The following is a 72,089-nucleotide window of genomic DNA, read 5'->3' on the forward strand; positions in this document are numbered from 1 at the left end:
GCATGTTAATTTGCACTTAAAAGTTTAATTTAATATAGATGGCATTAGTCGTGCTCTTTTTGTTGGGCACCCCAGCTAACCCATGAATGATTAAAGAGAAGTTAACAGTACTCCTGTTTCCTTTTTTTTTTTTTTTCCTTCTTCCCCTCTCTCCTCCTCCTGGAAAGGACCATCTCTGTAGTTTTCTAAAAAGTCTGCTTACCATTGAATTCTGAGCAATGACTGGCTACTTCAGCAATTAAAATCCAGGGCAAAGACACAGCAGCTTCGTTGGTGCTGAAAGAGTCCGCCATTCATCATCTCAGCTGCCATAAAATAGCGCTAGATGGAATCTTTGATTTTAGCTTTAGAAGAACATAAATCAAAATCTAAAGCATGGCTGTCAGAAAGATCACCAGAATTATCCATTTGAGAGAGGGCTGGAGTGCAGGGCGCTTTTGCTCATTGTTGAAACCGAGCTCACCTCCTGATGCATGTAAAAAAGGCCCTACCCAAGCAGTTGCTGTTGTGTAAGTAGTTTATCCTAAGTGACCCATAAAAAGACTCTCAAACAGAAGAGTTTATAACTTTAGTTACAGTAATTGTATGCTTGATGGGACTGGATACAGAATAAATGGACAGGCTGGGCAACTCCTGCGGAGAGGCAGAGTTCTCTCTCTCTCTCTCTCCTTTCTCTTCTCTCTCTCTCTCTCTCTCTCTCTCTCTCTCTCTCTCCCTCTCCCTTTTAGAACCAAAATCGACAAGCAGTAAATGCAACACAGGCCTCTGTAAAGGAGTGCAGTTTTAAGACCCAAATGTCTACTAGGAATAGCTCTAACGAGTGACTTTATCAGGACAAAAAACGGCACCCACCATTTAGGTTTCTGTGAGTAGGCAGAGAAATGGGGTGGCGGGGGTGGGGAGGGAGAGAGAAGGGATGTACAATAGGAGCCATGTAGTTACAGCATCTGAAGGTCAAAATAGAAACAGCAATGAGAGATGCTTCAGAAATAAGTAGTAGGCTGGAGAACACCCAAGAGACAGCAAGAAGACCTTTTATTTATCAACTTCACATCTGCTGTTTTTGTTCAATTAGAGGTCCAAATTAGTATTGATATTTCCTACAGTAAAAAAAAAAGAAGAAGAAGGGGGGAAAGAGCCACCGCTTTGAATGGAAGAGTGAGCTGAAATAAACGTGTTAACACTCCAAGCGAAAGCGATAGAAGTGACTAAAGATTATCATTTGCAGAGGATGTGCATCTTAAAGATGTCCTTGATGGACTAAAGTGCAGCTACAGAGGCTCACACTGGTCATTCAAAAGTGTTCAGAGACACCAGCAAGAACTTAGCCTGGCTCCAGATGGAATTGATTGAAGCTCGTTTCCTACTTGTTACTGAAGGGTTTCTGAAGCACTGGAAACTTCTAGAACTAGAGAAAGTTTGGAGAACATGGCTACGCCCTCAGAGAAATGTCTTTAGTTGAATGTCATGAGAGCTATGTTGCCTTCGGTATTCAGAGGCTGCTCAGCTCCGAATACCAGTTGCTAGAGACCATAAGGAGAAACGTGAAATTGTGGGCGTGTCCTGCTTCAGAGCTTCCCATTGGGGCATCTGGGCTGCCACTGTGAGAACAGGATGCTGAACTACATGGGCCTTCAGTCTGATCCAGCGAGACTTCTTCTTGTGTCTCTGCATACATCTGGAGCAGCCTTAAACTCAGTCAGATCATGGCTCCTACCAGCCAACTATTGCCTGCTATTTATTTTTATTTCATAAATTTATACTTGATTGCAAAAAAAAAAAGAACCCACAAAGCGGTTTACAGAAAGAAGAAAGCAAAACATTCAAAAGCAACTATTTAAAACATAGGAAAATTGAACTAAAAACATATTAAACCTTCTACATATTTGGGTGGATTTGTCTAAACAAAAGTGTTTTTAATAGGCACCATAAAAAGTACAATGAAAGCACCTTTCATAGAAGCCAGTTTTCCCAGTATTCACACTGGGCCAAATATTTGTATAGAAAAATCATTCTGTGGAGAAATGCTGCTTCTTGGAGTTGGAAGGAACCCTGAGGATCAGCTAGTCCAACCCCTGCAATGCAGGAATACACACCTGTCCCTTATTGGGGATTGAACCCTCAACCTTGCTGTTATCAGCACATCACTCTAACCAGCTGAGCTACTCAGTCTGCCTGAGGTCAATAGGCAGGGAGTTCCAAAGTGTGTGTGGTGTCGCATTGAAAGATCAAATATCTAACAAATGTGGAATTGGCATTCTGTGGTACCTGTGAGAGTGCCAGTTTCGCAGATCAGAGCAACTAAGATATACAGTGGTACCTCAGGTTAAGAACTTAATTTGTTCTGGAGGTCTGTTCTTAAGCTGAAACTGTTCTTAACCTGAAGCACCACTTTAGCTAATGGGGCCTCCCGCTGCTGCCGCACCGCCGGAGCACGATTTCTGTTCTCATCCTGAAGCAAAGTTCTTAACCCGAGGTAATATTTTTGGGTTAGTGGAGTCTGTAACCTGAAGCGTATGTAGCCCGAGATACCACTGTATGGGGTAATAATAATAATAATAATAATTTATTTATACCCCGCCCATCTGGCTGGGTTTCCCCAGCTACTCTGGGCGGCTTCCAACAGAATATTAAAATACAATAGCCTATTAAACATTAAAAGCTTCCTTAAACAGGGCTGTCTTCAGATGTCTTCTAAAAGTCTGGTAGTTGTTTTTCTCTTTGACATATAGTGGGAGGGTGTTCCACAGGGCGGGTGCCACTACCGAGAAGGCCCTCTGCCTCATTCCCTGTAACTTGGCTTCTCGCAGTGAGGGAACCGCCAGAAGGCCCTCGGTGCTGGGCCTCAGTGTCCGGGCAGAACGATGGGGGTGGAGACACTTCTTCAGGTATACTGAGCCAGAGCTGTTTAGGGCTTTAAAGGTCAGCACTAACACTTTGAATTGTGCTTGGAAACCTACTGGGAGCCAGTATAGGTCTTTCAAGACTGGTGTTATGTGGTCTTGGAAGCTGCTCCCAGTCACCAGTCTAGCTGCCACATTCTGGATTAGTTGTAGTTTCCGGGTCACCTTCAGGTATGGTGATCTCACAGGTAAACTGGTCCCCAGTTGACTGTGACTGACAGCAGCTCTTCGGGGTGTGAAACGAAGGTCTGCTACTTGACTATTATGCTGGAGAAACTGAGGACTGAACCTGAGACTATTTGGCGTTCAGAGCTTGTGCCCTACTACAGAGCTATTTGGGAACGGCTGAAGGTGGTTTCCCTGCTTGAGAAAAGACCGTACTACTTGTTAAACACAGTTGCACTTGGCTCTATATAATATGTTCTATGGTCTAAATAAGCACTGTCAGAAAAGCACTGATTTAATTGCTGCTGAGATGACCCCACCACACACACACACACACCAATAAAACCTTTTGCAGGTGTTTCTCACACAGGGTCACCTTTTCCCTTTCTAAGGCAGTTTAGTCAAAGCACGTGCTCCAGAGGTGTATTATTTCTTTAAAATATTTCTGTGCCGTTGTTGTTGTTTTTTTACCCTTTTCCAAAACAGTATCTGAAATGGGTTTACAAAATTCAGCATGAGATCACAATAAAAAAGCACATCAAACCATTTGGCGCAACTGCTTCTGCAATCTCCCTCCATACCCTATGTCCCAGTTAAAAAGATCAGAAAAGAAAATTCCATCATTTCATCCTAAAAGGTGGTTTGGAAACTTCAGAGATCCTGCCTGAAACAGATGGGATTCCATTGCTCAAAGGCTGGTCTTTAAAATCTATCATCATTATTAAAAACGTGGACACGGTTAAACCTTGAATGCTGTGTGCCCAGCTGGATTAATTAATACCCACCAGTCATTGACCTTTCACTGAGAGCGTGGACAATCATTCCCCTCAAGACAGATGATCCTTTCACTCGCCTTCCATAGATGATGCATGGAGGGACCCCCACATGCAAGACCACACACTTTTTCTCTCTCTCTCTCTCTCTCTCTCTCTCTCTCTCTCTCTCTCTCTCTCTCCCCTCTCTCTTTCTATCTCTCAGAGATCAGACTCCCAGGGTGTGACATGTTTTCTTTTGGATCAACCCATAATTCACTGAATATTCATAAAACTGAAAATCAATAATATTTGTGGTGCAGCCAGCAATTCAAATAAAGGAACCCTTCTGTGGATATGCATTGAAAACTTTTGCTGCCTGGATTGAGACCAAATGGCCTTTGTGCCATTATGGGGGTGGGGGCAATATTATGTAGACATATGAGGAAAGGTCTCTTTTGCCAGCACATCTACTCACCCACCCTGAAAATTTTGTTTTGCTAGGCCCCCCAAAAAGAGAAAGAGTACCTGAGTACCCTCTGGCACTCAGCTACAGAGGAAAAGAAGTGGGAGCTGCAACAAAATGTTGCAGTGTTGAGTGCTGCTTTTTAGTGTGTCAGCCAGCCCTGCCTTCTTTCAGGGCAGCCCATGACACTCCATCTTGAACTAAAGCAGTTTTTACAGCTCTTACCATCAGGAAGTTCATCTTAATGTTTAGTCAGAATCTCTTTTCTAGCAATTTGAATCTATTGGTTTAGGTCCTACCATCTGGAGCTGCAGAAAACAAGCTTTATTCATCTTCCATGTGACAGCCCTTAAGATATTTTCCTCTCAGTCTTCTCTTCTCCAGGCTAAACACTCCCAACTCCACCAATCATTCCTCATAAGGCTTGGTTTCCAGGCCCTTGATCATCTTGGCTGCCCTCTTCTGCACACATTCCAGCTTGTTCATATCCTTCTTAAATTGTGGTGCCCAGAACTAAATACAGGGCTCCAGGTGACGAAGGCAGAATAGAACAGTTCCTACTACTCCCTTTGATCTGAACACAATCTTTCTTGGAAACCAGTGCAGGTGAAATTAATCAGGGGTGATATGATTAGCAAAGTTTCTAAATGTTTTTGGGAGTCAGCATTCTCACATGGAGCATGTTGCCATCTGGATGAGACCAGGGCATGGGGGACAGTGGCCAGATCCAGGAAAGCACATAACTGGCAGAAGGAGGCAACCTTCTGAATTCTGGTGTGAAACGTGGTGTAACTAGAAACCTGCAGTACCTAGACACTTTTCTCAGCCAACCATATACAACTTGCACAGTTTGAAAATTATATGTATTTGAGGCCATTCTCAGTATGTAAGAGTACCCCTCATAGAAGATACCAGTCTTCTGCAAACTTGACCCCTTACAGATGCTTTGGACCCACCTCACGGTACACTAATTACACAAATTTCTACAATTTATCACAGATTATATAGAGGGGGACTTGTGTGAGGGAAAATTTAATGATTTAGAGTCTCTGGCAGGAGCTGATCAAACAAACAGGAAAAGCTTTATTAAACAAAAAGAAGTTTATGAAACAAAGTGGGTCAGGAAATGCGTTGTTTCAGGTAGAAGTTAACTTATTCGCTTTAACTAACTATAAGATGTCTCAGGCTTAGGCACAATACTATAGGCCCAACACTTCTTAAACTTCAGTTACTAAAAATCAGTTGTTACGCTTCAGGTGGTAGATGTTCAGGTTTCTAGAATAGGTGATAAAATGCTCAACTCAGTTTCTGTTACTTAGATATTACAGTTGAATACTTTCAACACCATACAGTTTCCTTCACAGCTTAATATTTTGGTTCATAAGCGAGGGGCACTTCTCCTCAGTTACCCACTCTCTTAACCATCCCACACCTGAGGTCTTCTAAATGGTACAACAGACCCAGGGGGTCACTTCACCCCTTGTCACTGGGCTGGGGATCTTCTGCACCTAGAAGAACTCTCCCTTACTGGCAATACTGAGACCCAGGTAGCCTAAATTCCCACAGGATCTATCTCTCCTGGCTTGGACTCAGCCCTCCCAGAACATTCCTGTCTGTATACCCTTCCCAGACCCTCAACACGGTCTCCCTATCCAAGCTGTCCTCTCGCTATGGATAGTCGCCTCAGTGTGGATGTTTAACTTAACTCAGAACCAGTTCTCCATATCTCATTCCCTATCTCCCAACCCGAAATGTAGCCCTGTCTGAAAACCAAACCCTGTCTCTCGTCTTAAATCCAGCCCTATCTAACTCTCTCCCTCAGAAAATGCTCCTTTTACCCCCCCCCCAAATGCTGTTCCTCCCCACTCTGTGGCTAGCTGACCCTGGAGCCAATCAGCAAGAGGCAAAGTTTAAGAGGAACTGCATCACCAGACTCTAGTCTGGCTATGCTGTCCATCACAGACACCATCCAACCGTCTTAGGGACTCCACTCTGTGGCTAGCTGACCCTGGAGCCAATCAGCAAGAGGTTCCAATACTCTGGCAAAGTTTAAGAGGAACTGCATCACCAGACTCTAGTCTGGCTATGCTGTCCATCACAGACACCATCCAACCGTCTTAGGGACTCCACTCTGTGGCTAGCTGACCCTGGAGCCAATCAGCAAGAGGTTCCAATACTCTGGCAAAGTTTAAGAGGAACTGCATCACCAGACTCTAGTCTGGATATGCTGTCCATCACAGACACCATCCAACCGTCTTAGGGACTCCACTCTGGATTTGTGGACACACTCCTAGACTTACCAGCCTCCAGTGGCGTAGCGTGGGGGGTGCAGGGGGGCCGGCCGCACCGGGCGCAACATCTGGGGGTTAGGGGGCGCAAATCCACTGGTTAGGGGGCGCAAATCCACGGGTTAGGGGGAGCAAATTACTTGCCTTGCCCCGGGTGCTGACAACCCACGCTACGCCACTGCCAGCCTCCACAGCTGGAGGCAGCAATGCTTCTGAAGACCAGTTGGTGGAAAGCCTGGGGGGGTGCTCTTGTGGTTGAATCCTGCTTAAGGGTTTCCCACAGGCATCTGTTTGGCCACTGTGAGAAGAGGATGCTAGACTAGATGGGCCATTGACCTAACCCAGCAGTCTCTTCCTATTTCCTTATGTTCATATATTCTTGCCTACGGGTGCTGAGGATTGACCTGGGACCTTCTGTATGCAAAGCAGGTGCTCTGTTCCTCAGCCACAGCCCTGCCAAATTAAAAGCCATTTTATTGGCATTGACATTCAACACATTTTAATCTCTTCTGATGCTGTTGTGCAAAGCTCACCTTCCACGGAGGATCTGAAATTCTTCTGATCCCGCCAGCTGTGCCTCAGCACTCTTCCAAGGTGCTGTTTCAGAACTCAGCATCAGTCCCTGGAATGAAAAGCAAGGTTACATACAAGTAATTGAAGACAAAAATGCAGATCAATTAAAGCTGAGAAAATTCAATGTCTATTAATTTTTAATGTGCGTTGAGTGGATCTGCTGTCATCCCTTGCCTATGGAATTTCAGTTGACGCTACTTGGTGTATTCCTTGATTCTCTGTTTATATAGCATGCAAACGAAGGAGAAGGAGAAAATAAGGTGGTCCTCAGACGCTTTCGAAGGAGCGACTAATTGTACGTTTCCCATCAAACACGCTGCACTCGTCTTCCATCACTGTCCCAAGTCCATCTTTTATTTATAACATGACGAGATTTTTAAGGCTTTTTAAAATTTTGATGACTTCGATGGAGAATGACGACAGGATGGAGCTACAGTTAGAAAATGCCTCCGAAGTCCAAGGAGAGCAAAAAAGAAGATAAGGAAACATGTTTTGGTTTTGTCAGAGACCAGAATATCCATGTTGCTTAATAGAACATTGAATGTATCAGGAAGTCAATTTCACATATTCTCAGAAGCCATGAAATATAGACAAACATGACAGCTAAGGATGAGTTTTTATCATCAGAGTAGCACATCTGTTTCTTCCCCTTCAGTGCAATCCTACTCAGAAGTCCCTTTGAATTCAATGGCTTGCTCCCATGTCATATGATTACAGCCCTTATTTGCATTCTGTGTGGATCTTTGATTGATAGTGGTGAAATCTACAAAAGAACATAAGCAGAGCCCTGCTGGATCTGACCAAAGGCCTATCTAGTCCAGCATGCTGTTCTCGCAGTGGTCAAGCAGATGCCTATGGAAAGCCCAGAAGTTTCCCACAATGTCACTTTTGGAATGGTTCTCTTTTCTAGGAAGGTTCTGTTCCAATGGTGTCTTGCTCGTCACCTTGGAAATCCATGCATAAAAATTGTGTCGCTATCCTGCCCTAATGCACCTGATGACTTGCACTACCTTCAAAGGAAGAGTTGTGTGAAGGATTTCTTTAACCTCTTAATCGTTAAGATTTGCTCCAGAGGAAATTCTCTAAGGACTTCCATATTCAGATGGATGTCAACCAGAAGGAGGGGCTTTTCAGTGGTGGACACTGTGGTTATGAAATACCCCCCTCCCCCCAAAAAAAGAAGAAAGATTCTGAAGGTGGGAACACAAATGTCATTTTAAAATCTGGCTAAGATATATTTATTTTCCAGGACTCATAGTTATTGAACTGTGCTTATGCTGTTTTATTTGATTTCATTTGATTCTTGGCTGTTTTACTAAGCCTGCCATCTCATCTGATTTCTCTGCTGTTTTACACTAGCTTTGATTATATACAATTTTAATGCTTGAGTTGGCTTTTAAAATTTGTAACCCACTTCGAAGACGTTTTAACATTGGAAGATAACACAAATGCTTAGCAAAAAACCATGAACGCACAAAAGTTTTTTTAAAAAAAGTTTTTGCATTAAAGTGGGTTATGCTTTCTTCAGACACTAGATATCACTATTGGTCATGCCCCACTGAATTCAGGAAGCAAAGACTACATTTTGTTATGCTGCGTTCTGACTTTAGGTGTCACTATTAGCTTTTCTAAAAAAGGTAAATGACTGGTCTAGTGCCACACCAATACAGGAGTACTGGAGTGGCTTCTCGTGTTCCATGAAGAGAGCAACCAAAATGAACAAGGAAATGGAACAACTCCCCTATTTGGAAAGGTTATAGCATTTGGGGTTTTTTAGTTTAGAAAAAAAAGGTAGGTAGGAGGAGATATTATGGAAATACATAAAATTATGTGTGATGCAGTGAACATGGATAGGGAAATGTTTTCCTCCTCATAATTCTAAAATATCTTGAATTCTAGAATTCCAGTTCATTCAGCAAAGGTGGATGCTGGAAGGTTCACAACAGTCAATAAAGTCCTTCTGAATTCACTCTCACAAGATGGCCTCTAACTTGGATGGTTTTAAAAGAGGATTAGACAAATTTATGCAGGAAGAGAAAGCTATCAGTGGCTACTACCTATGATGGCCATGTTCTGCCTCCATTGTTAAAGGCGGTATGCTGCTGACTACCAGTTGCTGGAAATCACAAGTGGGGAGATTGCGCTTGTTCTCAGTTCCTGCTTGTGGGTTTCCCATTGGGGCATCTGGGTGGCCACTGAAAGAACAGGATGCTGAACTAGATAAGTCATTGGCCTGATGCAGCAGGCTCTTCTTATGTTCTTATGAATTCCACATGAATTTGGAGCCCAAGCATATCTCCAGAAGAGTGCTGTACAAATGGCCATTTAACACATTCTAAGAACCATCGAAAATGCATTCAGGTGTTCATGTTTTGCTGCTTAATGTGATGGGTTAAGGGGCTGTTCACTATTGATGTCATATTTGAAAGTGGGTGGGGTGGGGGGAACCAGGAGGCGAATCCACTCTGCACAGCTTTAAACTCTTTCCTCAAACCCCTCCTTTCCCTGCCTCTATAACACATCTCTGTATTATCATTAGCTTTTTGAAATCTGCAGAAGCTAGCTATATTTTGATTAACTACCTTTCCTGTTTTATCAACTGCTTTTAGTTCCTTGGCTTCCTTCCAGACTCATTTGGGTGGCCACATGGACCAAGCAATCTTGGCATCAAGGAGCATTTGCCTTTACAAATCCAAATCCTACTATTTTTTTAATTGTCATCTTCCAATCCAGACAATCAGCCTGTCCTACAGTAGACAACACAACACTTCCCATGGTTTTTTGAGGTGCATTGCATTTCCATGGTGAAGTTCTCTGGTAGTTTTCTGATGTGAACGTCAACATTTCTCTCCAGGCCATTTTCCCATTGTATGGATGTGTATGACCAAGGCAATATTCACTGCATCATACCCTGAAAAACGAATTTGATCCAGTCCAAACCACCAAAACCATGGTCTACACCAGCACCAGACATTTTTTAAAGCACTCTTGGACCTATTGTTTTTGACAGGGATGCCCAACTGTCAATCACCTGATGTCAATGTGATTTCTTTTTTTGTGGGACGCTTTGCAAGGGGTTTCCCCAAGATCTGAAAAGCAGCTTCTACTCATAAGACCATTAGATGGGCCACTGGATCAGGCCTATGGCTTATCTAGTCCAGCATCCTGTTCTCACAGTGGCCAACCGCTGCTTTAATAGGAAACCAGTATTCAAGCACAAGAGCTCCTGTGGTTTCCAACAACTGGTATTCAGCAACATTGCTGCCTCCATCTAAGGAGGGCAGAGTAGAACCATCATGGTAGTAGCCATCCACAGACCATGAATTTATATTTTAAAGCCATTCCAAATTGGTGTCTATAACTGCCTCCTATGGGAGGGAATTCCATAGTTTAACTATGTGCCGCATGTAGAAACCTGAATCTTCCAACACTCAGTTTCATTGAATATCCACAAGTTCTACTGTTATGAGAGAAGAAGAACTTTTCTCTGTCCACTCTCTCCATGCCAGGCTTAATTTTATAAACTTCTATGGTGTCACCTCTTACTTGTCTTTTCTACAAACTGAAAAAGTCCCCAAGCTCCTGCCACTATTCCACTCTTAACCCATTTCTTAGTTCACCCACCTAGCAATACTGTTTCAGTAAGAACTGGGCTGAATTTTTCCAGGAAAAGAAATAAGATGCACATAAAGAAAGCCCTCCTGGATCAGGCCAGTGCCCTGCCCCAGTCCAGCCTCTTGTTCTCACAGTGGCCAGCCAGAAGCCTATGATGAAAAGCTGCAAGGAGGACCTTCCTGTGACTTGCAATAACTGGCACTGAGAAGCATTTCTGCCCCTTGTAATGGAGGCAGGCCATAGACATCAAGGCATATAGCTATTGATAGCCTTCTCCTCCATGAATTTGTCTAATCCTCATTTAAAGGCATTTGTGAAACAATCACCTTGCCAACAAAGGTCTGTATAGTTAAAGCTATGGTTTTCCCAGTAGTGATGTATGGAAGTGAGAGCTGGACCATAAAGAAGGCTGGTCACCAAAGAATTGATGCTTTTGAATTATGGTGCTGGAGGAGACTCTTGAGAGTCCCATGGACTGCAAGAAGATCAAACCTATCCATTCTGAAGGAAATCAGCCCTGAGTGCTCCGTGGAAGGACAGATCCTGAAGCTGGGACTCCAATACTTTGGCCACCTCAAGAGAAGAGAAGACTCCCTGGGAAAGACCCTGATGTTGGGAAAGATGGAGGGCACAAGGAGAAGGGGACGACAGAGGACGAGATGGTTGGACAGGGTTCTTGAAGCTACCAGCATGAGTTTGACCAAACTGCGAGAGGCAGTGGAAGACAGGAGTGCTTGGCGCGCTCTGGTCCATGGGGTCACGAAGAGTCGGACTATACGACTAAATGTGAAACAATCCCCCCCAAAAAAACTGTTGGAGAATTCACCAAAGTTGCTACGCGCACACACACCGCCTTGTAAGAATATTGCCCTCTCTCTGCCACCTCCAAATCAAGGAGGCAAATTCAAAGAGACCGTTTTAGTTTGGGGAAATGATCTCCGAAAGCAACCCTAAATATTAGTTAGCTAATCGGGCTATTTGATAGAGTGCTTAAAAGCCGAGGATGTTTGAAGGCCCAACGTAATATAATTTCTGCCAGTGATGTTCAGTTATAGCGGTGTCAACATTCATCAAGCTCGCTCACTCTGGTAACTTCATTATAGCAGCCACTCTGCTCTTTAACCTGTTTTCCCCACTCCTTTGCAAGAGGAAAACCTCCCTGAGTGCCTTAAGCGTATTTGGAGATCTCTTGCATAATGAACATCCCCTTCTGCAGCTGAGGGCACAGGTGTCAGCTCCTTGTCAGCCTCCAGGGCCAAAAACGGGAGTCCCTGAAATGTTGAACGAGACACCCTGCCACTACATTTTCCTGGTAGATGCTAAACTGTAAAACAGATTGTTCAAACCTTACGACACCCCCACCGCACCCCTCTGCATTCATAAGGCTCATTACGGCCTCTAATTGCATTGCCTACTTATTGTTTTCTCCGCTGCGCCATCGCCTTCGCAGCATCATTCCTAATTGATGCCATCCAGGCCGAAGCATTTTTAATAAATAAATAAATGCCCAAGTGCAATTTAGGCCAACATATCCCACGATGAAGGAGCTTTACCCCCCCTCCTTCTTTTTGCCACCACCAGGACAGAAACTCATTACGAAGTTAAATGAACTTGTTCCAAATTTCTGCATCCTCCTTCAGTTTCTCCCATCAATCTTTTTAAAGTGGCTTTTTGGCAGTCAAAGTGGCCATCTCTGTTCTGCAACAAAAGGACTTCCAGCTGAAGCGGTGACCTGACTCTCAGAAACGATGGCGTCTTTGTTAACAGCTGCAGCCACTCTTCCATTTGTTTCATAGACAACTGTACAGCCCTACTTGATGAATGAGGAACTCCTCCCCACTCTGAATTCTCTTATGACCAAGAAGTTTAAGGCTTGTCCCATTGGTCTCCTGTTCCTGAGAAGAAGTACATGGAAGTGCCTGGAAGGCAATCTTCCCATCCCACCAAATGGCAGTCAATTTAGCAAATTCACTCACACAACATTCCCTTGATGTATTGCAACTGGGTGTATTCAAATGACCAGAAAGGAGATTGGACCAGAGGTTGAATGGCCGTCAGTCATGGATTCTTTAGCTGGATTCCTACATTGCAAAAGATTGAACTAGATTACCTTTTGGGTCCATTTCAGCCCTACAATTCCTGCATGTATATTCCTGCATGTTCTGTTATCAGTTATTTATATTGGACAATGTGATGATGTATCCATTCCAAACTTAAACCTGTTTCTCTTTAAGTTTCTCTTAGATTTGTTCCCAATAGAGGCAGCACACTATTCATGATAAAACTGAAAACAACCACTGCTGAGCAAAAATAAATTCCATGGAGAACACTGAACAGTCACTTTAGTCTGAAGCAAATGTTCTGTATTGCTGCTGTGTTATTGACAAAAGTCATATTCCAGCCCACTAATAACATTCAAAGAGCCATGTGGCTATTTTAATGCCACATTTTCAGTTATTACTATAAAAATTAGGTAGAAAATTACAGTGCTAATATTCATTTTGAACAAAATAGTTGAGGGAATTTGCATTATTATGATAGCATGGTGACTTATTCACCAAGGAAAGCTTTGCCTTTCTTCATAAAACTTTCCCATTTTTCAGAGTTTCTTCCCTCAAACTTTCCTCTAAAAGCAACCCATGCAACAAGCTAAAAAAAAAAATCTCCAGTCCATTCAAATAGAGAGTCAACTGCTCTGGATGCTGTGAGATGTCTAGTCCAACTTCTACTCAAAAATCTCAAATGAACGAGACTCCACCTTACAAGTCCATTCCACTGTCAAACAGCTTTTACCCTCAGAAAGTTCTTCCTAATGTACATTCAGAATACAGTGGTGCCCCGCAAGACAAATGCCTCACAAGACGGAAAACTCACTAGACGAAAGAGTTTTCCGTTTTGGAGGTGCTTCGCAAAACAAATTTCCTATGGGCTTGCTTCGCAAGACGACAATGTCTTGCGAGTTCCTGCTAGTTTTTCCCCCTCCCCCCTTTTTCTAAGCCGCTAAGCCACTTATCAGCTGATCCGATAAGCTGATAAGCCGCTAAAAGCCACTAATAGCGCTAATTAGCGCTAATCCGCTAATCCGTCAATGGGCTTGCTTTGCAAGACAAGAAAACCGCTAGACGAAGAGAATCACAGAACGGATTCTTTTCGTCTTGCGAGGCACCACTGTATTCTTTCTTGCCATTTCTTTCTGATGGTTTGGGTCCTTTCCTCCTTAGCAGAAGAAAACAAGCTTGCTACCTCTTCCAGTGACAGCTATTTAGATATTTGGAGATATCGTGTTTCTTATTGTGTTTTGACTGCATATATCAGGGATGTCCAACAGGTCAATCATGATCTACCAGTCAATCTCAGGGTGCCCCTGGCTGATTCTGGTCGATCGTTCAACAACTTCCTCCCCAAGACAACTTTGGTCAATCCAATGTGTAGATCACTTCCAGTTTTTTAATAGTGGGAGTAGACCGCAGCCTCTTGAGAGTTGGACATGCCTGCCATAGATTGCTTTGAAGACCCAACTCTGTAATGAGGAGGGACCTTAGCTCAGTGGTAGAGTTTTGCATGCCAATGACCCCAAGTTCAATCAACAGGAGCATCTCAAGGTAAGGCTGGAAGAGGACCCTTCCTGAAACCCTGGAGAGCTGCTGATGGTCAGTGTAGACAATACTGAGCTAGATGGACCAATAGCCTTACTCAGTGCAAGGCAGCTTCTGTGATTCTAAGCTCATCCACTACCACACAGGTTCCCCTTGGCAGTGATATCTGTGTTGTGGAGCTGCTTCCTAGGAAAAGTGTGTTGAGCCTGCTCTGTTTCAATCTTCAGAAAAATAGTAAAGACTCATTATATTTATCCCAGCAAGCATTTGGGGGATTGTGATGGATTTTTAATTGCTACATTTTTATGTTGTTTATGGTGTCTATGCTGCTTTTAAAAGTTTGCCTTTATTGTTTTGCTTTAGGATGATGGATTTTTAATGGTTTTTATTTATTGTGGGCTCCTGCTTTTATGCGATGTTGCAAGCCACCCCGAGGGTTCTCATGACAGGCAAGGTAGCAGTCTAAAGTGAAATAAAATCAAAACATCTATCCTGAAAAAAACAAAACAAACACTTTTTGTTTCGGAGATCTGAAATGGCGTGGCACACTCTGTGTACTCCTCCCGTGTCTGGGCTCTGAGCATTTACCGGATTGCAGAGCGAAATAAGATTATCACTTTAGCAAGGGGGAAAGTCCCATCGAGTTGCTCCTTTGTTTTCCTTCATAAATGAGTTGCAATAGTTAATGAGCGGGACTAATTAGGACTGCAGCAACCACAGCATGTAACAAAGATTCCTGCCTCACTAGCAGCACTACAGACTGTTGACTGTTGAACCAGTTTGGAGAAGATCCATTATTTTCATTAATGGATCTCATTCTTGTGTGTGTGTGTGTGTGTGTGTGTGTGTGTGTGTGTGTGTGTTTTACTATCAGATTAAAATCACATTTTTTATTGTTTTTCCTAATGCAATCTGGTGTAATAAGTACAGAATGAATGGAATAGTTATTGTTTTAATTATTTTTTTCATTTTGTTCTTTATCTTGCATCTTCCTGCCCTTATTTACTACTTTTATGTCTCCTGATCCTCCTGTAACTTGCTGATTTACCTGTAGGCATTTAAGTGTATGTGTAAGTTTTCCTGCATGCGCAGGCATATTTGGGGGGGGGCACACACACACACACTCAAGGGTGTCCATAAAAACACATCATGCGTTATTGCTTCTGCCAGCATTAGAAAATAAACTTAAAAGGAAAAACATAATAATTATCCTAATTAAAATCGCCTCCGCCACTGCAAAAGGCAAAGTTCTGGGTTCCCTGAGGTAGTGCTTCACTGGAATAGAAACTTAGCCTGTTTACCAATATGCAGGGGTGCCAAGTTGAATAAAATATTGTGGGGGCCCAGGTAAGACCCGCCCGCCTGCACACCATTTGAATAGGAAAGCCAATCAACTTTGTGGGGGCCCAGCCCCCACAAATATTTTATTGTGGGGCCTGAAGCCCCCACAACCCCTAGGAGTTGCCTCTTATGCTAATATGGGTCACACAGTTCTGCATACACTTCTTAATTATTGATTGATCTGTTTTCACCTTGCTGCACTTCACATTGTTCCTGAAATGCATAATAAAGGGTGAAGCCCTAGGGTTCCATTGTGGCCATGGGATATTTCAGGTTTCCATTTCCACAGGTAGAGAGAGAGAGAGAGGACCATTGGACTCCCCTGTAGAAGCCTCCTTATTGCATCTGTAGAAGCCACCTGTCTCCCACCATCAATGCTATGGCAGCAGAAGAGCATATCAGAAGCTGATCAAGGGAGTCTATTCCCCCAACATTCCCTATGCAAGGGAGGTAAATGTACCAGCCATAGAGCCTGTGAATTTATTTTTTGTCTGACTACACCACAACCCCTTTTCCATCCAGGCACCACATTCATCTTTCAAACACACACACACAGCAGGATTGCTCTGGAATTCACACAATTCACGGTTATAAGATGTGATGGTGGTGGTAAATAGCTTAAATGGCTAAGAGTGGTTTAACAACCAATCCCTTTCCCCAGGGAATTCTGGGATTGTAGCTCTGTGAGGGGCAATAGGAGTCTCATAACCACTCTCAGCACTCTGAACAAGCTATAGTTCCCAGAATTTTTTTTTGCCGGGGGGGGGGGGAGCCAGGACTGTTTAAAGTGGCATCAGTAATTATTCCTGCCTCCTTTCAGAAGTTGCCTAAAAATTGTGTTACTCAGGCAGCCCTTCAAAGTGCGAATTTTCTTTTGACCAACAGTATATACGTATGATTTTTTCCTGATATTTTTTCCTGTGGGTTTTGTTTTGCTTTGTTTTTGTAGCTTTTGTATGGGGTACACATTTTGCTGTTTGTGTTTTGTTTGTTTTTTACCAAAGTGCTATTTAGAAATGTTTACAGAAAAAAGTCAGGGTTACGGTCTGGTTGACATGTGCAAGCCAGACATGTTGCCTTTTAGCAATCTCGTTCTGGGGTACTAGATCACCTGCAGAAACCTCAGCACGAATCGAATTTGCAATGATACTGGTAATTTTCCAGATGTTTCCGTCGCTGGTTGCTAAAGCAAAGTCTGGCTCACAGTGAGGTTTCTTTATGCAGCCCTGTAGACAGGGCATGGTAACTGGCTCGAAGAGGGTTCAGTTGTAATTTCCAGTGGAAAACAGCAAGGAACAAAGAAGATCACTTGTAGCCACTGAAGATCAAGTCAGCACATTTAAAAGTTTAAGAGGAGACAATGTCACAAAGACCCAGGCCCTCTGCAAAATCTTTAAGCATTGACTTCAGCAAAGTAACAGCAAGAAATGCTCTCAGAGATACAAAATCTAAGAAAAATAATGCTGGCATCTAATTACCCCAGTGCAGTTTGCTGCTTTTATCTGTAATTGGACTGTATAGTCTTTCATTCTAATTTACTTTACATCTAAACTGTGATAATCAAGACAAGCAGAACAGAATGGCCTGTAACTGACTATACCACTGACACCCGTTAATGCCTAATTATAACAACTAAATTAAAGATGTGACTGTAAAGAGGTTGAGTACCAGTCTGAAGCATTTAATTTGGTGGAAAGAAGTAGAGATTTTAAATCCTATGTACGAAAATCAATATTATGGCTCATTATATTGGTATTGCTAAACAGATTAATGAAATTAAGTATTTTGCTTTTTTTAAAAAAAAATGTTTTATTGCGATGTAAAGATTGTTGCTACTGTTGTTTTAACAAAAGGCCTAGATAAAGAAGAAAACCCACATCCTGAACCAATTTACACAGCAATCTAATTAAGATAGTGTTCAGAAGACTCTCTTGTGATACCCACATGTCATTTCAGGATACGGGTTATAAGTGTCATTCATAGGATTGTTATCTTGCAGAGGCTTTCACTTAAGAGGGCTCATTTCCAGGGCTTTGAAAATCATATGTAATGTTGTATAGAGGGCAAGGATTGTATCTGTAGGATAGATTGTTGTGTCACCCAGAGCCACAGAGGCATCCAGGTTGAGGTTAATGTAAGGGAAACACCCAACCAAGTGAATCAGAAGATGAACAGGGACTAAGAGGGAACGTAAACTGGTGGTGAAGGAAGAATTTAAGCTAGAAAACCGAACAATTGTCAGAACAAGGACAGAAATGTTGGCCTATAATGAACCACAGGACTCCTATTCCTAGGGCAGATGAAAATAGGAAACATCTTGCACAAAGTCATCCACTTCAATCAGGGATGGGGAACCTTTAGCTCTCGGGATGTTCTGGAGGTATTGTGGGATCGATTTCAGCTTATTCAGTCAGCTGATATGGGCAAAGTGCTAGCCAACCACATGCCCTCTTGATTCTTGTCCCTCTTGTCTTATTAAATCTAGCAGGGTGGGTAGAGTTGGCTGGTTGGCTGGCTCCAGGATGTGGTTGATGCTCCGCCGCATGACTGGGTGGTCCCTATTGCATTGAAAGAGATGATTGTGTGACCCACATTAAAATGCAAAACACCCCAAGCAAAACACCCCAAACTGATGTGGAAATATGGAGAGCTAAATTTAAGACTGGAAAAATGAGAAACTGAGAGGTCAGAATTGACCCATCCCAAATTTTAAGTGCAGTCAAGGATGCTGCCTCATCTCCAGAAGTTGAAATAAGAGTCAGTTGCCAGTCGAGCCAGATTTTTCACATGGAATGTAAAGCACCATTTCACCCTTTCCCTCAGGGAGCAAAATGTCTCAAGACAGTCTTGCAAAAGCACTTGAAGAGGGTGTAGAGTCAGGTCTGGAGAGAGACCTGAAGACAGAGATGCCTGGAAAACCCCATTCAGCAACCAGGCCATCCCTTGTACAAAGGAGAGAGAAAAAGAGAAAAAGTGAAATAGCCATGAACTAGAAAAAGCACAGCTGAGACAATTCAACTGCAAATTAAATGCATGCAAAACTCACAATGACCCTTTGCAGCAACAGTGAACGGTGATGACATAATCTTATTAAAGTTGACGACTAGTTTTTAATGAGTAATTAACTGGAATTTAAACTTTTCTGGAAGAATGCAAACAAACAAAAACAGTAAAGGGGGGGGGAATACCAGCAAACCATGTCGATTTGTAATATGGCGCCATATAAAATCAGATAGATGCAATCAAAGTCAAGCAAGAACAAGAAGAAGAGGGGTCAGGTTGGAAGGGGGCAAGGGGGCATGGAGGCTGGTGCAGTACAGGCACAGCAAGAATTTGGGACTGACTCCACCACTGCCCCCCACTGCACTGACCTTCCTCCCACCACGTCTTCTCCCCACCCCGTGCTTCTCAGTTACTAGCAGCAACCTCCATGTTGGGAATGCAGGCATGCAATGTGCCCTGCTAATCGCTACTGGGGAATCAGTCCGTTCCTGATGTTCACTTCTTTGCCTGAGCCGAGTAGCAGCTGAGGAACTGGGGACCTTGTTAAGGGAGGTATCGAAGGTCCTCCATTGCTATGCAGGGCACAGTCCTGATGATGTCAATCTCTTGAGGTATGGTCATGAGTGCAGCAGCATCCCGTTCCTTGGCCCCTCACATTTTGGTCTTCCTCCCGTCATTCTAACAAATGTTTCAAGACAAGTTATGACATTTGGAGGACTAGCACATTTCCCTGCTTAACTGCAATTTCTTATGAGCCGATGCCCTTAGACACATTTATTTCCTTTTGTCCAAAAATACAGCAAATAAGACAAAGCCAAAAGCTGGATAATAATCTTTCCCCACCCCACCCCAGGGATTGCTTGTTCCCTACAGAAAATGCAGGGAGTTTTATTTTTACAATATGAGCAGGGAACATTCTCTGAATGACAACTGTGTCAAAATGAGTGGCCAAAAAAGTTTGCAAGGATGCCAAAGTCATAAAGGAAAATAAGTTCAGAAGAAGAAAAACCCAGCTTCGCTGCCTTCTAAAGCAGAAACAAGGGACCTGGAAGCCTCCAGAAGTTGTTGGACTCCAATTCCCATCAGCCTCAACCAGTATGGCCAATGGCCAGGGATCATCGGAGTTGCAATCCCTCTGCTTGCAAATCATCTGTCTAACCCCTCCCCAGGGAGACGATTTCTGGGATATAAGGAAGGGATTGGATGGGGTGGATTGGAGCTTAGCTACCAAGACTTCACATCTGGATAATTTGATATCAGATCAGACTTGAAATATGTCTTATGGATTTGCCTACAAGCTGATTACTGTACTCTGGATGATTGGCACACAAATCTGAAACCCAGGTGGTGCCATAAAGTGAGCAAAAAGGCCCCTTTCACATTTTCAAATGAATGCATATAGCTGGAAACAGAATCAGAGCAACAGATTATGTCCTCAAGTTGTCTGTGTCCCTTTGAAAGTGGGAAGAAAGACTCCACAGACAACTGCATGTCTGAAGGGCTCTCTCTCCTGCTTTTCCATAGTTCCCAGTCACACCAGAATATGAACTTCCTCAGTTCCAAAATACTCACCCAGCCAGTTTCAGTCAGGCCCCAAGCCATTCAGCTATGGGGCTAGCAAAGGAAAAGGAAGAGCAAAGAAACGCAAGCAGAAGAAGCAGAATTCCCCACAGCAGCAATTCAAGTTGGAAGAAGAAAGTTGATGGAAGAAGTATCAGGAATGACAGCCAGTTGGGCAGATCCACAGTATACATTTAAAGCACATGACTTAGAATAATAGAATTGCAGAATTGGAAAGGATCCCCAGTGATCATCTGGTCCAAACCCCTGCAATGCAGGAATCGCAGCACAAGATGGCCATCCGACCTCTGTTTAAAAACCTCCAAAGACGAAGAGTCCACAACCTTCCAAGGTAGTCCATTCCATTGTCAAATAGCTCTTAACACCAGGAAGTTCTTCCTAATGTTTAGTTGGAATCTCCTTTCTTGTAATTTGAATGCATTGGTTTGGGTCCTCCCCTCTGGAGCAGCCAAAAGGAAGCTTGCTCCATCTTTCACATGACAGCCCTTCAGGTATTTGAAGATGGCTCCCATGTCACCTCTCAGTCTCTCTTCTCCAGGCTAAATATGCCTAGATGTAAACAGAGCCGAAATTATTCATATTTGTTATTGTATATGCCTTTTTTTAAGGACCCATCATACAAAATCAGATGCCATGACAGTATAAAATGCTGGTGCAATAAGATGGAAAACTCTCCTCCCCGATAATGTCTAATGTTCCTTTTCTTTCCCCAAAAGGGCCACTTCTGGCTGCACCTGCTTGATGCACAGTTCAGGAAAGCAGATGAAATCGCATCCAAATTTATTACCGAAGACGGTCCCCGGGTGAATGGCAACACTATCCATCTTTTTATAGGCAGGCACATATAACAGGTTTAAGCATCTCTTTTGGAGCAGTTTAAAGACTTCTTTGCTTTCACAGGTTTATTAAGTTTTCATTAAATTATGAAATGGCCCCAGTGGTGAGGTCCAGCCATTTTCATACACCTGAACCAGCAAAAGTCAAACCATTCAATAAACCAGGAAATTTCTTCTCCTCCGACCCCAGTGCCTGCACACCCAATATGGGGCCTTGTAATCAATAAAATGTGACAGCTGAAATACTGTCACATGGCCAGCCTTAAGGCCGATTGCCTGCCACAGGTGTGCAGTAAATAATGGCAACCTGGTTGCAGGCAGGCAGTGAACTGTTCCCTGTGATCACCTGAAGCGCGAGAAATGCAGTTCCTCACACGGCTGTTTTAGAAATGTGCTCTGTGTAGGCAGCGGAAGGAGGCTGCCAAATCCTGAGATGATGGATAGAAGAGGTTGGGGTGATAACATTGTTTAATGTTCCCCCATACACTAAAGACTCAGTGTAAGTAGAAAACTAATTTATTCCTGATTATTATTATTGAACATAAATATTATCAAAGGTCAAAATAGGCTTCTAAGTGGTTTACAAGTATAAAAGACAATGATATGTTATTAAAATGCATAAATCCCTACTTAAAATGCAGTGCAACTGCATCTTACGCACAAATATCTGGGTAACTAACTTTATCATTTCTTTGCATCGTCCTGGGAAAAAGAGACAAATGGGTGCCACCAGGTTCTGTCCTGGGCCTGTTGTTGTTGTTCAAGGCCATTATAAACAACTTGGATGAAGGAATCTAGGAGGTACTCATCAAATTTGCATGTGACAACAAACTGGGAAGGGTAGCTAATGCTGCAGAAGACAGAATCAGGATTCAAGATGAGTTTAACAGATTGGAGAACTGGGCCCAAACTAACAAAACAAATTTCAATAGGGACAAATGTAAGAAGAAAGGAGTTTCTGACTAACTATCCGGAATAACTTTTTAACAGTAAGAGCTGTTTGACAGTAGAATGGACAACCCCTCAGAAAGTGGGTCTCTCCTTCCTTGGAGATTTTTAAGCAGAACTTGGATGACCATCTGTCATGGAAGCTTTAACTGAGTTTCCTGTATCGCAGAGGGTTGGACTAGAGTCCCTTCCAACATAACAGTTTCTGATGCTTACCAGGAGAGGGGCATGCACGGGCAGGAGAACTGGATTGGCAAAAGGTATTACCCAACTAAGTTCTACACACAGTAGACCCACTGAAATTAATGTTCTCGAGCAAGTCATCCATTCCAAAGGGTCTACTCTAAGTAGATCTACTATTGGATACAACACAAAATATTGAGTTTTGATGGCTTTTTATGGTGGGAGGGAGCTGCTACCGTGGAGGGTTTTTTTTTTAATAGGAGGCAACTTGCATTTTTAAGCCTCCCATTTCAACTGCTCAGCTTCTTCCTGGTTGGTATACAAATTCAGTATTGGTCGAGCTTTTCTTTTTATGATCCACAACACACAATTCCAGCAGCATATCTGTATGGGCAAAACATCTGTTACAGGAAAGTCAAAGAGAAGAACTAAAAGTAACACTAGTCTAGCTTTGGACTCAGGGTGCAATCCTAACTATGTCTGCTCAGAAGTAAGCACTATTGCATTCAGTGGGGCTTACTGCCAGGTAAGTGAGGGTTGGATTGCAGCCTAGCCTCAACTCTGTTATTTAATGCTAAGTGCTGAGTCTTCTGTTGCATTCACTGAGGCCCCTCTTTCAAATTAAATAATCAAGCATTATAGCTTCCACACCTTGTAATCCTATGATCTCCGCAATGACTTTTTGAAATACCACAGAAGTGGAAGTAATGCCAAACGGCATTCACTTAAATTTATAATGTCCAAATGGTGTATTAAAAGTCATTAGCTCACAGTTTGAGTCATCTAACTTTCCTTGTGAATATGCATGTCCAACATCTTAGTACTCAGAATACTTTCTGCTTCTGAAGTGTTGTCTGCTTCCTCTTCAGTACTATTTATTGGACAGTATTCATATTTTATGACTTTATTTGAATCATATGGATCAATGAGTATCTGTCCTTTTTTTTTAGGAGACTCACCTGTTCAAGCTGCAAAATTAACTCTTTGTAGATGGTTAGACTTTTTGAATCATTATACCTTTTGAGGAAGATTGACATTGTCTATAGTGACAAAGTATATTGTGGCTGCATCGCCGGGAGAAGGTCAAGCACGGAGCCCAGTGTGGCATGGCTTCAATGGCTGATGGCTCCTCACACTTACTCAAGAGGAGCCACACACTGAAGCTGCGCTGAGCTCCATGCGCAGCCTCCTCTGCCCCCTCCCCACAGATATTGAGGGGGCCAAAGACACCTCGGCCCTATAGAGTTGGTGCCAGTGGAGTCTCCTAACAACTCTCAGTCCCCTTCACAAACTAAAGCTCCCGTTATTGAGAGCCAGTGTGGTGTAGTGGTTAAGAGTGGTGGAGTCGTAATCTGGTGAACCGGGTTCACTTCCCTGCTCCTCCACATGCAGCTGCTGGGTGACCTTGGGCCAGTCACACTTCTCTGAAGTCTCTCACCTCACAGAGTGTTTGTTGTGGGGGAGGAAGGGAAAGGAGAATGTTAGCTGCTTAGGGTAGTAATAAAGTGGGATATCAAATCCAAACTCCTCCTCCTCCTCCTCCTCCTCCTCTTCTTCTTTTTCTAATATATAATAGTGTTTTAAATGTATAGTGTAGATTGGACCAATGACAGCTGCCTCAGCTCTGAGGGATCTGGGGCCTGGTGACTGTGACAGAGTGCTTCATAGTTGGAATTTATAAGGAAAAAAACCACATCTATGTCTGATAAAGATTTTTTTAAAAATTAAATGCATAAAGTTTGTGTTTGTGTCGTTGTATTTATATCCCACCTCTTTCTCCAAGGAGCTCAAGGTGGCATACATGGTTCTTCCCTATCAAAAACCCTGTGAGGCAGATTAAGCTGAGAGGCAGTGACTGGCCCCCTGAGCTGACATGCTGTGAGCTTCATGGCCAAGTGGGAATTTGAACCCTGGTCTCTTCCAAGTCCTAGTCCAACACTTTAACAACTATACCAAACTGGCTCTCAATGTGCATAAACTAAATAGGGCCAAGTATCAGCATTTGTTTGGGAGGCGACCTATTGCACGTCTAATGCGCAGAGTATTAATGTAGTCTTCCCACCCCCTTCATTCGGGGTTTTTTTTAAAAAAAATGGAGGGGGGCATCACCTCACCATTCATTTACTCTGCCAGTGTGCATACACACAATTCTAGGGTGGAGAATGCCAATGTAGGAGCGATGTAATTTGAACTCTCCAATGTACACACAATTTACTTTAAATGTTGTATGGTTGCAAGCTGATTAACAAGTCAGCTCAGAATCCAATTTATTATCATTCTTGTCATATTTTGGATTCTTCCCCTTTCCGTATGACTAGAAAATATCAGTAAAAAAATTAACCTAAAGCTTAACGGCTTATGTAAGAATGCTCGACTAAAAAATGTCACTGGAGTTATTGAGCTGCACCATTAAACCCCTCCCTCCCAAATACGTTGCAGACTAATTTCTATCTAACGCTTAGTCAGCAAACAGAAATGCCAATGGTTTTCTTAAAATTCTATCTGTATGAACCAAACCAATAAAGGATCTCTTCTTAAAGTTGTGTATACCTTTGTAGCTTTAAAAAAAAAAACCAACACCAAACAGCAGCCTAATATTTAATTTTGTTATACAAAATAACTTTAAGGATATATATATATAATATATATATATATATGATTCTTCTGATTTCCTTCAGCTCACTGTATTTGATTTACATCAATTAGGTCTTTCTTATAAGATATCATATAACAAGAAGGCTAATAACCCAGAAATAACCTCATTAAAAAGACAGCATATCAGTCTAAGCAGAATGAACTCTTAAGCAGAAAAACTACTGACCTGGAAAGTAGCAGGAAGAGGTAATAGCAATGGGGGGGGGAATGCATTCCTATTAACTAGTCAAAAGTAGAAATCACTGGCTATATTTTTTAAAATAATAATAATAATGCAATACATGTCTGGGAGAAACGTGTGTTTTGAAAAACAAATTATTTTTTATCTTTTCAGATTCTGCAACTCAGAGGCTTCCTAAGATGTCAAGGTATGAAATGGCTAATTTGGGGTGTTATCTGGTGCAATCTAACTAGGACATTTATGGGTCACAGAATACGTTTTTGGCCAGCCAAGCAACAATAAGCTTGTGCATTTCACAAGAGTGGATGACCCCTCAAATACCATTGCTAGCTCTCTGGTTACTCTCTGTTACACGAGAGAAGCACTGACAGGGTGTGATGCGCTGACATCATCAGCATGCCGTTCCAATGATTACAAATCCACCTTATTATGCCTGGTAATGGCCATAAAGAGTTGTTTATGGAGGGCAAGCGGAAAAGGTGATTGGAAAACCCTTGGCTCCTCAGAAGAGAGGCCTGCATAACATAGTGCCCTTATAAAACCAGCATGATAAACATGCAAAGATGGTTTTCTTCTGCCCCAAAACTTTCCTTGAGGAATTGTTCGCATGTTTTGGAAGTTGGCGTAGGGCCAGTGAGGGAGAAGAACATCATGGGATTCTTGGGAACATGGGATTGGCTATGCATGGTGCTTTGAAGTCCCAACATCAAGACTGCATTGCACTTGACTGCATGATGTCAGATGATTGACAGGTAGGAAGCCCCATTCCTCTGTCAAATTTAGGACCTGGCCAGTGAAGTCAAACAGGCTCCCCCACCTCTGATTTAAAACGTTGGCCACCAGCAGTAATGGCCACCCACTTGGATGGCTTTAAACGAGGATGAGACAAAATTATGAAGGGGAGGGCTACTAACAGCTCCTCCCAACCTATCATTTTGAAAGCACGCCAAAAAGTGCAAGTAGATAAATAGGTACCGCTCCAGTGGGAAGTTAAACAGTGTTTCCGTGCACCGCTCTGGTTTCAGTGTTCTGTTGTGCCAGAAGTGGCTTAGTCATGCTGGCCACATGACCCGGAAAAACAGTGGGAGGCCCCATAAGCTAAAGTGCTGCCTCAGGTTAAGAACAGTTTCAGGTTAAGAACAGACCTCCGGAATGAATTAAGTTCTTAACCAGAGGTACCACTGTACATGCCTTGTTTCTTTTTTCAGATTGTACACTGGATTCATCCAACCTAGCTCCAGAAGTGGCAGAAAAAAATGCATTCATTTATTTTCTCACACAAAAAGTCAAGAATAAGCCCCAAATATTGCACCTCCCCTCCTCAGAAGGAGGAAGGGGAATCCCCAACACAGAATCGCCAACCAAGTATGCCACATAATCCTGTATATCCTAGAAGACGAGACGAAACAATGGGTCCACTAGGAGGGAGACACCGTCGAAAATATCCCAACAACTGCAATGCATTACTGAATTAAGTCTGGAGAAGAAGAAGAAGAAGAGTTTGGATTTGATATCCCGCTTTATCACTACCCTAAGGAGTCTCAAAGCGGCTAACATTCTCCTTTCCCTTCCTCCCCCACAACAAACACTCTGTGAGGTGAGTGAGGCTGAGAGACTTCAGAGAAGTGTGACTGGCCCAAGGTCACCCAGCAGCTGCATGTGGAGGAGCGGAGACGCGAACCCAGTTCCCCAGATTACGAGACCACTACACCACATTGTTGTGAGCCTCTTGTATTGAACCCTCAAAAGGAATTTTCTCCTACAGGCTCAGTTCCGTTGATCCACATGTATTTTACACTGCTGATCACCTTTGGCCTTTGACTTGTTCTTAGGACTTGCTCAGTGTTTTATGGTTTTCTTTACCATTTGATAAAGAGATTTACACATTTCCTAAACACACACACACACACCCCCAATAAGAAGTAATCTTTCTCTCTCTTCCCTTACCCTTCCCAGTAGAGTTTCAATGCATAAAATCTGTGTTAACACCATCGTACTTCCAGTTTTGCAAAAAGAAAAAGAAAAAGCCTTCCAGCTACATGTTTATTCTAGGTTTAATCTACTCAAAATGGATGTAGCTTCCTTTTGCTCAGGGCTGCACTGCAGGCCAAACCACACTGGCTGGTCAATGAGGAAGTTGCTTTGAAATTTCATGACATCTCAATACATTTCCTTGAGCTCAAAAGGATTCATCTATAATAAATGCGACAAACTCAAGATCAGACCTCAAATACGCTGCACTGGATATATTGGAAGATGAGTATGGGTTGTATCCCATTTAAGTTTCACTCTGAGTAGACCCATCGAAAGTAATAATCCAAAGTAAGTTATGTCCATTAATTTCAATAGATCTACTCTGAGTCAGACTAGCACTGGCTAAAACCTTTAGTGTTTAATCCACTGCTTGAACTATAGGTACAGGGGCTTATCTCCACTTCAATGCTAGCTGATCAGGAATAACTTCCTTGTGGTAAGAGCTGTTTGACAGTGGAATCGACCATCTCAGTAGGTGGTGGACACTCTTTCCTTGCAGATTTAAAAACAGAGGTTGGATGGCCATTTGTCATAGATTCTTCCTGTACTGTGGGGATTGGACTAGATGACACTTTGATCTCTTCCACCTTTTCAGTGCTGTGATTCTATGATTGCCGCTCTTTGCGGCTGAATTGCATGCTATATTTAAATGTAAAACAACTGTGACCCTATTCAGGGAGTCAAGTTTTGCGAATGACAGTTTGACCACAATGACAAAGAAATAGCATTATCCACCTTTCAAAGAGAACTGGCAGATATAATGTATTTGGATTGTCATCAAGCTTCTGATGGCCACAACTTGGAGGAGGAAATTAAGGAAATCACTAAATAGTTTCACACTTAAAGGCAAAGTTAAGTACTGTAATGAAGAGCAGGAAGTGACAAAAAACTTTTTAGCCTCCAACCAAGTCAATAATATCTCAGTTTTTATTAGGAAAAAAATGGGCTCCGGTGTATGAAATTTCAATTTCCGTGCTGTTTCACACGTTATTTTTCCTAACCTGAAGATTAATATTTGAGCATAGATCTGTGTGTGCAATTAATGGATAGATATGCAAGTGGCTATTTTGCATAGCTGAACATTGGCTGGCTGGAAAGTAGACTGTTGTTTTAATAGAACAATTGGAGATGGGTGCATCAGTTGCTTCACAGCCTGTGCCAATTTTGCACAGGTTCATCCCAAAATTCATTCTCCCTTCAGGAAAATTTGTCTTTGGGAAAATTCTCATTGCAGTGCCCCATTTTCTAAATTATTTTCTCTCACATTATTATTATTATTATTATTATTATTATTATTATTATTATTATTAGTCTTCTTCCCAGATTGGGGCTCAAGGCAGCTTAAACAAATTCAAACAGCACAGATAAAATACAAAAAGCTAAAAACATGTAAAAGATATACCAGAACATCCTATTCATCCATCTCCTTCAGTATTGTCCACTCTGACTGGTTGCAGTTCTTCAAGGTCTCAGGCAGAGGTCTGGCCCATCCCTGAAGAAAATATTTCTGGGGAGGAAGTAAAAGATAGGCTGGGTTAGAGCTCAGCTGCCAAGACTTCAGACCTCAGTCAGATGACATCACACTAGACTTGAAATGGGGCTCGTGGATTTGAGGGCTTTTACGCAACCTGTGAGAAGAGGGCACTTTCAGCCTTTTTCAAGCACATTCATTTGTTATTATTATCATAGCTGTTTTAAAAAGAAAGACCATCCTTTTTGGAAAAAAAAATAATCCTCTAAAGCCCCAAGTGAGCTAAGTAGGAGGTTTTGCCGCCAAAATTTTGGCAGCCGGGCCCCATCAATAATTTACACATCACCCAGAAAGCATATTTCTCACTGTCATAGCAATTTATCATTAGATAGATGTTCTTGGCACCCAACACACAGTGTTAAAACTTGATATAGACAGCCAAATAAGTGAAATGCGGAATGCTGACAGAGTAGCTATTGGCAAGCTTTGATGTATCAGTATTTTAGAAGATATCAACTTCTCCGATGAATGCTGAGGCAAGGCAAACAGTTGTCAAAAGGGAGAGATTGGTGGCTTGTCTTCCTTAGGCGGTTGTGGGGGGTTTTCTCTTCCCCTTAATGCATATGTTTAGTGCTAATGATTTGAGCAGTTCCAGTTGCTCCTAATTGCACTGTGTAGATTTCAGTTTATTTCTTTATTTATAAAAAAAACTATTTATATACCGCTGTACTATAAAAATATATCACAGCGGTCTACAATGTAAAATCATAAAACCATACAGTAAAATAATATAAAAATTAAAAACAAGTTAAAAGGAAACACACACCAGTAGACCATTGTGGGAGATGTACTATTGATGTCCTGCATCAGCCTGGTAGAATAGGAAAGTTTTCAGTAGGCATTTAAAAGTTGTTACAGGAGGTGCCCATTGATTTTCTATTTGCAGGGTGTTCTACAGGACTGGGCTGATGACACAAAAAGCTCAGTTTTCTCACTGTCTGGGTTAAGCCCAAGGAGAATGCCCCATGGTAAGTTCCTGAACCAAACACCTAGGCACAGTAAAACTATATGGTGCCTATACGCTTTCTGTGTGTGCAGAGCTTCCTCCTACAGAAGGAGAGCCAATTGAAATGCCATACAAATTAATGAATTAATTAATTAATTGTAATGTGTCCAGTTCTGGACACTATTCTTTAAGGATATTGACAAGCTGGAGCATGTACAGAGGAAAGTGACCAGGATGGTTGAAGGTCTGGAAACCAAGCCTTATGAATAACGATGGAGGAAGTTGCATATGTTTAACCTGGAGAAGAGGAAACCAAGAGATGTGATAGCCACCTTCAGATATCTAAAGGGCTATCATATGGAGCAACTGTTCCTCATAAGGCTTGGTTTCCAGAACCTCAATCATCTTGGAGTCAAGATTTAGTGTTGGAAATGCTTGCTTTTTTTGCTGTTCTTGGTATTAATTTTTTGTATCTTGATTGCTGGGCCTTATTATGACTTATGTGGGGATCGTTTAATTTTACTGTGTGCTTATGGAGATGTTTTCATTTATTGCTCATGACTCTTTTTTGCTGTATTTTCATAATTATGTAAATCTCTTCATGTTGTAAGCAGCCTTGGAAAGGAGGCATATGGATAAATTATGGTGATGATGATAACCGATCAAATTTCGCCCCCATATTTCGTCTCTCTCTAGACTCCATCTGCCCCAGCTGCCTAAAGAATTTGACAAGGGATGCGGGGATGACTGCTTCTTTTCCCTGCTCCGCCTTCCCCTTGATGCCTGTTTGCAAGAACAGGGTGTTCCTTGAAGAGTAATGTTTGCTAACTCTCTCACGCACATGCTTCCTCCACTGCCACCCAGCTCCCATTGCACTCATGGTAGCCAGGAAGGATTTTGGAAGACAGACTGCAAACCGGGCTCTAGCAATTGGCAACTGTGTCAGGAGTGACACTCAAACAGAGTGAACACCTCAGTCGTGGAGAAATATGGCCTCCTCAGCAAAGGTTGCTTAAAACAAAAGCTCATTTATCTGAATGCGGCAGACACGCAATTAATTTACATGAAGAATTTCAAAATTAGTCAGATTGTAATGAACTATGAAATGCTGATTAATGCGTTTTTGCAATGTTTGGTTAGAAGTGCACGGTGCCCTGTAGCATATTCTTGCTATTTCCAACATGTGCAGGCTAATCATAAGGTTCATATCAATTGCCAGAACATAAACAGTCTCTCAATTCTGACAATCTCTCATCCTTAAGCGCGCGCACACACAGAGAAAGACACACAAACACAAATATTTGCAAATAGAGAGCCTGTCATTAAGGTGAGAAGGTGAGGTAGTTGGTGAAGCTGGGAGACACCTGCTGGCTTCCAGGGTCACCCATTGAGTTCCATGGCTGAGTGGGGATTTGAACCCTAGTCTCCAAGGTCCTGGTTTGACACTCTAACCACTACACCACTGACTTGATAGGGAAGGGTAAAGACCCATCAACCCCTAGAATTTGGCTCCTATGGATGGATGAATAGGTAGGTAGGAATATCTATCTATCATCTACCTGTCTATCTACAGTATCTATCTATCACCTATCATTTCTATCATCTATCTATCTATCTATCTATCATCATCATCTATCTATCATCTATTTATCTATCTGTCATCTATCTATCTATCTATCTATCATCTATCTATCTATCTATATCTTACCTTTCCTCCAACAACCTCAAAGCAGCTTACAAGATACTCCCTTCAAATATCATCTTCATAACAATGCTATGAGGTAGTGTGATTGGCCCAGGATAGGTGAATGGCTGAGCAGGAATTAGAACTCCAGTCCCAATGCTGTGGTGCCCTTCTAGCTACCAAGAGGGGGAGAGGGAAGCTACCAAGAGTGGAGAGCAGGGTTTTCATAAAATGGGTGAAGGCTATGAAAAGGCTGGCAAAATTAAACATCTGCATTGTTAATATTTTCACTCTTGCTAGATGGAATTATTGTTTAGGAACAGGGATGCTGCATAAAGGTTTCACACTATTCCTTCATTTACAAGATAAATATCGTACCAAAAATATCCTCACACAGTGCTGAGACCAGCAAAAAAGATGGAACTGATTATCCTGAGCTAGAAGGGTTACAGTTGTACAGAGAAGCTTGAGAAAGATTTCTATTTCTGCAAAGTGTCCTTAATGTGGCACATATCAAATTAGGGAATTACATGGCACTCCTGTGGAAGCAAAATCTGAGGCCGAGCACTTATGTTTTCAAGCTAACATCTTCTTGACTAGGGTTGATTTTTACTTCTACCATTAGTCATCAGACCAGTTCCTACTCCTTAGCCTTGGGATGTCCACTGTTGCTGAGGTAGGGTTTTCTCCTGACAACCTGCTCAGCCCCTCCACAGTGTCCCAAGCCACTGGGCCTCTCTCCTGGTTTCCATGCTCTCATGGCATTCCTACTCCTCCTCTGGCCAAACCTGCCAGAAGTCTCCATGGGGATCATGACAACTGACTGATCCAGTGGGGTCTTCTTATATACTTACTACAACTTCATCTGAAGGAACAGCTGAGGGTATTTAGCCTGCAGAAGAGGAGACCTGAGAGGTGATACGATGGCCATCTTCAAATATCTCGAAGGGCTGTCACATGGATGATGGAGCAAGCTTGTGCCAGTAGGTAGAAACCAAACCAATGGATTTAAGTTACAAGAAAGGAGATTCCAACTAAACATCAGGAATAACTTATTTGTGGTAAGAGCTGTTTGAAGTGGAATGGACCACTCCTCAGTAGGTAGTGGACTCTCCTTCCTTGGCCTGATCTAGTGGGCTTTTCTTATGTCATTATTACAACTTTATCTGAAGGAACAGTGGAGGGAGTTGGGGATATTTAGTCTGGAGAAGGGAAGATTGAGAGGCGGTAGGATAGTAAGCTTCAAATATCTGTCCTATCCCCTCTCAGGCTAAACTCACCCACCTTTCTCAGCTGTTCCTCACAAATGAAGCTTGGTTTCCAGGCCTTTGATCATCCTAGTGGCCCTCTCCTGCACACGTTCCAACTTGCCAATGTGCTTCTTCAACTGTAGTGCCCAGAATAGGACACAGGACTCCAGGTAGGGTCTGCCCAAGGCAGAAATGAGTGATAATTTTGGAAAACCATTTTAATTTTTTTTTCTACAATCAAGTGATATAAATAAATAAATAAAATAAAATACCACTACTTCCTTTGATCTGAACGCTAGACTTTTGTTGATGCAGTCAAAAATTGCATTAACCTTTTTTTTCCCTGCTGCATCAGTGTTGACATGAGAATTTTGTGGTCTGCTAAAACTCCTAGATCCTTTCAACATGTAAATATGAATATATCTGACCCTAGACTCCACCTTCTGCAACAGACATGGCACTGAAAAAATTCTCCCCCACCCTCCATGTCCATCCAAACTCAAAGCTTACAGAGAGATGATTTGCATGGCAGATATCTGCTGAACCAGCTTGGCTCCTCGTTAGGTGTGAGGCAATATGTTTCAGTTCATTTTGAGAATGCGATGTGACTTGGAGATGAAATGGATGTCCGTCTGCTAGACAGGTGCCAGAAACATCATTATTCCATCTCTGCGTGATTAATTCCTCTTGGGCCCCTGCCAGATGGCATGGAGAGAACACTCTGCGCTGCCAATCAAGTGACCTGAAATGACAGAACAACGTTGTGAGTAGCCAGCCTAATCAGGCAAAGGTCCAACAACCGCCAGGTGTCATTTATAATTTCTATAACATATTTCTCTTCCTTCCGCACCCCAAAAAGAGTCAGCTTATTTGGAGAATTATCAAAGTCATTATTGTTAAGAATTGCCCTTGCAATGTATACCGTGGAATAATAATTACTCAACTGACGGCAAATTGGCCAGATTTTAAGGTTAAGTGTAGTTGAGTGTACCGATGTCAGCTACTGAATGGTTTGTAGATTTCACATAATATATCTGTTGCTGGATGGCATGACTTTGGGTTTCAAGTGAGGGGTGCTCCCTCTGTGCAAAATGTTGCAATGAATGCTAGCTCTAGATCAGGCTTCCTCAACCTCGGCCCTCCAGATGTTTTTGGCCTACAACTCCCATGATTCCTAGCTAGCAGGACCAGTGGTCAGGGGTGATGGGAACTGTAGTCTCAAAACATCTGGAGGACCAAGGCTGAGGAAGGCTGCTCTAGATCCTCCACTTTATTATATTTTATTTCTGTGTAAACAATTTTGTTTCTGCTTTTTTATGCAAGGGAGCCATTCAAACCATTTGAGCTCCCACCTGCAATCCAAAGTGGTATCTCCCACCAACAAAGAACCAAATGAGCGTGCTAACGGTGTGCCCAGCTTACAGCATCAGATCACCCCCAGACAAAAACTGCACACAAACAAAAAAATTCTTACCTAATGATTTAGACAAGACTCTCCAGAAATATTTTGATACCTGTGGGCCATAGCCTTAGACCAGCAGATATATATCATGGCTTCCTCGCCTGCCATTGGTGTGGCTGTCCTGATGTCACAGAGGAGCTAAGAAACCTAGCTATAGGCAGCAGGCTGCTAAGCGGAACAAGGAGGACCTTAGGATCTGAATGCTGATGTTGATGTGCAAGTTTTGTTCCAGCCATGGCAAAGTCTTACACAAACCTTGATCCATCCAGGGAAGCAAGAGACTGTCATAGTTCAAGGGCACATTTCAGATAGGCAAAAGCCTCGAGGAGGACAAAAACCAGGTGAGGAGAGATGGGGTGTGACCTGTGGGGAAGGAAGGAGTTGTGGCCTGGGGAGAGTCCTGGGAGCCAGATGGAAAGTCCTGAAGGGCCACATTTTATTCCAAGGCCTGTGGTCCCCTACCCCATTTTAGAGAGGCAAAGCTTGATTTTGCAGACCACACAAGGCCCACTCTTTGAAACAAGGGTGTTGTTCCTTGTTTAAAAAGCATCCGTTTGAAAGCAAAGGTTCTTCCCGCCTAACCAAAAAAAGAAAACTACGTCAAAAGGGTCATGCCAATAGATCTGATCCAATGAATGCCCGTGAGTATGTCAAATTAGCCCCTGTTTGTAGCCTAAATGCCGTTTGTGGCACAGTTCTATAAGGGAAACGTCATGACACAGTAATTTGGGCAATGGGGGAGTAATTGAGTTAAGATATGCTGATAAAGATCGATGGCCAAGGTTTGGAGTTATGACACCAACAAAGTTACAATGACATTAGCCCAAAGAGAAAGACACAAATCCATTACAAAGATACAATCAAATATTCAAAAAAGCCTGGCTTGCTCATTACTTATTCATGCTAATACAAGTATATTAAGAAATCTAAACAGTGTTAGCACTCAATCTCTCACAGACCAAATGAGCTTTTGCATTTATCAGCCGCGAGTCATCAGGACCCAACGTTAGCCGTACAAAGGTGGTAATATGACATAACGGAGATATTTATATCAGCACGCGCTGACTGAAAGATACAGTGGAATTTATTAAATTGAGTAATGCCTTTGCATTCTGGGCTCCAATAAAAGACATAACTGTGCAGAAGTCATTTCCCCAGACAATAAGATTTACCTTTGTAATCACTTAATGATCCTGTATGTGTGCTCTCCCCCACTCTCTCTTTCTCTCTCTCTCTCTCTCTCTCTCGCTCTCGCTCTCGCTCTTGCTCTCTCTTCTCTCCCCCCCCCCCGAGTTGTCCAGCAGAGAATGCCCTTAGGCAGAGGTTTTCAACCTTTTTGAGTCCACAGCTCCCTTAACCAACTACATTCTTTCTGTGGCACCCCTGTAGAGCTCAGGAGCCTAGCTATGCCACCCCTTGCCTGCAGAGCTGGCAGCCTCTCACCCTTTTCCAAACACCCTCCCTGGTGGAGTGTTCCCTCAGCCTCCTCTCCTATCCCCTCTCCTTGGGAGGCCTCTGGGCAGCCGCTGCTGCTTCCCCTGGTCTCTGAGCTGCCTGCCCCTATGCCCCAAAGAGAGTTGCTTCCAATAGGCACCATTTGCTTGGGGAACTTGTAGCCAGAGCTGCTGCAACAAACAGCTGTGCAAACCTTGGGGAGGCAAAGACGTGAGGGGGCATCAGAAGACGGTGGGAAGGAAAGACGGACAGAGGCCATTGGTGCCTGCAGCACCCCTGACTATTATTCAAGGCACCTCAAGGTGCCACGGCACACTGGTTGAAAACCACTGCCCTGAGGAAATCAAGGCAAAACCTTTAAACCCCCCCTCCAAATAATCTTTCTACTTGAAGATTGGCATGCATGTCTAGTACATTTTTCTGCTGATGTGCATTTTTTGCTATTGTACATTCTTTCCCAAATGATCAACACTGTGCATAGTTAAACTATGAAAATCGCTCCCACAGGAGGGAGTGATGACCACCACTTGGATGGTTTTAAAAGAGGATTGGGCAAATTCACAGAGAATAGGGTTGTCAGTGTCTCCTAGGCACAATGACTATGCTCTGCTTCCATGGTAATTCTTCTGAGTACCAGTTGCTGAAAACTTCAGGAGGGGAGAGTGTTCCTGTGCTCAAATCCTCCTCGCTGGTTTCCCTTTGGCGCATCTGGTTGGCCATTGGAAGAACAGGGTGTGGAACTAGATGAGCCATTGGCCTGATCCAAAATTCTTATTGACCAGGTAGGGTCATAAAGAAGAAAGTGGACATTCTGGTCTCAGTCCCAAAGTATAAAGAGCTTTAAAGATCAGTTCATTTCACACTTCTCTAGTCAAAGCAAAGTGTGGCCATCATATTGTTCCAAACGGCAACCCATTTGCCTTTATGGATTTTTCTTCATTAGTAAATAGGAAACGTTACAACTTATTTTATTGGGTTCCCACCTCCCCAAAGAATGTAGGGTGAAGTACACTGTGTTCTCGCAAACAGATGGGGCTTTTCTGAGCTATAGGATTTCTATTCTGCTGCAGCGAAAGCCATTGATTCCCCTTCATGTTAATCAGATTTCAATTTATGAAAATATGTTAGCAAATCAAGGTTGTGCACCTTAAACAGGATGGATTTTGTCATCAGTTTCGTTTGTACAATGAGAATTTTTAAAAAGCCCTTTCTTTCCTAAAAGTGGTAAAGTTCCACTTTTGAAAGACACAGCTTTCATCCAATCCAATTTCTTCTTTTCCCTCCCCCAATCAAAATGTGAGTTAAGGGGGGGGAGGACTAAATGCAGACACTGCTTTAGTATTTCTTGCACATAGTAATACCTAGCACAAGGACATATGTAGATCTGCAAATACTGTTTACAGTTCCTGCTTCAGCGTAAAAACACTCAAGAAAGGTATAGTTTCAGTTTTATCCCAATGACATTTTGTTTATTAACTGTGACTGATAAATCCAGTGCCTCTGAAATCAGATAAAACTTTGATAAATGGCTTCTTTGGGAGCAGATCGCAACGGCTAAGCCCTGTTCATCTGTGGCCACCCAGCACCAATCAGCACCATTTTATTTAATCAACAGCTCAGAAAACACGGCATTTGAAAGCTATCATTCCATTAAAAGATGGGAGAAGATAGTCCTTTCCTGTAAGGGAGCCTTGGAAGACACAAAACTACAAAAACTGAACCGTGTGTGTCTGACAGCTGGTTTTATACTCTTAAGTACAAAATGAGGAAGGGACAGCAACCACTGCAAAACTGGGGAGGATTCCAAAACCCTCATTAGAATTTATTCGCAGTGCAGTGGTTAGAGCGTTGGACTGAGACATGGGAGAGAGCAGAGTTCAAATTCTCACTCAGCCATAAAGCTCACTAGGTGATTTTAGGGGCCCAGTCATTCTTTCTCAGCCTAACCTACTTCACACAGTTGTTGTGAGGTTTCAGTGAGTTGGCAGGAGAACTATATATTGAGCTCCTTGGAGAAAAATGATAGGTTATAAATGCAGTAAGGGAATAAATAAAAAGAATTAAACTTACCCTTCCCAGAATACTAGTGCAAGTCAGACTTCCTCTCAGCTACTGCTTTCAAAACAAAAATGTGTCCATTAATTGCAGCCACACAGTTAATATCACACTTAGATTGGTCTTAATTTTTTTTGCTGCCTGCACCCATATCAACAGGAATCAAAGGGTAAGTTTGCAACAAATCTAAACACATTTACTAAGAAGTAAGCCTCGTTGAACACAAAGAAGCTCAGACCCTCCAAGTGTCTGTATTTTCCAAGGTCAGTCCCAGATTTACAGAAGATGTTCCAGTTTCTCGTTTGATCCCAGAATGTCCCGCTTTTCCTTAGGACGTTCCTATTTTCATCGGAGAAATGTTGGAGGGTATGGAGTTGTGTGACTCCCTGAGCCAAGGAGATACAACCTTTAGGAGACATCTGAAGACAGCCCTGTATAGGAAAGTTTTTCAGTGTTTAATTTTTTTATGTTTTTATTATGTTTCTGGGAAGCAACCCAGAATGGATGGGGCAACCTAGTCAGATGGGGGGGGGGGAGAGAAGAAGAAGAAGAAGAAGAAGAAGAAGAAGAAGAAGAAGAAGAAGAAGAAGAAGGTGGTCCCTATTTTCATCGGAGAAATACTGGAGGGTATGGAATCTTGCTTCTGAGTAAACAGCATATAGACGAATCACTGCATTTTTTTCTTGTACAACTGGCACTTTTTAAAAAAAATAATGTTGCTTTGTCTAATGCAGGGTCTCTGTTCTTTACAGCAGCTTCAGATCTTTCCCAGTCATTTTCTTCCAGCTGTAGCTAGAGTGAAAGAGAATGTGTGATGGGGTGTTGTTCCTGGGAACCTGACATTTATCATTCAAGTGAGAGAAGATCTGATGATTCTCAAATGACATAGCCGAGAGCAAGTTATATGATCTTTGTTTCCAACACATAGAATAAAAAGTTACATTTCTCTCTGGCCCATAATTCATTCTGTTTCCAGACATTTTCCTTTTTCTTTCTGCACCACACCAACCTTACTCCTTTTTCTCATAATCCTTAGATCCCTGCCAGCTCCTCCTGCCCTGCCTGACCCTCATTATGCCACGGAAGGAGTCTGCAAGTAGTTGCCGCCTGCATTGTCAAGCCCTAACCATTCCACTCAAGTTCCCAGAACATTATTGAAAGAGGTCTCATGGCAAAAAATGGACAACTCCCTCAATTGCAGTTTCTCATTTTTCCACTCTTCAGTTCTTCACATTTCCACATGTGTCTACATGTTGTTGTTGTCTTCATGAAAATTCATCAGCCTTTTATGGTGCAATTTTCTCCAAATATACACATTTTTGCATGCAATTCTGCCCAATGCACAGATTTTCGGAGAATTATTTCCCCTAACATTAATTGTTCCTGTCACTGATAAATGCCCACTTATACACATGTTACCCTAGCAGGTGCATTTTTCTACACATTATTTCTCTGGCGCCTTGCACTGCAAAATTCAGAGAAATGCAGATTTTGAAGAATGGCTATATTTCAGGTTACATCTGCTGTGAATTTGGCAAGTTCATCTTCCAGTGAGAACCAGCTTGAACGTCTCCTTCATCCCTAGAAAGCAGAATTTTCCAGGTTCAATCCCTGGTGTCGGCACTTAAAAGGTCCAGGGTGATTTTGATTATTTAACCTCTATACCACTTAATATATTTAAAATATCTCTAAGTCATGTACAAAAAAACTGAAGCAACAACAGACAACCTAAACAAAACATTACAAAAATAACCAGTTCTATATAAAACTTTTATGTTAATACAAATTTACTAATATCAATTCATTTTCCTCTGTCTCTCTGTCACCTCTGTTTCCTATTCACACCCTCTGTCTCAGCCTCTGAATTCTCACCCGGGGTCCAAACAAACTTTCAGCTCACCCACAACAAAAGTCTCATGAGAAGAGTTGCTGGAAACAGCAGATATCAGCCTAGTCTCTCACTCTAGACTTGTTTTTTCTGAGTATGCTGAAGGTGGATGGTACTTCTCCAAGCTGCCCACAGCTGTGTTCCATTCATCTGTACTCTCCACACCCAGTTCCAGGTACAGCAGGTTGTTGAGTTTTCCAGTGGGTCCAGAGCATGGGGAAAGGGTTTCCCTTCACTTACAGCTTTTTCCTCTCCTCATGTTTCTGCTGCTTTACTGTCCCGTGATGGGAATGATGTCTACCTGATGTTTAAATGTCAACCCTGTAGGTGTGAATCTAATGTCCATTGGAAGCACATTCCAAAGGACAGGTGCTGCCACACTAAAAGCCTTGGTTTTAGTGGGCAAAGGACAAACCTCGGAAACATATGGCCCTGCTAAGTGTGTGTGTCTTGAGGAACAAAGTAAACATGCATAGGATCCAGCTGTAACCTTTTTTGCAATCCTCTGTTCCAATTCAAAATGGAAAACAGCAATATTGTTTTATTAAAAAGCAGACTTCAGCACCTGAAAATGCTGCACTTGTTTGCTGCTTTTTGGAGGTGATATGATAATGAACTTTGCAACCTCTGAATTATTTTTTTTAAGCTGCTAAATATAAAAAAGCAACATATTTAAATAGGGAGGGGGGATAATTTCAAAGCAAAAGCCAAGTGTTTGCTTATAGAAAATATAAGGAGTAAACTTTTAATGGGCTTGCTTCCAAACAATTTAATAGCTAAGTGATATATGGTTTACTTTAATACACATTCTCATTAAAACTCAAGTAAATATCTCTGGATACAGACACATTCCATGCCAATTCTCTTTATTACTTAATTTTCCAGGTATCCCAGCATGATCTGAATAAATTATGCTGACAATACAAGACTATAAATGATAAATCAACAACACAATTTTAGTGATATATAGGATGAAATGTAAATAATAACCAGAGCTGCTAATTGCCCTGCTACCTGGCAACAAATCAGTAAGTGAGCTATTTCCACTGGTAATGCTTCAGTAGTGTAACACCCCAATCATTAAGCATTTCTGGCTGGTAAGCTCTTTCTGGGGGTTTTTCCCCTCTGTATAAGATGAAACTGTAGTATGAAAATTAACATTGGAGAAATAATAAAACAAAAAGGTGGCAAATGCATCATTCCTTGATGGTGGTGGGATGTGACCGATAATGCTATTTTTGGTTTGGAGATGTGTTAAACCCCTGGTATTCTAAAGCTTCTTTTGTCTACAAATGCAGATAAGAGAACCATTAAAACCTTTACCTATAAGTCCATCATCTCTGACTGTAAAGTCAACATTCTCATTATTGTGGATGCCTATGCATTAATCTGCAGCATCAGCACCATCAAAGAACTTCTTTCCAAATATCCTTTACTAGCAGACTTGCACCCGACATTGCTCACGAATTTAAAAAAATAATAATAATAAAAATCAATGCAAGTTTGGAAGATTCAGGTTCCAAACCTTGCTCAGAATAGTGGCCAACTGTGTCCAAACATTGGCAAAAACTTGCTCCTTGATTTTAGGAACCATTGTGCCAAAATTGTGTAAAGTCAGTGCAGTTTTAAATGTTTGTTCCCCCATCTTGATTCAAAATGGTGGCCAATTGTTTCCAAGCATAGATGAAAGCCTTCTCCTTAATCTCTGGAAACTTCGTGCAAAATTGGTTACAATATTTTAAGAAATGTTCGATTGCATTGCAAAAAAAAAAACAACTTTCCAAAACATGTGTTTTCATTTGATAAATTTAAATTTGCATTTGGATACAATTAAACCGAGAGATGCATTGCAACATTCACAAGTGTGAAATCTTATGGACGTCTAAGTTCTGATCAACACACATTAGTACAGGAGGTACAGATCAGATATTTTTACATAGAAATATTGAATACATCAAGCAGAATTAACATGAGCATCCTATGCATTGACCAATGATTTTAAGACCACAAGGGCAGTAAGGCCCCCAGTTCTGATCGCCACCTTCCAACCCTTCTCTGTCCCCCTGTTTAAAAATAATTCCCAGCCCAAAGCTATGAGCAGTGATATGTGGCTGGACCTAGCTGCCATATTAACATCCCATAATCCTAAAACAGCATCATCCGAAGGCATTTTTGGAAATGCAGCTCAACTCAGCAAGAACTGCTTCCTTGTTCAGAGCTCTGCTGCTGCTTTCACTACCACCACCCAGTGAATCCGTCGGATATACCAGAGGTCACTTTGCTCAAGTCTCCCTCAAGCCTGGAGCTTCCCTGGTTTCCATCTGCCTTCAGCCTATTCCAAGGTGCCTGTCATAGAAAAATAGGTAGCTGGAAGTCCATCTAGCTCAGATTTGTCTACGTCAGAGAGGGGACAGGGGCCTTTTTGGCACCACAGAGCAGATCCTCATCAGGATTTGTCTGGTCTTTGACCACAATAAAGATTGATTGATTGATTGATTGATCCTCATCAAGATCAGCCTTGTGTTCAAGAGTAGAAGAAGAGCTGGGATTTGATATCCCGCTTTATCACTACCCGAAGGAGTCTCAAAGCGGCTTTCCCTTCCTCCCCCACAACAAACACTCTGTGAGGTGAGTGGGGCTGAGAGACTTCAAAGAAGTGTGACTAGCCCAAGGTCACCCAGCAGCTGCCTATGGAGGAGCGGAGACATGAACCCGGTTCACCAGATTCCGAATCTACCGCTCTTAACCACTACACCACACTGGCTCCAAGAGTATGTGGAGTCTACACTGATGGGCAGCAGCTCATCAGGGTTTCAGACACAAGTTCTTCCTGGTGATGCTGGCAATGGAACCAATGCTTAAAACTGTTTGGGGGAAGTGAGATAGGAGGAGGGAGAGGAGGAACTCTGAAAGGCAAGCTACTGTATTTCTGCAATATCAATACATAGCATTAAATCAGATAAGCACCTCCCCTACAGTGTTTAATTGAGAGAGGTGGCTACTTAAGACAGCCGTTAATTAGCCTTTGCTTTGGAGTTCTTAGGGACCTGTTTACCAAAACCTAGTAAAGCAGGTTATCAGTTACTTTAGCGCACGAGATAACCTGTTATCTTGCAAGCTGAATTTGCAAAAAAAAAAAAAGACAAAACAAAAAACCTTGTGCATCTAATCGTTCAGCACCAAAGGGCAATTTACTCATTGACGTTTGATTATGCAAGAGTTGCTCACGATCACTTTCAAAAGATAAGCTCTCTTTGCTGGCTGGCTGCAGAGCTGAGAAGAGGCTTCTTGGTGCAGAAGGGAATATGTTTATCTCATACCGGAACACCCACTAGATAGTAAGATAAAGGTAAAAGACCCCGGATGGTTAAGTCTAGTCAAAGGTTGCTATGGGGTGTGGTGCTCATCTCACTTTTCAGGCCGAGGTAGCCAGCGATTGTCCACAGACAGCTTTCTGGGTCATGTGGCCAACACATGACAGAAACCAGAGTGCACAGAAATGCCATTTACCATCCCGCCGCAGCGGTACCTATTTATCTACTTGCACTGGCATGCTTTCAAACTGCTAGGTTGGCAGAAGTTGGGACAGAGCAATGGGAGCTCACCCCGTTGTGTGGATTCAAACTGCCGGCATTCTGATCACAAGCCCAAGAAAAGAAATAAGGTTTGGGGCATGACATTTTTCCCATGTCAATGCACTCATTATTATGCATTTCACCCAGGATGCTGTTGTGCTCCCCTCATTTCACAGCTAAGCACAGAGGTCGGCAACCTAAGGCCCATGGGCCAGAAGCAGTCCATGAGGGTTGTGTAACCGACTCATGAGCCACCACCAAACCAAGCCGCATGCTCAGCAAGTCCCAGCGCGCTGCGCTAAACTGGCACGGTGCGGCACGGGGACTCTCTTCCGCAGCGCCGGAAATCGCTTCTGTGCATGCCCAGATGCTGAAAATTGCTTATGCGCAGGCGTGATTTTTGGCATCTGGGCATGCGCAGAAGCAATTTCTGGCACCGCAGACATGCGCAGATGCAATTTCTGGCACCGCACTGCACCAGTCCAGCCCACAGAGGATCTCCACTGGAGTGATCTGGCCCATACCCAGTAAGCCTTGCCGACCCCTGGCTAAGCAGCTTGGGTTCAGCATCACCTATGTTATTGAACAGACTCAAATGTTGCTTTCAGGCAGTGCTAAGTTGAAATGCTCCATCAGTCTCACAAAAAACCCACCATCCCACCCCCATCCAATGAGAGAGAGTGGTTCCCTCTCCCCGCTTTCATAGAAGTGCAAATTTCTTAGGCATTTCCAGGTGTGCTAGGGGTTGATTCATAAGCTGAGGTGACCCAGGTTTCATTTCCCCTCTCTCTTTTTTTGTCCATTCATGTGGAGGAAGGAAGCTTCCTCGTGTCCATTCTCTGCACACACACACCCCCCCTTTACTTCCCGGGGCCTGGGTGATAAGACTGCTGGGGGAACACATTATTTTTAAAATTTCTATACCGCTTACATGCCCACATAACTCCTTAGTGTGTTACCAGTATAAAAATCCATTTAAAGAAACTCATACATGATTAAAGTACACAATGAAACAATTCAATCAAAACATTAAACGAACATTCATGATTAAAACTGACAGTAAAACAAACTCATGAAAAAGTGTAACAATTTTTTAAAAAGCAATTTAAACTATTAGGTCAAGAAGTCCAGGGGAATGATGAACTAAGCAGCTAAGCAGGTGTGTCTTCAAGAGCCAGCAGAATGCCAGTACTGATAGAGCCTCCCATATGTCAACAGGGAGGGAATTCCACATCACTGGTGCCACCAAAGAAAAAGCCATGATACCACTAGCCAATAATCATCAGATCATTGCATTAGATACCAGTCCAGTCAGGAAAACAAGACATCTGCCTGTGCAGAACCTTGCAGCCTTCTACAAGTGGAGCAGATGCAATGGGGCTTAAAAAAAATGGAGAATACATGGGGAAAAGAACTTTCAGCCATTTTGCATTAGCTAAGGTGAGTCACACCACCACAATTCTAAGAAGTTCCCCCACCTTCATGACTGCAAATTTCAAAAGTCACAGCCCTAATAAGAACATATGAAACATCCATACATCTATGTACAGTGATACCTCGGGTTACAGACACTTCGAGTTGCGGGATTTTGGGTTGCACACCATGCCGAACCTGGAAGTACTAGAACGGGTTACTTCCGGGTTTCGATGCTTGCGCATGCGCAGAAGTGCTAAAAACGCTTTGCGCATGCACAGAAGCGCCAAAATGCAACCCACGCGTGCGCAGACGCAGCGCTGTGGGTTGCAGACACTGCAGGTTGCGAACGTGCTTCCTGCACAGATCACATTCGCAACCCAAGCATCCACTGTATCTGTACCAAGCCAGACCTTCTTCTTTGGTGATCACTCGTAACCGAGTAAGATTGTCTTCCCTGAGCATGGTCTTAACAGTGAGTCTGTAAGTGACTGTGGAGGGCAAGTCTGGATCCACACATCCTTCCACAGTGGGGTTTCTGGGTGGGAGTTGATCATGGTGAGGGTTTGCCAAGCATGCCTTCCTCTTAGCACATTTCTCCCTTTCGTCTAAGCATTGTGTACTTTGACCGGCAGCAGCTCTCCAGGCTACCAGACACAAGTACTTTTCAGAATCATATACCCAAGATCCCTTTAATGCAAAACCCAAGAGAAGCTAGCATTTGAACTTGAGACATATCAAAATTTAGGATGGGATGGCTAACCATCGCCTTACTGGATGTTACCGGATTACAACTCCCATAAGCAACTCCTAGCCATTGGCCATGATGGCTGAAGCTGATGGGAGTTAGAATCTAGCAACATCCAAAGCACAACAGGTTCTATACCCCTAAACTGGGATTTACAAAAGTTGGCAACAAACTGTGTCTGAAGCAGAATTTGAGAGCTATTTTTCCTCTGGAGATGGCATATCTATAGATACTTCAGAAGAAATGAAAAGAACCTGAATGGGATCAGCCAAATTCTAGAGGTAGATATCACATCATCATCATCATCACCACTGGCCCCAGTTTTGCTGAAAACGGTATTTCCAGAGTAATTATTCTTCCCAAAGATCTGAATTAAAACCTGCAACTTCAGAACCACCTCAAGAGCTTCCAAGATGGGTTTTGAGAGTTACATTTCTTTTAACTCTGCTGAAGATTCAATTTTTGCAACACCTACAAAACCACATGAAATATTCAAAACTCGATATGTTGCATTCTTTTTAACTAAGATCTGCTTTAACTCAGTGCTAGTGTGCAACTGAAGTCAAAACATTTTTGCTTTTGGCAGATGATAGCAATAAATAAAATAGCCCTGACGAACAGCAGAAAACTGTTAATTATGTGTTGTTTGCTCTATTCTTTGTGAATCACTTGCATGGTTAAAAATTAATTTTATGATGTTATTTAAAACAATACATGTGACATTTCAGATGTTCTAGAGAAGGATGCTCAGTAATAATAAATAGGTGGACTTGTCAAAGGAAATTTGCTAACTCAAGCATCTTAAATGGATAAAAGGAACTAACTATAAATTACAACAAGGTAAAAAAAGAGAAAGCTTTATTTTCTTTAGAAAAGCCCCCAAACATCTATCTTTTGTTTTTATTCATTGATGAATTCTGGATAGGCAGAGAAAAACAATAAAAGTTTGATGATTACATAGCCATCCTTGACAACTTAAATATTTCAGAGACTAGGAAAAATATCAGTCTAGTCTGAGACTTGCATTAGGAGAAAAATTAATTCTGCCAGTGACATCCTAAAGAAGGCTGGGGAAGAAAAGGAGGGTGAAATAATGGGGGAATAACTGAATGCCCACTTTAAATATTATTCTCACTTTAGCAGTTATGATCATGCAGATGTGGGCACAGCTGTCCTTCCAATCCTGGATATGTAAATGGCAGGTTCTGTATTGCAGTTCCTGAATCGATGTTCTAGTTCTAGTTTTAATATTGCAGCAGGCCAGGCCCTCTTGCTTTTGTTGGAACACACACATTTAACCTATATTTAGATACAGGTTTTAAGACGAGGTCCATTCCAGGCACCACATTGACACTTATCAATGAGTGGCCATCCAGATGACGTCAAACAAGACTTGTAAGGTATCTGGAAACTGCCCTGTGAGGAATGGTTGGAAGATCTGAGTAAGAACATAAGAACCTTCTGGAGCAGGCCCAAAGGAGCCCAACTAGTCCAGTATCCTGTTCTACCAGTAGCCAGACAGATGCCTATGGCATCCTCATCCCTTGAAGCAAGACAGGACCAAACCGGGAGAAGAATCAAGAAGAAAAGAAGTAAAGACTGGAAACTAGCCAAGGATGCACAAACACACCAGAGCCCAGGATGACCTTGTTGCTCAAGAAAGACTCAACACTAACAGGAAGTCCTTTTATATTCCTTCCTGTTCAAGAGCATCCAATGGCTGGCATGGGTGGGTGGGTGTCCTGAAGATCCTTCACTGAGAAGCTACCACCTGTCATTCAGTGATTCATCACAGGGGGCAGCCAAACACGGATCGAGCAGTTCCTAACCCTTCATGGATATTATCTGGAGGCTATGAGGATTTTCTTTGGATACAAGGGGTCCATTTTCTCATGGGCATAGCTCCCCTTAAATCACGACTTTATGCTAGCACAATGCTGCTGAGAACCAACAGAAACGTTTCTGACCAGAAGGAGAGAACCTACATGTCTAGAACTTGTACACTATGTACAGAAGAGCCAACGAACATGTGGGAACATAAGAAGAGCCTGCTCAATCAGGCCAACTATCTGTCTAGACTAGCATCTTGTTCTCACAGGTGCAAATCAAATCCCCCAGTGGGAAGCCCTTCATGTCAAGCAGAAGAGCTCTCTCCCATCCTGTGGTTTCCAGCAACTGGAATTCAAAAGCATTTTTGACTCAGTCATGGAGAAAGAGCATAGCTTCCTACATTAATTTGTCTGAACCCCTTTTAAAGCCATCTGGGTTGGTGGCCACCACTGTCTCCTGTGGGAATGAGTTTCAGAGTTTACTTATGTGTTGCTTGAAGAAGGACTTTCTTTTCTCTTCCAACATTCAGCTTCATTGGGAGTCCATGAGTTCGAGTGTTATGAAAGAGAGGGAGGAAAACTTATCTCTATCCATTTTCTCCATGCCGTGTGTAATTCAGGGATTAGGAGACACAACTGTCACCACAATTCAACTTTCCCCGATTCCATAATTTCCACAATTCAATATCCCCTGTTTGTTTGCATCAGTAGGGCTACAAATATCCATAGGCTACAAAAGAAGCCCTGGCAGTGTGCAATCCAAGACACATCTGCTTAGAAGTAAGTCCTGCTGAGTTCAAGGGGGCTTACTCCCAGGGAAGTGGCTAGGAAACAGCAGCATAAAAAGTCTTGCAAGGCACTATGTAACAACATGTCCAAAATCTCCTCTCTCTCTCTCTCTCTCTCTCTCTCTCTCTCTCTTTGTAAGTCCTTTGTAGCATATCAACAGATTTTTAATTCATGAAAAGGATTTTGCAAGAAAAGATATTATTGATCTTTCTTAAAACTGTCTGAAGAATTCCCTTTACTAATTCTAAAAAAATTGAGCAGTTTGCTGTAAATAATTTACTCCCCTCCCCCCTCTGTCCTTGTACACAGAAAAGTCAGGATCCTTCTGACTTTGGACTGTCATATTTCATGAACTTTTTTGGTCCTTATATGGACATAAAAGAATAAGTTACTTGTTCAACAAAATTAAGTCAGTTGTGGCAAATTAAGTCACTGCAGGAAGCAGTGGAAGATAGGAGTGCCTGGCGTGCTCTGGTCCATGGGGTCACGAAGAGTCGGACATGACTATACGACTAAACAACAAATATATATACCAGTACATATATGTGTGTGTGTGTGTGTGTGTGTGTGTGTATATATCCTTTTATATAACAAAAAAGGAGATAATTATTAATGAACGCACAGTGTTCATAATCTCTACGCATATTTTAGGTCTATGTCATACCCCAAGGGAGCATTCATAAATCAAATATTTTGTATTCTCTGGCAAGGAAAACCAGACAAACAATGCTATTGAAGAATTCCCTATCTGTGCCATGATAAATTGAGGTCCAAATGTGATATCTTACAAATCCTGCTCTGTGTATCCTTTCACTATCAGAAGCATGGTGTTTGAGGCTGGAACAGGACCTTATTGGTGCTGGCACCAAAGTTGTGGAATTTGCTGCACTAGAAAATGTGATCAATTTCTTCCTTCCTGCCTTCCAGCACCAGGTTAAAAGCTTCTCATTAGATTTGTTTTTACACAGAGTGGTGATGGGGAACCTGTGGCCCTCCAGATGTTGTTGGACTCCAACTGCGACAACTTAAAATTGTGAGGTTTTTAAAATTAGATTCTTATATCACAAAATCAAACATGAAATATCCCATCCTAGCGCGAAAGATGAAGTTTCAACACTGCATCCAAAATAACATCCGGAAAACATAATAAGTTCCCATTCCATACAGCCATTTCTATAGAAGGCAATGCACAGTTTTTGCTAACCGATAATTTGAATAATATGAAAGGACTCCTCAGTTTGAATAGGAGAGGCAAAGTCTCATACCAAATGCAACCTGACATACGTAGGACTGCCCTAAAATTCACTAAAACTGTTTCATTGATTAAAAAATCATCTGTTCTATTTAACTGGGGAAAACGTTCAAAAAAGGGATTAGTTTAAACACAAGTACTTATCAAATGGACAGATGGTAGGTGTTATTTTTCTTGTAATGCAATGCCTCTTTGTGGGTGACCCACTGGGTAGCCGCCTTATTCCACCTGCGGTCCAGGGTATTGGGGGGGGGATCCCCTCATCCAGGCCATTAGAACTATCTGCCCTGTGAGCAGGACAGGAGGAAGAAGTGACCCCATCACCACCTCTTTAAAGAAACCGTCTGTTTGTAATTCTATGCTACGGATATGGGTTGGAGGATATGGTTCAGTCATCTGCAGTCAGTCTTTTGCAAGGTGCTCTGGGAGCCTGAAAGGGTCAATTAATGAATCAGCCAGAATCCAAAGATATATTAGGTTATGGACGTAATCGCATAAGGCAACACGCATAAGGCTGGTGTCCATTGAGAATGGGAGGGCAGAAGGCAATGAGATCAACAGGTGAAGCTGGAGCCAATGAGAAGCAGAGCCATCCCTTGATTGGTTGTAAGAAGACCAGCTGGCAGGTAGGGGCCATCTGAGAGAAGTGGTGGGCCAATGGACCAGCCGCCACTGCCTTAGAAGTATCTCCTGGTGTAATAGAGACCCATGGTAATATGTGGCAGGAGACACAGTACCCTTAGGATTAAAAGCAAAGCTAGACAACAGATCTATGTAATTACAGGCATTTCAGGAGGCTCAAGCTCTCGGTTCTGGCTCCCGGTTTCCTGAGGGGGAGAAGCTGGCTCAAACTCTCCAGTTAAGACAAGGAAACCAGGCAGCGTCCCTGCCAGCGCACACTAATCCTCTCCAGTATGGTTTTCTGCTAATTTGTCATGGCACATATTTGCCTTATGTCTAATTAGCATCAAATTGCAAACTGCTATTTGCTAACAATTTGTTGCATCAATCTGCTTGGAAATCTATAGTTTAGCATTGGATTGCAGCTTATCCTGTCGATCAAAATTCCAATTCACACCATACGCAAAAAAATAATAATATCCTCCTCCCGCCAAAAGGAGGAAATGCGGCAATGTTTTATTACACAACCAGAGAGAGAATTAAATAGGAAAACATTCCCGTAGCAGCCCATGCAATGTTGGGTTATGTAAGTTTGCACCGTGTTGTATCTTGTTGCTTTCTTACGAAGTACAGGAAGAGCTGCATGTAGAAACGTATCAGTTGTGGTGGGATATCACAGTAAGAGCATAAAAGTAGAAGAAGGGCCTGCGGGATTGGGCCAATAGCCCATCTAGTCCAGCATCTTGTTCTTACAGTAGCCAGCCAGATGCCCAAGGGAAACCTGCAAGCAGGACTCAAGCTCAAAAGCACACTCCCCTCCTATGGTCTCCAGCAACTGGTATTCAGAAGCATTGCTACCAGCCCTGGAGGCAGAGCACTAACTCCATCGTGGCTAGTCACCAGTGATAGCCTTGTCTTCCAAAAAATAAAATACAATTTCTTTTAACGTCATCCATAAGAACATAAGAAGAGCCTACTAGGTCAAGCCAATGGCCCATCTAGTCTAGCATACTGTTCTCACAGTAGCCAACCAGATGCCTGTGGTAAACCCACAAGATGAACCCAAACACAATAACACTTGTTTCCCTTTCCCCCCCCCCACCCCAGGAGATGAATGTTCTAATTCAGGGAACCTGTGGCCCTCCACATGTTGCTGGGCTGAAGTTCCCTGACAACTGGACACACTGGGTGGGGCTGATAGGCATTGCATGACCAACTCCTGTTGGGTCATGGGCTCTCCATCCATATCTAGCACAGTGGTACCTCAGGTTACAGACTCCGCTAACCCAAAAATAGTACCTCAGGTTAAGAACTTTGCTTCAGGATGAGAACAGAAATCATGCTCTGGTGGTGTGGTGGCAGCGGGAGGCCCCATTAGCTAAAGTGGTACCTCAGGTTAAGAACAGTTTCAGGTTAAGAACAGGCCTCCGGAATGAATTAAGTTCTTAACCTGAGGTACCACTGTAGTTCCCAAACATTTTCAGAGCACTGCCCGCTTGGTTCCATAAACTCATCCCCAATGCCCACTACCTATGGGGGGAAAGGCATTATGCGGAATAGTGGTTTGCACAACCCAGTAACACAATAAATTTCAAAGCAGTAAGAATTATTTGCACATTTATTCAATCAATTCAAAAAATGTGATCCATCTTTTCAATGTCTGATAGTCATTTAGACCCCCAGCTCCCCCAGCCACTCCTTTGCCTCTTAGCACCCCTTAGGTAATTCCACCCTCCACCCCCAGGGGGTGCTACCATCCACTTTGGGAACCAATTACCTAATCACTTGCAGCAGAAACCTCTGCTTGTTTAGAAGTCCATTGTCTTCAGTGTGTTCAAGGTTTCAGCTATAACATATATAGAGAGAGATTTGAATGGTGGGGAGGCTGCTGTCATATCATATATTCCATCCTAAGACACACACACACACACACACACACACGAAGAAGAGTGGGAGGAGAAAGATCTCTGTATGCTAACAATGAAGAAAAGATTAACTTGCCAAGCATAAAATCTGAACGTGCGGGCGAGGGGGGAGCCCAAGGTGCTTAAGAGTACTCAGCACTGACATAATTAAATCTACCACATCTAGGTCAGCTGAGGATGCGCGGTTTAAGCACCTATGATTTATTCAAAACTTTTGAACAATCCTGCTCCCTTTGACAGCTCCCTAACTCTTCTGCTTCCCATAAAATGGTTGATCTGCTAAGGCGGCCGACATAGATTGTGCATGGATCGGGGATGTGGGGTGTGTGGAGGGGAAGTAAACACAAATGTTCAAACCGGAAAACCAGAACCAGGGCAGGCATCTTTCAGTGACAGGGACGCCATGTCACCCAAGTCACGTATGGGTGACGGAAACGCCTGTGTTTGGGCAGTGTGTGTGACTTTAGCCAAGCAAATTAGAGAGCCATTATGGCATAGTGCTTAATAGTGTTTCCTAAACTTGTGTCTTCAGCTGCTTTTAGACTATAACTCCCATCATCCATAGCTAGCAAAAGCAGAGGTCAGGGAGGATGGGAACTTTAGCCCCAAAGCAGCTGAAGACCCAAGTTTGGGAAGCACTGGGCCTTGGAGAGACCTTCTCACTGCTTCTCAGGCTCACCTACTTCACAGGGTTGTTGTGGGAATTAAATGAGGAGGGGGGAGAAGAACCATGGATGCCACCACGAACTCCTTGGAGGGAAAGGTGGGGTAGAAAGGCAATTAAAATAGAAATTAAAAAAATGAAACTAATTTAATAAGTAAAGGCAAAGAGGGTCAAAGTATCAAATGAGTTACATGTGAGAACAGGATGCTGGATTCGATGGGGCATTGGCCTGATCCATTGGGGCCCTTCTAGTGCTCTCATTGCAAAATGCAGCAAAGTGCAGATTTTGAAAGTTGCCTATGTTTCCATTCTCATGTTGGTTGGGGAAGTGTGAATTAGGTAGATCTCTGGGTATAGGGCAGTATATGAATTCAATATATAATAATAATAGGTTTGCTGTTAGCTGAATCAGACATCTCCCACATCCTTAAAAGTCTGAGGGCAGTGGTGGCCGTGGTAAAAAGATATGGGTGGAGGGTCCTATGAAGATATCTTGCCCAAGCCCTCCCCACAAAAAAATAACTTTTTTTTTGGCACTGGACAAGCACGCAGCCTGCAAATACATGGGAGTCCTGCTGATACTGCAATGAAATGCAGTTGGGGAGCAGGCAGGGCTCGTAGCCTTGAGCCTACATTAGCCGCTGTTTCATTTGTACAAGAAGGTCTATCACTGTCATTCCAAAGTGCAGGTGTTCTCAATGATCTCTCTCTCTCTCTCTCAAGAAGGAAACGGTCTCACATATTTGTGGGTTCAGTGTTTGCAACCAAAGCCCCAGGGTGGAGATATGGGAGAAAATGCATGTCCTGTATGTCGCTTGAAAACAACTGCCATTCCAGACAAGGATCTGTTGTCTTTCCCGGAGAGGTATTTGACAATGAAAGATCAAAATGAGTCTAAAACATGCTCCCTTCTCCCGGGAGAATAGCAGGACTATAAAATACTAAATAGGCTTATATCCTGGTGTAATACAGTTGCTAATGCATGTTTCCTTACTTGCTTAATACAATATGAAACCATCCAAGCTCTCCCGTGGGCATAATAGAACTCACTAGACATGGCACAGTAAAGATGCTTCTGTGCTGGTCTGTAATCTGCATCTACCCAATAAACAACGTGGGGTGGGAGGACAGTGTACCCTTGCGATTGCATTCGAGCTATGTGTGGGAATCTTCCCTTGCAGACAAATAAATGTGTCAGACCAAAACAAAAAGCAAACCACATTCCCGAAACCTAAATTCATTGGCATGTGTGGGATTTCACGTGCAATAAACAAAGGGACTGGATAGGAGAGTTATTTCTGCTATCTAAACAATGAAGAGATAGCCTTGAAGCAGTGATAGAGGGGCATCTCCCTTGAGCAGATCTGACTTCTCTTTAGAACAGATGTCCACTAGGAGTAGCTGCGCATTCTTACGTGCTTTCATTTCCCCATGGGATTATTTTTTTCTCACTGTTCTTCTGTTCTCTTCTGCCCAACACAACCAATTCAGCCATCCAGAGACATTTCTTGAGACAACCTTCTCCAGATGTTTTTCGACTCTAACTCCCATCAGCCCCAGTGGGATGGGGAAGATGGAGTCCATACCATACTGGTGGGCACCCAGTTGGGAAAGGTTGCCCTAAGACCTTACAATGTTCTTGTCAACATGCCTGTTCTGCCTTTACACTGGTGTCTTCTTTTTCAGAAATAGCAGATGCACAACAACTTGAAAATGTTAGCCTGCTTACCCTTTTACAACGGGGGAGAGAGAGAGGACAATGAAATCAATGGTGCGCCATTTCCAAAGCCTTTTGCAACATTGGCGTGGTAGCACCTCAGGGGAAGGGCTGTTTCATTTTGTCTTGGTGTCTCAAATCACCAAATGATCATCTGCCCTTCTCTGTGATCCTTCTATTAACCTCTCTTAGTTGAGCCCATCCTAACGGATGAAGGAATTGGGGGTGTTTAGTCTGGAGAAGAGAAGACTGAGAGGTAATCTGGTAGCCATCTTCAAATACCTGAAGAGTTGTCAAACGGAAGATGGAGTAAGCTTGTTTTCTGCTGCTCCCAAGTTTAGGCCCCAAGCCAATAGATCCAAATGAAAAGAAAGGAGATTCTGACTAAACACTAGGAATAGGAAGAACTTCCCAAAGTTAAGAGCTGTTCGGCTGTGGAATGGACTCCCTTTGAAGGTGGTGGACTCTCATTCGCTGGAATTTTTTCCAACAAAGGTTGGATGGCCACCTGCCAGGGATTATTTAGTTGTGATTCCTGCATTGCAGGGGAACTGGGCTAGATGAGGTTTGGGGATTCCTTCCAACGCTACAATTCTATGACTGATCATCTTTCCTTCTTTGTGCTCCTCCTATTAGGCCCTCTTGGCTGAGCCCATCCCTCTGGCAAGTTGACTTAGCTCTTCTTGGGGAGACAAGGTTCCTCCCCTTCTAATTGTCCCTTATTTTGAAGGGCGGTTGAGCCACACTGGGCCCACAATGAAAACGACTTGGTCCTGCACCCCGTGCCCAGTGTCGACGTTTTCCCAGTGATTCCACAGGAGTCAAAAACTCAACAAAGCGCATCGCGGATGCTGTAAAGAGAACAGGCTGCTCATGTCTGTGACCACTGTATGCAAACCTTGGCATTAGTCACCGCCGGGCTGCCTCTGACAGCCCTGAAGTGAGGGAGATTAATGCGAGGCAGGGGTACTTTATTATTGTCATTCTGTTCTTTCACACTCTGCCTCTGACTTTCAATTTTGCTCCAGAATTAATTGTCTGCTCCTTACAGTATGACTGATGTAGAAGGGTACAAGCAACAGAGGCACCTGGTTCTGGCCTTGACAATCTGAACTCGCGCACAGAAGGATGTATTGTTGCACGACCACATTTGTGGACAGACAGGCATCTTTCAGGGGGATCAGCCAACATTTCTTTGGGCTTCAGTCAGGTTTGACTGAAAATTATCCATTTTTTAAAAAAAAGATCCATCCCTCTCCAACACACACACACACACACACACACACACAGCCCATTTTACTAGTTGCGACAGTAACAAAACACCAGCATCATTATAAAGTGATAGGCCATGATGCTCTCCTCTGTGTTTTTCCTACAGCCCTCATGCAATGGCTTTGCATTCCTAGGCTTTGCATTTTTACGTTGGAGGGGTTGTAAATTAGTAACATAGGCAAGCTCAAATCCCTACCCTCCCTGATTTAAGCATTGTTGGAAGAGCATTATATACAGTATCTCCGACAATAAAAAAATACATGACTATGTACATCTGTATCATTTACTATTTACAGCCCTTAACAGCGCCGAAGCAAATTACTTTTTAAAAAGTAAGACAAATATTTAAAGATCCCCTATCTAAACGGGAAAGCCTGGCTGTATATCAGGTTTAAGATGATCTGCTGTAAGGAAAGATGAAAGAACATATTTGCCGGGAAATTGAGGCCTGCAATTTTAGGGTAAATATATAAATAAATGAAGAACCCAAGCCTCCTTGCTGTAGGAAGTGTGACATTTTGTTTTTCTTTTTTTAAAAAAGCATTAAGCTCTGATCATGCAATCATATAGAACAGGGGTTGCCAATGTGGTGCTTTACAGATGTTTCTGGACTCCAACTCCCATCAGCCTCAGGCATCATGGCCAGTGGTCAGGGATGATGGGAGTTGTAGTCCAACTGCTGGTTAGAGGGCACCACATCAGCTTCCTCATGTAGAACACTGAGCTTTAATTGATGAGTTGGAAGCATCCCAAGCACTATTAAATTATTGTCGCCACCAATTTCTTTCTTCTAGACTGGGGGTGAGATCTGGAATAGTGTAGAACTCAGTTTCTCACTCAAACTTTTGACACAAAGGATTGTCGCCAACTATGTTCCAATCACAGTAGACCCATTGAAATTGCTGGACCCAAGTTAGTCATATCTGTTAATTTCAGTGTGTGGGGGGGGGTATTCAACTAAGTTTTACACAGAGTGGACTTATTGAAATTAATAATCATAACTTAGTCATGTTCGTGAATTTCAATGAATCTCAAAGTCGAGACCCACTGGTCATACTTCTCTGAGCTCCTGATAAAGATTACAGACTTCCAGACAAACCATTAACCATCAATGGTGGCTTTTGCCTCTTCAGAGGTAAGATTGGTGGTAACCCAGAATAAGACTTTCTTCATGGCGGTGCCCCATTTATGGAAGCTGCGCCCCTTTGGCTATCCAATCGTCACCTACTTCATTAGGACTCACCTTCCTTGGAGGATTTTAAGCAGATGTTGGATGGTGATCTGTCATGGATGCTTTACCTGTGATTCCTGTATTGCAGGAGATTGGACTAGGTGAACCTTGGGGAACTATTCCAGTTCTACAACTCTTCGATTCTATGAATTAAACTGATGTGAACTGGACTCAAGAGGGAAAGGAGTTTTGAATCTATACATTCCAAACAGCTAGGAAGAAAGCAGCAGCTCTGCAAAAGCATCTCAGAAAGGGGCACCAGAAAGGACCACAATAGGATGACATGACATCAGTGTGATGATGCCCTCCCCTTCAAATGCATTATCAGGGCAGCTTACCATAAAATATTTTAAAGTATAATGAAGGTGTTAAGCTAAAAATAGCAACTCAATGAAAGCAAATTCAAAATAAACGACGTTAAAGAGCTTAAAAACCTGGGACAATCGAAAAGTATGCATCTGGTGCTGGAAGAACAACAGAGTGAGCTCTTTGGGAATAAAGTTTCAAAGCCAGGGTGCCAGCATCAAAAAGGCCCTCTCTGCTGTAGGCACCCCTCACAGTTAAGGCAGCAGGGGAATCAAATAGAAGAATGGCTGATGAGAGTTTCACAGTACAGACAGGCATAGGTGGAGATAGGCCATGAGAGGCTTTTGAGATCCAGGGCAGATTTTTTAATTGAACCCCAAAAGGGACTAGGAGCACCCAGCACAACATGCTAATGATGCCAGGTCCCAGTGAGCAATCTAGAAAAGGGACAAATCAGGCAGCCCCATGGTTTGGAAAAAAATACTAGTCCCTGTGGGGTGCCATGTTTTGTGTGTCGGGGTCTCCAAATCCCTTCATCAGCGGCTGTTTAGGGTTACCATATTTCACATTTCAACCACAAAGTTGTTGAAATTTTTTCAGGAAACCATTTAAGCTTTTTGAGTTGTTTTCTGCTGCTTTTCCCATTGCGTTGCCATACATCCGGGTTTTCCCTGACATTTTGCCAATTCAGCAAAATTCCCCCCGAAGCCATTTTTTCACCTGAAACAAGGGCATGTCAGGAATTTTCCTGACATGTGGCAAGCCTATTGCTGTTGAATCAACCGGAATGCATCAAAATGCAAATTTCACTCATGGATGAAACTGGGACAACTCTAGTTCAGTGTTAGCTTCCAGATAACAATTTAGTTGTGACTAAGAGGACTCTGCCATCTCACGTGGAATATAAGGTTATATGTGGCTTCTTGTCAAGATGGTTGCATACACTCTTCCCAAACATTGGCCTCTGAGTACCAGTCATAGCAGCTTGTGCCTGGCTTGTTGACTTCCCAGAGACAGGTGGTAAGCCACTATGGGGAAAAAGATCTGGACTATAGAAATATAATAATAGAGTTGGAAGGAACTCCAAGGGTCATCTAGTCTAACCCCCTGCAATGCAGGAAGCACCATGAAAAATCTAAAAAATCTAAAAACCTCCAATGGGGAGTCCACCACCTTCTAATGGAGTCCATTCCACTGTCTTAGCATCAGAAAATTCTTCCAAATGTTTATTTGGAATCTCCTTTCTTATCATTTGGGACGCGGGTGGCGCTGTGGGTAAAACCTCAGCGCCTAGGACTTGCCGATCGCATGGTCGGCGGTTCGAATCCCCGTGGCGGGGTGAGCTCCCGTCATTCGGTCCCAACTCCTGCCCACCTAGCAGTTCAAAAGCACCCTTAAGTGCAAGTAGATAAATAGGTACCACTTTATAGCGGGAAGGTAAATGGCGTTTCCGTGTGCTGCTCTGGTGCCGGTTCGCCGGAGCAGCGTCGTCACGCTGGCCACGTGACCCAGAAGTGTCTGCGGACAGCACTGGCCCCCGGCCTCTTAAGTGAGATGGGCGCACAACCCTAGAGTCTGTCAAGACCGGCCCGTACAGGCAGGGGTACCTTTACCTTACCTTTTACTTCTTATCATTTAAATCCACTGGTTTGGATCCTTCCCTCTGAAGAAGTAGAAAACAAACTTGCTCCTTCTTCCACATGGTAGCCCTTCTGGCTAGGTGGGCCTTTGGTCTTATCCAGGGGTGCTTGTGACTGAAGACACCATTATTGCCGCTGAAGAATTAAAAAGCATCACCAAGCTGCCTTGTCACCTCGGATATCATGATTAACTTACATCTTTCATGTAGTTTGGATAGCAATAACAATAGAATGGACAGGAAACATATTAATAGGTGATGTTACTTGATATTAATGTCTCTCTCTCTTTCTCTTTCTTTCTCTCTCTCTCTTTCTCTCTCCCCTCCCCGCTCTCTTTCTGCAAGGACTTCAAGAACACCTTTCTCAGACACACGGCTTGAATATGCAATAAATCTCTGCAGCTTTATCTCATCCCCAGCTTCAGTATGATCATGGAATTACGTTAAAGGGTACAGAAGGCCAAACTCTCTTCCTAGTGTATACCAGAGAGAAAATTACCACCACTTGAGTCAAGGGAAGATCTAACTTCATCAGATTAATGATTTATCACAGGCGCAATGAGCAAAATCTGAGCAGTTACGGTTGCTTTTTATGGACAGAGACATCTTCCCTCATCTTCCTTTGTACAGACTCCCATTGAGGAGTTGATTGTAGCAATATTTCTCCACTTCCCGGAGTTATCATGAAGAGCCAGATTAGACAATAAGCAGGATGAAGTGGTAAAGCTTTTCTGTAGAGTGAACCACTTGAGGCTGTTGGAGGAGATTGTATATTAAATATGGTGGGTACTAAGATTTTCAGAGTCTACTTTGGGTTTGTTTGTTTTTACTAGAAACTGGAGATCCACCAACTGGACCTTTGTTTGCAAGTTGTATACTTAGAATTTAAGAATTCTAAGTTTTGGTTATCAGAATTGTTTTGATTATCAGAACTGAGAGGAGCTCACAGTCTTACCACTGGCTACCCTCAAGCTTTCTTCCCTATAGCAATATAATTTAGGGTGAGTGTCATTCTGTTGCTGGCGATATTTACTTGTTGGAAAGAAAAAATCCTTGCTGATCATGCTACAGATCACTCTGAGATATTCCAAATTAGGTTCTCCTTACTGTAGATGCTGCCCCACTCCCTCACATACAAATCTAGCCTAGTCATCTCCTTGTTCTATAAGTTTCTACACACTGAGAGTTTTCATACTGCGGCAACATTTAGTTGTGCAATCTTCTCATACACAGGCACACATTTGGGGAGGGATGTGACTCAAGGGCAGAGCTTCTGCCTTGCATATAGAAGGCCCCAATTTCAATCCTCAGCATCAGTAGGAAGAGCTGGGAGAGATCCCTGTCTGAAATGCTGGGAAGCTGCTGCCAGTCAGTGTAGGTGGGCCCATGGTTCAATTCAGTATAAGGCAGCTTCGTATTTTCCTATGGACCTGCAGCCCACAGTGATCCCCATCAGGAAAGCCTTTACCACTTGGATTCTGCTAATTGTCGAGACCAGCCTTAACTCTACCCCTTCTTAAAAGGAAAAGGTGTGCAAGGATAACCCGTTGTAATATCCTTCAAAGCTGGCGTTAAGTATTCAACTGTTACTTAAGCAAAGTGTGAGCGATTAAATTAATCAATCTTCCCAGCCATGCACTGAACAGATGTTCAATAAATCCTCCTGCTCACGGTGGGCGAGGGGGAGCAGGAAGTCCACTTTTTAGCTGTCCTTCATCAGTGACATCCCTCAGCCCGTCCTTTCAGTGGGCCTCCTGGGCCACTGTCAAGGCAGTTCTGCTGTGTTGTTTCTTTATTATAAATAACAACAGGCCACCTGGTCTACCTGCAGTACCTGGAAGCTGAGGTTTAATGATCCTTCAGGCTACATCCTCTGCTCTCTCCTGATCCCCGATAATGGGACTGATGGGAACGGCAGAGGAGTGACGGATGGCATTGACAGATGACTCCAGACAAACATGTGCTGACAAGTAGTGAATATGGGGCAGCCTTGCAGAAAGGTCATGATCAAAAGTACTTGCTTGACTTTCAAAGTCCTCCCCCTCCTCCCTATGAAAAACAACGATTCAGGAGCTTTAGTGGGTCTTGGTGGGTGTCGTTGCCCCCTCCTTCCTTCGTTTGATGGTAGGGTCCTCAGGAGAGCCCGAGGTGTTTAAAGCATTGCCTGTCCATGTCAAAAGAGGGAGGAATCAACACAACTGTGTTTATACAGCAAGCATTCTCACGGCACATCAACCTGGACGGCTTTAAAAGAGGATTAGAAAAAGCTGTGGAGAAGAGGGCTACTAGTCATGATGGTGAGGCAACAATGCTACTGAATATCAGTTGTTGGAAACCACAGGAGGGAGAGGACAGCAACAACTGGCAGGCCTCAGGTTCGTCATGACTGTCATTATATCAATTCTAGTGGAAGGGACTCTCTCAGAAGGCAGTGGATGGAGGTTTTTCAACAGAGGTTTGGTGGCCATCTCTCAGGGATTCTTTAACTGCAATTCCTGCACCGCTGTGGTTTGGACTAGGTGATCCTTGCATCCTTTCCAACCCTACCATTCTACGATTCTGTCATTCTAAACAGGGCATTATCGAAACCTCCCTTCTTCCCAGCTGAGTCCTTGAAGGAGGGAAACAAATGTGGCTTCCGGCAGCAACCCAGTCCTTTTTAGTCACTCATCATTAAGCCAAAGGTCCAGCCACATGGATATGTGATCCATTTATATATCAGTCCCACCCTGAAAGCCCCTCTCATGATAGCAGCAGCAGCACATGACGACAATGACTCAAGAAGAAGAGGATGGAGCAACATCAGGTCGGATCTCATCTCGGAAACCTTTTTCATGTTAATATCAACTGTGACCAAAATGAGTCGACTGACATTCAAACGTAATTGTTAAAATCCCTCCACCTCAGATATACAACTTCAACCTTTTGAGTGCTGCCATTCCATATATGGACTTTATCCACATTTTAATGAGGCTTTAAAATCTCCGAGATTAAGCTGGTATTTTATGTAGATCTGCCTGCTTTTTATGATATCTTGACATGTTGTACAACATTTGTGACTACATCGATCCTTATAAATTCAGCATCCCCCTCTCCATATATATATATATATATATATATATATATATATATATATATATATTCATGACAAATGCCTCCTTCTATTCCAACCCCCATCCTCTGCATTAAGCACATGGCATTATAACCAGGAGAAGGGTCATATATCTCCCTCGCTTCTTCCTCTATTGCATGTCAATAAACAGGTGGAACTGTAATGTTTGCACATTGGTAGGCAACTTATGGCTATGTTCTACCTCCACTGGCAGAGGCACTCCGGCTCTGAATGCTGGTTGCTTGAAATCGCAAGAGGAGAAATTGCAGCTATGTTCAGGTTCTGCTTCCAGGCTTCCCATTGTGGCATCTGACTGGCCAATATGAGAAGAGAATGCTGGACTAGACGGGCCATTGGCCTGATCAAGCAGAGCTCTGCTCTTGCTCCCAGTACATTGTCAGCAATATGCTGACAAGTTTTGGGGTGACCAAAGGTGCTGTTTCTCTCATAAAAAAATTAAAATCTTGCACAGTTGCCAGGTATCTCTAGCAGTTACCTTGCAGGCCTCTCTACAGTTGATATGGGGAACCTTTGGCCCTCCAGATGTTGCTGAACTACCACTCCCATCATCCCCAGCAAGTGTGCCCAATGGCCAGGGATGATGGGAGATGTAGTCCAGCAACATAGCAAGGGCCCAAGTTTCCCCACACCTGCTCTATAGCCTGCCGGCTACATTCCCTTCCAGGACCGGAAACTCAGCTGGAAGGCCGCAAAGACAGTGCTGTGTGGAAGCCCTACAAAGTCTCTTCCCTCTGTCCTCCCTAATCACACAGTCAAAGTGAGGAAATCAAATCCTCATTCAGCTCACATGTAGCCTCCCTGTGCTTCCTTTTACTTTTTAAGTTCAGAGAAAAGGTGAGTAAGATAGAAGTTCATAAAATTGTGCATGGCATAGAAAAAGTGAAAAGAATAAAATTTTCCTTCTTCTCTCCTAACACTGGAAATTGTGGGCACCCAATGAAGCTGATTTGGGGTAGATGAAAGAAAGTAGTTCTCCATGTAACACACAGTTAAACTATGGAACTCACTCCCACAGGAGGCAATGGTGACCTCCAATCTAGATTACTGTAAAAGAGGATTAGACAAATTCATTGAGGAAAAGGTTATTGGTGGCTACTAGCCATGGAGTCTATGCTCTGCCCCAGTGTTGAAGGCATTAATGCTTCTAAATACTAGTTTCTGGAAACCACAAGAGAAGGCTCTTGTGGTTGGGTCCCTCTTGTGTGTTTCTTGCAGCAGCTGTTCAGCCACTGTGAGAAGAGGATGATGGACATGATGGACCCTTGGCCTGAACCAGCAGGTTCTCATGTTTTAATGCTTTCCAACTAGGGATGGAAGGATCTGTCTATTTCAGTTCTCTCAACTTCTCATTTTCCATTCTTATGTTCAGTTCTCTACATTTCTGCATCATGTGTGATTTTTTAAAAAATCCTCTGAAAATTCACCTGCAGTTTAAATTGGATTTCTCCTGATAAACTCATTCATTTTGACTAATATACTCTTCTTTTGCAAGCATTTTGCTCTGATATAATGCATTTTTGTATGTCATGTCTGCAAATTTATTTATTTTTATGCACCCTTTCCCCTAATATAAGCGCATTTGTAAACATTGGTTGGGGAACTGCAAAATTCACAGGTAAGTGAATAGCTCTGTTTTAGTTTTGGTAAGTGTGGATTGTTAGCTTTAAATGTGAACTGAACTGAATTTCTATCCAATCTCTACATACAGTACTAGAATCTGAGACACCCAACAAAACTGTAATACAATGCATTTTTATGCTACTTTTGCAAACATATATTCATTCTTATGCTCAATTTCCCAGAATATATGTATTTCTCTAAAGTGCTGTATAGGATAGCTGTATTTCAGCTCACATATTGTAATGGCAAGTATGCATCTGGTAGATTCTGGTAGCGTGTCAAACTAAAATCTGAGAGGTAACGATAAAGGTAAAGGGACCCCAGACGACTCTGGGGTTGCGGCACTCATCTCGCTTTATTGGCCAAGGGAGCTGGCGTTTGTCTGCAGACAGCTTCCAGGTCATGTGGCCAGCATGACTAAGCCACTTCTGGTGAAACCAGAGAAGTGCACGGAAACGCCTACTTGAACTTTGACATGCTTTCAAACTGCTAGGTTGCCAAGAGCAGGGACCAAGCAACAGGAGCTCACCCCGTCACGGGGATTCGAACCACCGACCTTCTGATCAGCAAGCCAAAGGCTCAGTGATTTAGACTACAGCGCCACCTGCATCCCCATAGATCTGAGAGATCAGGGTTCGGATCCCCAACTGACCATGAAACTCGTTGAGTAACCTTGCATCATTGTTGTAGGTGAGAACAAATTAAATAAGGAGGGGAGAACGAAGTATGCCAGCTTGAGTGAAAAGGTGGACACAAATGCTTAAGTGAAAAGGTGGGATACAAACAATGCAACAAAATAAATTGATGAATGCAATAAATGCATTTAAATGTGAACTGAATGGATTTCTCTCCTACCTGCCCCATGCCTCACAAGGGCAAGCATTGGGCTAATGTTGCATCAATCTAAAATATGCCTCCAATCCCAACTCTAGACAAGGCTGCATGGATTCATCCTGCAGTGTTTCCTCTAATGTACACTTTCAGCTTAGCGGGGAGGTGGGGGGGTGGCAAGGAAGAGGAAAGAAAAATGACAAATCCTATGTGGAGAAAACCATGTGGTTCTCTCACACCTGGGACAGTTATACATCTTCATGCCCTCTTCTCCGCTCAAACGCAGAGACATGCCTTCCCCGTGATTTTTTCCTGCTGTTTCGTGCTTTTAATCTGAAACAAATGATTGCAAATGGGGAGTGGGGTGCATTGAAAGTGGGGGTGGGGAGGGAGGGAAAAGCATTATCACCTTGGCGGAACATCAGGAGTATTAAAAGAGAGAGAGAGAGAGAGGAAGGAAGAAGAAGAAGAAGAAAAGGGTCTATGGGCAAATTCATCTTCCACTGCTACAATCAATCTCTCACCTAAAGAAATACACAATAACTAGGCAGGAAAGGTTTAAGATTTATAGCCCAGAAACATCTACACTGACCAGCATATACCTTAGCCTCCTTGGCTTGCCTCCTTGCTGGAATGGCTCTTTCGAACAGTTACAATGATATACTGTCTCTCCCTACTGTTTTACAAGTACATTAGCTTTATTTAATGAGATCTCTGAGTAATTTAACAGATGTATATAGGACATAAGACTAGGAAAACTCTTGCTACTCGAAGACTTTTGCCAAAGCAGCTCATCTGCGTCACGACACCTCAGTATAATGTTATTGGGGTTTGGGGGGAGGTTTTTTAAAATAAAAATAAAAATGAGGCTTTAAATGGATGGATCATATCTATAATTGGCAACAACACTCGTATGCCCACAGTTACTTGTTACTATACTGGACTGATTCATCTCCTCCCTTACATAGGATAAACGCAAGGAGTGGAGTGGATTATGTTATAGAGAGAGAGAGAGATTCCAGGAGGAAGACTGTATTTCCTCTTCACCTTTATGTCAACCATTTTCATTTTAAGAATTTATACCTCTCTTGTCTGGTGATCAGAAATGAATAAATAAAAAACAATAAAGCCAATAGACTGGCAAGAATCAGTAATTATTTATATATATATATATCAGTACAATAATAAAACATTGGTTTAAAGCAAGAAATCAATAACAAAGGCACAAAACTAGTAACAGTAGCAGAGAAACTAAACCAGCCTTTGTCAAAAGTCCAACATACACATCTGAGACCTGAGAAGTTATGTCCTGTTTTACTTCTGCAAACTTTTGGGTGTCCCCCAATTGTAGGGTTTCAAACTGGAACTTAGAAATCTTTGGGGTTGTTTTTTTTCTTTCTTTAGTAACAAGAAACAGTCAATAATTGCTGCAAATGTTGCTGGCGATGCTTCTTACCTTTCTGAGGGTTCTTCTGTTTCTAGGTATGAAGGTAATCTGATTGGCAGGCAGGTATTTAAAAAGGTATTAGAAGGAAATGACAATGGTAATAAATTCAGATTACTAATTAATGACACAGGGAAATGGAATCCAGACTACCTTCTCTATTTTTTCACTGAACACGCACACACAAAATGAAAGGGGATTCACTTTTGTACAAGAAGCAGGCTGGACAATCTTTATTCCCACATTTGTGGATATGATTGTAGAACAAAGACCCCATAGAACATAAGTTGCAATTCCCTTGTATACACTTCTTGAAATTAATTCCTCTAAGTGCATCTACTGCTGTAGATTCAACAAATGACTGCAGTGGCGAAGGGGGGGGGGAATCAGCAATTCCAAATTTCTCCCATTGTGCTAATTGAAATCAGCTCCCTCCCTCCCTCTCTCTCTCTCTGTCTCCCCCAGTAAGTAATGTATAGTCTCATTAAACACAGGATTTGTTTCAGTTTATAAATGTATTTGTTATATAAAACCCTTTTTCTAGGAAGCCTAAAAGAGAGGGGGGAGACAGAGGGAGCCATATTTACTATTCCAGCAAAGTGCTCAGTGTCCTCTTAGCTTCCAGGATATTGTGTTAGCCTTGAATTAGACCATAAACTACAGTCACAGCACATTTATGTATTTTCCCTCCCCCCTCTACAAAAAAAAAAAAAAAAATCAGGGTGTTCTCAACATGATTGATTGCATGTTTGGAAGAGGATTCGATGCACTTCCTGATCTAGAGTTTTAGTGTGAGTTTAAAGAATATGTATTATATCCTGCACCCTACCTATGGTTAGGTAAAGGTAAAGGTACCCCTGCCCGAACGGGCCAGTCTTGACAGACTCTGGGGTTTGTGCGCCCATCTCACTCAAGAGGCCGGGGGCCAGCGCTGTCCGGAGACACTTCCGGGTCACGTGGCCAGCGTGACAAAGCTGCATCTGGCGAGCCAGCGCAGCACACGGAACGCCGTTTACCTTCCCGCTGGTAAGCGGTACCTATTTATCTACTTGCACCCGAGGGTGCTTTCGAACTGCTAGGTTGGCAGGCGCTGGGACCGAGCAGCGGGAGCGCACCCCGCCGCGGGGATTCGAACCGCCGACCTTTCGATCGGCAAGCCCTAGGCGCTGAGGCTTTTACCCACAGCGCCACCCGCCCTATGGTTAGTGATTAACTAATGGGACCAGGGCTATTGGAGAAAGCAGGGATGGAGAACCTGTGGTCCTATTGATGCTGTTGGACTTCAATTCCCATCAGTCCAAAGCCTGCACGGCCAATCTCAGAGGATAGTGGGAACTGCAGTCCAACAACATCTGAAAGGCCATCCCTGGTGCAGAAGCAAATGATGCAGTAAACTTTCTGCAGCTAAGCAGGTCTGGAGTTAGCCTGGATGGGAGACCACTGGGATAGGGGACCATTCCTGGAAGAATTCATACAGTCCACCCTCTTAACTCATGGGATTTCCTGCCATCAGATGTAGTGACGACCACCAACATGGATGGCTTTAAAAGGGGATTAGATAAACTCATGAAAGATAAGGCCATTAGCGGATGCTAGACTGAATACTATTTGCTTTATGCTGAATGGTATGTCTGAATGTCTTTTTTGGGGGGGGCTCCATTATCACTGCAGATGGTGACAGCAGTCATGAAATTAAAAGACGCCTGCTCCTTCGGAGAAAGGCGATAGCAAACATAGACAGCATCTTAAAAAGCAGAGACATCACCTTGCCAACAAAGGTCCGTATAGTAAAAGCCATGGTTTTCCCAGTAGTGATGTATGGAAGTGAGAGCTGGACCATAAAGAAGGCTGATCGCCAAAGAATTGATGCTTTTGAATTATGGTGCTGGAGGAGACTCTTGAGAGTCCCATGGACTGCAAGAAGATCAAACGTATCCATTCATTCTTAAGGAAATCATCCCTGAGTGCTCACTGGAAGGACAGATCGTGAAGTTGAGGCTCCAATACTCTGACCACCTCATGAGAAGAGAAGACTCCCTGGAAAAGACCCTGATGTTGGGAAAGATTGAGGGCACAAGGAGAAGGGGACGACAGAGGATGAGATGGTTGGACAGCGTTCTCGAAGCTACAAACATGAGCCTGACCAAACTGCGGGAGGCAGTGGAAGACAGTAGTGCCTGGCGTGCTCTGGTCCATGGGGTCACGAAGAGTCGGATACGACTAAACGACAACAACAACATGTCTGAATCCCAGGAGACTGCTAGGATGTTTAGGTCCTGCTTGTGATCTTACTGGAGACATCTATCTGGTTCCCTACTGTGGGTAATAGGATGTTAGACTAAACAGGCCTTTGGTCTCAACCAACAGGAACCTTACATGGCCATGAGAACTATTTAATGAAAGTGTAATAAGGATATAGATGTAATAAACATATTAGATCAGATAATGTTTTTTAAAGTTCCAACTAAGAATGTCCCTCCTCCAAACCCACCCACCCCCACTTTCATTTCAATTGATGACAATGTCGATTTTATCCATGAATAGGAATAGAGTAGAAATTCACTGAGGTTAGCATTTAAATAAGAGTTTGCCATATCCACACTTTCTGAAACAATATCCAAACTGAAACATTTTGCACTTCTCTGAATTTTGCAATGAACTTGTGCAGACATGTAACAGGTACAAAATACATATACTGTACCACTTGTCCTTTAAAATACCTGTATCAGTGAAAACAGCATAAAAAATTGTATTGTATGGAAAATTATAATAGTAAGTTAAAATTACATATAAAATGTGTTTATTAAGATAAATTTATTTTAAAATGCTGAGAAATTATCTTGGGGATTTGTTTCTCCTTTTTTAGCAAATTGCTGCAGCGATGTGTAGAACTAAATTTAGGGTTGGAAAAATGAGAAACTGAGAGAACCAAAATGCATCTCTAGCCATAAAACATGTCAAATTATAAACCCAAATCCGAAACCCCAAATCCAAATGAATAACATCTGAGAAGGATGGGGATAAAAGGAAGAGGAGAGACTTTGGGGGTGTGATGGCAGAGTCCATATTCATTGCCCGAAATTTCTTTCCTTGAGAGCTATGCATTAAGTTGTATTTGTTTAATGAGAATGACACCGGAAAGATGTATAGAACATGTCAGATACCCAGTTCCAAGGCGTTCTGGGAAAAAGATAACATCAGGAAAATCTGGCCACTCACTTTGTCTTGTAGCCAGACTTCTCTATCTACTGGTTCTTCAGGGGATTATAAATGAGAGGGCAGAAGGAACAAGGAGCAGAATAATGAAAATACACACACACAAAGAAAAATTATAACATTGCAGAGCAAAGTAAAGCCAGATTTATTGACCTCACAACTACATAATCAAGCAAAAGTTATCACTGCAGAAAACTTTTAAGCAAGGCGAATGATCTTAAATAACAAGGGAGTGCGATGAAATTTACGGCACTTTTAAGATATGCAAATTGAATGCAAGGTATAGACATAAGGGTAATTAATTGTAAATCTAAGAATAATGTTTCTTTGTCAGGGCTGTCTCAATGTTGCGGAATACATTCTAATGTGCCTTAACTCTGAACATTTCTTAACTAAGGGTCTAATTATAAGATGTTCAGAATTTCAAAATAGCAGTTATTCTTATCATTTAATATAGCCATGGTAAAGTTCCTTAACGGAATTTACTGATTACATGAAAATATTTTAATTTTCAGGGATAAAAGGGCCTGTGTAAAAGTCCAGCCACTTGGAGGGAAAGGATGTTCTTTAGAAATAATAGGATTCAAAAGAGCTATCTTTTCCCTCTCCACAAAAAAAAAAGAAAAAACTAAAGGAAAAAGAGAGACATAGTAAAGACTCCCACCATATTCCATATGTTCCATATTTAAAAGTCATAATATTAGCTCGCTGTTTGCATGCACCATAATGGTACAAAATATAATTATATGGTTCCATTATTTACTCCACATTCCATATATTTTTTGGCAAGCCATTCACGTTACAATAATTAAGGTCAACATTTCCATTATAAGCGAGCCATAAAAATTCACTCACTTGTTTTTAAACCTGGACATAAAACCATGTAGTCTGAAAGAAAATTGATACAAACTTATGTGGTGTGCAAAAAAAATTGCACACAGGGACGGCACATTCCAGTGCAGTTCATCTCCAGCCATTCAGGGTCGTCCCCAGAGCTCATGGCACCCCCACTGAGATGCATCTAAGACACTGCTTTTTTATTTCTTCAACTCTTGAATATGATTTTTATTGCATTTGGAGTCTGTTTGACGCATGACTTTTTTAAAAATAATTTTTATTAACCAATCAAATCAAATCACATCACATAAATTCTGAATTACAAAGGCGAATTTTAATTTTTTGTTGAGGGGACCCATATTTCAAGTTTCAAAGGGGATTCCGATCATCTTCTTGCTACTGCGTTCATATCCAAATCAGTCCAAATAAAGTTCATAATTCTATCCAGTCTTATCTTGCTGTTTCCACATCTCATCTTATTCATACATTTTTTCTTTTTCTTTATGATCTCTTCTGATAATCTCATTAAGCAGATAAACACCAATTATATCCTGTGTGGATTTTTCCGTTCGACCAATCCTCATATCGTGATGGTTTCCATATATCATCACTTTCATAAATAACATCGCTCTTTCCATCATTAATCTCAGGATCTGTCGTTTTGAGTCCCACTGAGGAGTCTCACCCACAGTATAAAAACAGCTCTTTTCCTCCTCCCAGACTCAAGTCCTCCGACAGAGCTTACCAATATGGTGACAGTATTTTTAACTGTGTCATTCCAGAGCTCTTAAACTTTCCACGCTCTTCTTAAAACATGCTTTGGCTAGAAAAATTATCTTCACACAGACATAAATCCACAGCTTAAGTCATTAAAGAAAGAAAGGTTTCCCCCCCCCCATCAGTCCTTTTGCCATACTGTGTCTTAGCTGTCTTCTCATGATTGATTCTTGTTCCTCCGACACTTCTTGTTTATCAGAGAACTCTTCAGTTAGCAGTCTTTACTCCCCCTCCTTCCTTGAAATATGTGCATTCGCTTCTTCCTAATTGTTCCTTTTGAAGTTCTTGCAGCTAGCAGCACGGATCAGAGACGGCGTCCAGGAGCACTGAGATCCACAGGGGGGCATTCTGCCTAGTGCCCCCATCCCCTCAAATTTGGGGGTGGTATAGGGCACAGCAGGCACGGGCAGCCCCCCCCAATCCTGGGGGGGATAGGGAGGCTATTTACTCCCATCACAGCCTCCTAATTACCCCCTGTGGGTGGGAGAGATGTTATTGTCATCCATCTTCCGATGCGCCCCTAGAGGCCCCTCCTGTTTGACGCATGACTTCCATATGTGTCCTATAGACCTCCATGTAAATCTGTATTTTATACATGGTCCAGGACAGGGTTGGTGGACCTCCAGCCTGAGAGTCAATCCTAGCCCACCAGGAGGTCCAAGTTAGCCCACAAGGCCATTTTCCCCAAATCACGCCCACCTGTCCACCTGCTGACATCACTTGTGATGTCATCCGATGGACAGGAGGGCAGGGTGAACTCTGGGGATGACTGCACATGCCTGTTTTCTCTCTTGTATACCTAGTTCTTGTGTGGAACTTGTGTGGCATAATGGTTAGAGTGCTGGACTAGAACCTGGGAGACCAGGGTTCCAATCGTCACTCCTCCATGAAGCTCAATGGGTGGCCTTGGGCCAGTCACCACCTAAAAGCTCAACCCACCTCAGCGGGTTGTTGTGAAGATGAAACTGGGAGAAGGTACACTACCTCGAGCTCCTTGGAAGATAAAGGCGATATATAAATGAAATAAATAAATAAATAAAAAATACTCACCCCATTTTAACCACTGCAAATGATTTTGCACTTTTTGGAGGGAAAGGGGACATTAAAAGATAGAATTTGATATGGGCTAGTAGGCACCTTGTATTTTCTTCCTCTTAAAAGAATTGAAATGGGACGGAAAGGACTTAATGTCGGTGATGTGAGAATCAGCATGGAATTTTGTTCCTAATCCAGCCTTTCCTAATTAAAACCATTGTATGGTCTAAGCCCTCTACAAACACACAAACCCTAGCAAAGTAGAGGAGAAAGAGCCAGTGGAATCTAGCTAGCTAAAGTGGTGGTGGGACCAAACCCTCACAACAACAGCCTGGGCAGTTTCACCAAATAAACTTTACAGAAAGTCAGTTGGGGGAGGGGGGAGAAGTTAGATTTCTTTTTACCCTGTCCCAAAAAATGAGTGGGAAGGTACAGGATACACCTCTCCCCCAGTGGGCAAAATGATTTCCACAGCTTGACTTGGCCGCTTCTCATAGAATCATAGAGTTGGAAGAGACCACAAGGGCCATCGAGTCCACCCCCTGCCAAGCAGGAAACACCATCAGAGCACTCCTGACATATGGTTGTCAAGCCTCTGCTTAAAGAACTCCAAAGTAGGAGACTCCACCACACTCCTTGGCAGCAAATTCCACTGTCGAACAGCTCTTACTGTCAGGAAGTTCTTCCTAATGTTTAGGTGGAATCTTCTTTCTTGTATTTTGGATCCATTGCTCCGTGTCCGCTTCTCTGGAGCAGCAGAAAACAACCTTTCTCCCTCCTCTATGTCACATCCTTTTATATATTTGAACATGGCTATCATATCA

At 42.8% G+C, this 72,089-nt stretch overlaps 1 long non-coding RNA gene across 1 annotated transcript; it reads right to left on the reverse strand.

Annotated features, from left to right (window-relative positions):
* Positions 1-5,346: 5,346 nt before the first annotated feature.
* Positions 5,347-37,845, reverse strand: LOC309537876. The gene is made up of 6 exons (XR_014222025.1): positions 37,519-37,845; positions 33,042-33,273; positions 28,523-28,627; positions 12,739-12,843; positions 7,108-7,196; positions 5,347-5,561 (listed from the first exon to the last, which is right to left on the reverse strand). It is a non-coding gene; the product is annotated as an uncharacterized lncRNA (long non-coding RNA).
* Between the last annotated feature and the right edge of the window lie 34,244 nt (positions 37,846-72,089).

Source organism: Podarcis vaucheri (assembly GCF_965113315.1).
Source record: "Podarcis vaucheri genome assembly, chromosome: 7".
Classification (NCBI taxonomy): domain Eukaryota; kingdom Metazoa; phylum Chordata; class Lepidosauria; order Squamata; family Lacertidae; genus Podarcis; species Podarcis vaucheri.